The sequence below is a fragment of the Peromyscus eremicus genome, chromosome 17 (genome assembly GCF_949786415.1).
Source record: "Peromyscus eremicus chromosome 17, PerEre_H2_v1, whole genome shotgun sequence".
NCBI lineage: Eukaryota > Metazoa > Chordata > Mammalia > Rodentia > Cricetidae > Peromyscus > Peromyscus eremicus.
Window position 1 is genome coordinate 53,292,146 of NC_081433.1, and position 72,089 is coordinate 53,364,234.

Here is a 72,089-nt window from a genome sequence, read left to right on the forward strand (position 1 = left end):
TATCACATTATCTACAGTGCTTTACATATTAATTTCCTGCAATATAAGAAATAGGTTACTCAGTTATTATTTAACTCTGGGTTACAGGAAGGTTAACTAACCTACCTAGTATGTTTCTGTCTCTGTCTGTCTATCTGTCTGTCTGTCTGCCTGCCTGTCTCTCTTTCTCTTTCTGGGAATTGAATCTAGGGTCTTTTAACTACTAGGCAAGTGTACTACCACTGAGTTGTATCCACCCTCCCCTTTTACTTAATATTTGAAAGAAAGTCTCATTAAGTTTCCTAGATCGACCTCGCATTCATTTTAGATAACCCAGGTAGAAGCTAAAACTATGATCCCCATGACTCAGCCTCCCAAGTAGTTGGGGGTTATTTTTTACAGGTAAACTGTCAAGACATTCTGTCTGTCTATCTATCTATCTATCTATCTATCTATCTATCTATCTATCTATCTATCTATCTATCTATCTATCATCTATTTATCTCTACCTACCTACCTATCTGATATCTATCTATCTATCTATCTATCTATCTATCTATCTATCTATCTATCTATCTCTATCTATCTATCTATCTATCTATCTATCTATCTATCTATCTACCATCTATTTTTTTTGTATGTTCAGGCAAGTATATATTGCAGTGTGTATGTGTCAGTCCAAGGATCATTTGGGAGAGTTAGTTCTTTCCTACTTTGTGGGTCTCTGGGGATGGAATTTAGCTATTCAGGCTTGCAGCAAGTGCTGTAACCTACTGAACCACCTCACCAGCCCAGGAGACAGTTTAATCTTACTCATCATGGATATTACCTCAGATGCATAAAAGCCATATAATTTTATTATAAATTACTTTCTACCAATTTAGCATAGTAAGAAGAGTAGTTCTCTATGGCCTCAAAGAAAATGATGATTAAAGATCAGAGCTTGAACCCGGAACACTGTCCGCTGACAAGACGGAGCCATCTGTCCTGAGCCTCTAGGCAGTGACTCTCACAGCCGAGCACCACAGGGGCGATCCAGATTCTGTTCTGAAACCATGCCAGAGTGGGCCCCAGTGCCAACGGCTCCTAGGAACTTGACATATACAGAGGGTGTGAGGCGAGTGGAGGGTCCTTGGGCTCAGTCTTTCAGGGGCTTTCATTTTCTGACTGCAACAGATGAGCAGTGTGAGAGACATTTCGCTTTCCCTTAGTTCGTCTCCAAGAAGAGCAGCCACACAGCGGTGAAGATCGTGGAAACACTGATGGAGGGTAGAGCTTAGAATGTGGGCCTTGTGGGACCAGCAGGGAATACTCCATGTAAGGGACCATTCCCAGAACACTCTCCCCTTGTTCTTGACCTGTTTGAGAGAAGGTGAATGTCATCCTACCAGATCTCCAATCGTCATGAGAACCTGAAAATCTCTTTTCTTTTAAAGTGTGGTATCTTTTCATTTGAAAGGGTTTTCAGCTAAGTCAAAAATTTAAAAAAATTTCCCATGTTGTCTAAAATAATCCCAAGGGCTGTTAATCCATAACCACTGACCTGTGTCTTAACTCTTAGGAACGGCTTCTCTTTAGCCTTTTACCTGGGTATTCAGTTTTCTGCTAGACACCTGTGTTGATAGCTCGGTTCTTATAACCGCTGACACACAGAAAACCGGGTGAACAGCCTTTGCTGTGACACCCACTCCATTGTGTAATCAACAACTCCGCCGTCCGTTCTGTTGCTCTCACACTCTAAGCCTTATCGTCTGCACCAAGTTCGAAACCACACTTGACCAGCTTTCTCTGGAAAACTTCTGTCAAATGAGCCCTCACCCCCCAGGCCAAAGCGTTGCTCTGTGTCTCACAGATATGAGCCGTGGCTTTGTATTCTCCCAGCACTTCAATTTTTTAAATGTATTTCCTTATTCTGCCACCAGATGGGCTTTTAAAACAAATCTAACCACATAGCTTTCTGGCTTCAAGCCTTGTAATGACTTCTGATTAATAGTAGGACGGAGTCCCCAGTTTAAACAGATTGTAAGGACCTCCAGAATTTTGCTCCATTTAATAATTTACTCAGAACTACTTAGTAGGACTTGACACACTCACTCTAATGTCTAATGTATGACAGTGAACAAAACAGGCTGACGTCTCTGCCATCATTGTTTTTTGAATATGATTCGAAACATGGCTTGTTGTGCATATACACCTGTCAGCTGATTTTATTTTTGATTCGGGGCCTCATGTAGCCCAAGCTGGCCTTGAACTCACTGTATAGTCGAGGATAGTCTTGGACTCCCGATCTTCCCACCTCTACAGCCTAAGTGCTGTGGTTGCAGGCAGCAGCCATCACGCCCAGCTTAAGCTGCTATTTTAGAGTGTTTGTTTCTGACTTGCATGTAAGACTTACGATATTTCAGGCAGTGTCTGGGTGCTGAGGAAGCAAAGGCTTATGAGACACACACCCCCACCCCCACACATGCTTTGTGTTCCCTTTGTCAGCATCTACAACAAGGGAAGAAGAAAATATCCCTGTGACCAGCCTTCTCATCTCCGCCAGTGGTCCACCTTGTTGGTATATTCTATCTCTTTACTACCAGTGGAAAATGCATGCATTTGGGGGGTTTATTTAGGCTTTGTAACTGTAGTTTTTGGAGGCCAGTGAGATAGCTTCTCAGGTAGGGATGCTTGCCACCAAGCCTGATGGTCTGAGTTTGACACCTAGGATTCACGTGGTGGAAGAAGAGGAAGAACTCCTGCAAGTTGTCCTTTGATTGTTACACATGTGCTGAGGTCCTGCACACACACACACACACACACACACACACACACACACACACACACACACAGAGAGAGAGAGAGATACACACCAACTAGACATACCTAATACAAATTAAAAGAAAACGTCTTGTGTGTGTGTGTGTGTGTGTGTGTGTGTGTGTGTGTGTGTGTGTGTAGATTTGAGACAAGGTTTCTTTGTGTAGCCCTGGGTGTCCTGGAACTCACTCTGTAGACCCAGCTGGCCTTGAACTCAGAGATCCACCTGCCTCTCTGTCTCCCAAGTGCTGGGATTAAAGATGTGCAGCACTACCACCTGGCTAAAATTTATTTTCATATTTATTTATGTGTATGTGTGTGTTTGTCTGTGTGAGTGTCTACCACATGTGTGTGGATCTCTACTGGAGGATGGGAGAGGGCATCAGATCTCCCAGAGCTAGAGTTACAGGTAGTTGTGAGCAGCCTAATATTGGTGCCACATACCGAACGTGGGCCCTCTGAAAGAGCAGCAAGTGCTCTTAACCATGGAGCTAACTCTTCAGCTTCCAATTCCCAAATGAAATAAACCTCAATAAAAGAGATTTGAAATTTCAGAAGGCAGAAAAGAAGATAATGAGAATAAATTAGGATATTCAGACTCAAACTCAAAAGATATGAAGGTACCTTCCAAAAGCATGTTGCTCTGTGGTCAGGGGATAGCCTTGATGGGGGTGGGGTACCAGGGATCTTGAGGGGTGAGAAGGAGAGAGGCAATGGTGGAATCTGGTCCAAAGTGGGGCTGACTATGCTACCACAAGTGGAAGAGATCAGAACAAGAAGTAGGAGCAGGAGGCATGAGGTGGGGCATCCTGGGTAGAGAATTTCAAGCAATCCAAAGTATTGATTGCTTGTTTGTAAGACCAGGGCCTTAAACAATGCTGCCTGGCCTGCAGTTCTTAGACCCGTAGTTTCTCTACTTGGAGCTGTAGTGTTTTTACCTGGTATGAATCTAGAAAGCATAAACAGAAATATCATTGAGCTGTGTTGAGTTATAGGACAATTCCCCATATGCTGCACATGGAGTGTCCTGTTGGTCTGACTGGTTGGGGGAGTGAGCGTCAAGGACAAGAGGTTAATTTGTTCTTAGAGGATTCTGGGAGCACAGGCATTGGCAGCTTTTAAAATCAAAATTTACAGCTTTAATAAAGCCGATAAAAGTCTCTCTAACTTTTATGTGGTGAAATGTGATTTGATATTCATTGCAGATAAAGTGATAGAGTTGAGCATTTCCCCAGGGCTCCTACTGGAAATGGCAACATTTGAAATGAACCCAGGAGATCATTGTGGATTAGGATCTGGGTGAGTTTGAGGGAGAGGAGTTTGAGTGTCAAGAGTTCAAACAGGGAAGGAACAGATACGAAGTAAAGTTTAAGTTAAATGCTGTTAGGTGTGTTTTGGGGGCACAGCTACATACCTGAAAAGCACGAACAGCCCGAGGGCTTAGAGGACTTTAGCTAACTCACTTATCAACTCCTCAGCTCTGCTGAGTCCCATGATGTCTCAAAGAAAGCTACACATTGGTTTAGCTAAAACAGAGCATAAAAATAAATGTGCGAATTTATCTTCTTTCTCTTCCCCAGATTCAGGGAGAAGGGGATTTCCACATAATGACAGATCACAGGCATCTAGCTGGCCCCAAATGGAGCATCAAGTCATGATCCATCATTGTGACATTTTAGCTTTAGCCAACATGGCTGCTCACAGGGGGGACATAGAACATGAGTGAAATTGGAAGGAGCCATATATCAATAAGGGAAGGGTTGAATGTGAGTACTGGTGGTATACTTTCCCCAGCAGCTAGCTGACTGTGGATCTTGCCTCAAGCACATTCAGAGTTCTTTTCCACAGTCTATTTTTCCTTTTAGAACAAATATCCCCAAATCATACATCTTTGTCACTTGGGAGCTATGTGGACACTGTCAAATCAGATGAAATCCAAGTTAGTGGCCGTTTCATCAAGATTGCTAGATCTTTCTTGGGAGATAAATCAGGGAAAGGAAATACAGAAGTTTAATTTGGATTTGGTTGGCTATAAAAAATAAATCATACCTAATTTTCCTTTTTTGGTGACTGTAATGTGTTGGATTTTTTTTCTTGAAATGAAGGATTGGCCTGTCTTTGAGTCAAACTTGAGGCCAGGCCATGAGAGGAGACTGGAGTTTTATTATCTCCTATTTCTTTAGATGGTCAAAGTGGAACCATTACAGTAGTTTACTGTTTAGTAGAAAGTGAAGGGATTTATGAAATTCTGAAAAATAGGGCCAGGGCCGCAGCTCACTCATGTTAGGCTTGCTGAAAGTAAAGTGCTTGTTAGGCAAGCATGTAGACCTGGGCTTCACCCAGGGTCCAGTTTTAAAAAGAGCTTCAGCTGGAGAGATGGCTCAGAGGTTGAGAGCACTGCCTGCTCTTCCAGAGGACCCAGGTTCAGTTTCCAGCTGCCACACGGCAGCTCACAACCATCTCTCACTCCAGCCCCTGGGGATGCACTGCCCACTTCTGGCCTCCGTGGGAACTGCATGCACATGATGAATAGATAGACGTACATGTAGACAAAACACCAATGCGTTAAAAAAAAGCAAAAGCAAAAACTAGGCATGGTGGCCCTTGCAATACTTTTAATCCCAGCTCTGAGAAGGTGGAGACAGGTGGCGTGGGCTTGCTGCCTAGTTCATTTAGTCAAGTTGGCAAGCTCCCAGTTCAGTGAGAGACCTTTCCTCAAAAAATTAAAATTAAGTGGAAAGTGAGGAAGACACCAGACATGTACACACAAGCACAAGCACACACATTCACAAGCACACACATTCACAAGCACACACATGCACAAGCACACACACTTCAACACGTACACAAATGTCTTGAAGAGAGGAGGCTGTGAGGAATGTTGAGAACGGCAGGTACCATGACAAGGATCATCACAAAGTAGATCCCGGATGCTGGAAGTGTCTAGATGACACCACAGCCTGGTCTGGTCCTAGCTGGGCCTGGCACACCACCCACCTTCCTGGAAGTACAAAGGCAATGCTGTGGCCCCATGCAAGGCTGGGCTCCGGGAGAAGTGAGTTAGTAGATGGTGGACTGATGGGGGAGAAAGAAGCGAGCCGAGGGAGTGGAGAAGTGGGTTCGTGTGCTGTGAGGGGAGGCAGCACAGGTGTTATGAAGTGAGGTGGCGGCTGTTCTTGCTCCTGGGAAGAAGGTGAATTGCACTGGCCATCAATAGAGGCAGTTAACAAACGTGAGTACCAGTGGGCCTGCGCCTTCTTCCTTTGAGAAAACCGACCACTGTTGCAGTCGCTGTGACTCCCAGAGCTGCATCCTAGCCCAGGAGAAAGAGCAGTACCCGCAGAATGGAGACCCACAGCTGACTGGACGTGTCCTGCTGTGCTTGCTTCTCATCACTGGCCTAGCTAATGACCTCCCTAGTTGGTTGTGGTGGCGGTTCAACCATGAGACTGAACAACTCTACGTTGAATTACACTTTTACCGTGCTGTGTCTAACTTTGACCAGAGACTCATTTCCTTTGGAAGGTTTGGGTTGGAGACACACTTGAAGACACCCAAAGGCTCCACCCACCGCCCCCGCAGAGTGGGCAGGAATAAGATACCCAGAGACCCCGCCCAACATATGGCCCACCCACAGCACGCGCCGCTAGGATTGTGCGAGTATGGGGTGGAGAGGTGGGAGAGAGTGAAGCAGAGCAGCTTGAACACTATGAAGAGAGGTGGATCTGGAGACTGAAGGACGGAGATGAACAGTCTGATGTGAGTAGCCTGCGAAGCCCCTTGAGGCCAAGGTGAAGTCCCAGCCTGCACTGCTGCTGAGGGCCGTGTCTAGGTCTGTGGCCATGCAGCATCATGGTTCTATGTAGATGCCCATGGCCCATGTTACCACTACAGGCCATGTGGATATCCCTGGTCTGGACTGCTGCATGGGACCACTGTGATATCCAAGGGCTGCACAGTGTTGGCCCTGCCCCTCACTGGATACAGCACTCAGGAGAGTAGGATCTGCATCTCACTTGGGCAGCACAGTTGGGCTGGCCCTGATGGCAGGGGTTTGGGTGAGCTGGCCCTGAGGGCATGAAAGCTGGAGAGCTGGCTTTGGTGGCAGGGGTGTGGGTGAGCTGGCCCTGAGGGCATGAAAGCTGGTGAGCTGGCTTTGGTGGCAGGGGTGTGGGTGAGCTGGCCTTGAGGGCATGAAAGCTGGTGAGCTGGCCCTGCTCCTCATCTGCCATGCAGTGGTGTGAGTAGAAGAGCTGGTTCTACCATTTGCTGTCTGAGGCACTGGATGAGCTAGACAGGGCAGTGTTGGAGAGCTCACCCGGTGGTGAGGATGTGGGAGAGCTGGCAGACTGACCAACCCAGCTACCACCCAGGTCTAGATCCAGGGCTATGAGTTGGCCCACCCACAACATCCCTCTCATCTATGAACTGCCAGGGACTGGATCTGCAGATCCAAAGCTGCTGTGAGATGTTCTGTATGTTAAATGTGTTGCTCTGATTGGCTAATAAAGAAAACACTGATTGGCCAGTAGCCAGGCAGGAAGTATAGGTGAAACAAGGAGAGAGGAGTATTCTGGGAAGTGGAAGGCTGAGGCAGGGAGATGCTGCCAGCCGCCACCATGACAAGCGAGATGTAAGGTACCGGTAAGCCACAAGCCACGTGGCAACTTATAAATTAATAGAAATGGGTTAATTTAAGATATAAGAACAGCTAGCAAGAAGCCTGAGCCATTAGGCCAGACAGTTTAAACAATATAAGCATCTGTGTGTTTATTTTATAAGTGGGCTATCGGACTGCCGGGGCTTGGTGGAACCTGGAGAGAAAACTCCAGCTACACAAAGCTGTAGGATCTCCATGACACAGGGCAACCACAAGGTATCCAAGAGGAGCCCCAGTGAGGGTCTAATATTGATAGTGCAGCAGAAGCCAGAGGCCTTGAACCAGATCAATGATTCACTGCAATGAACATTTGAAGTAAAGATAAATGGGCTAGCTGGGCGGTGGTGGCGCATGCCTTTAATCCCAGCACTCGGGATGCAGAGGCAGACAGATGTCTGTGAGTTCGAGGCCAGCCTGGGCTACCAAGTGAGTCCCAGGAAAGGCGCAAAGCTACACAGAGAAACCCTGTCTCGAAAAAAACCAAAAAAATAAATAAATGGGCTAAAAGGTATGCTGTGTGACTCACTGTGACACACTATAGCTTCCACAATGAGATTTTTTTAAAATTTTATATTATTTGAGGGGGGTGTTGCAAGGGCAGAAGGTAGAAAGGAAGGGACGGGGAGATGAGTGGGATTCAGGTGTAGGGTATGAAATCCACAAAGAATCAATAAAATGTTAAAAAAGAAATTACTGAAAAAAGATGCGTTGTGCTGATAGATCAGTTGTGCTGACAGTTCTAGAAATAGTTATAAAATATGATTTATTATTAACATTTTTATTACATTTATTTATTTATTTATTGTGTTTATGTGTGTTGGTGCATGCACCATGGTGTACACACAGAGATCACAGGGCAACTTGTGGGAATTGCTTCCCTCCTTCCACCTTGTGAGTCTCAGGGATTGAATCAGGTCATTAGACTGGACAATAAGTACTTTTACCTGCTGAGCACCTTCCCAGGCCTGATTTGTTATTTTGTTAAACTAATAAAACTAAGTAAAGACAGTGAAATAATGTGCCATAGATAAGGCCAATTACTGTGGGGACTTTCACTTTTTACTTTTAGACATAAAAAAATACCTAAAAAGACTCATGCTGTTTGAAGAGCAACTTAATTTGAACCAGTCTGAGTTAATTGAGAAGGATGCCAGGGTGAGCAGGGAGTCTTCACTGGATCTTGAGGAGTCAATTGGAGGGGGACCAGAATGTAACAGATAGGCCACATGCCTCCACTGTGAATCTCTTTTACTTTTCTTACTGTAGCTCATTTATCTTTATTTCCTAGTTCAAAGGATAGATTTAAATATGCTAATATAGCCCAAGAATAACAATCAGAGATACCCATTATAGATGCAGAAAGTCAAGGGAAAATTCTGGAAGTCAGTGAATATATATATATACCTGGCATCTTAGCTAGAGTTTTCATTGCTGTTGAAGAGACACTATGACCACGGTAACTCTTATAAAGGAAACATTGAATTGGGATGTCTCGCTTACAGTTTCAGAGGTTCAGTCTATTATCATCATGATGGGGAGCGTGGTGGCATGCAGGCTGACATGATGCTGGAGAAGTAGCTGAGAGTCCTACATCTTGCAGGGAACAGATAGTTGACTAACTCACTGAGCACAGGAAACCTCCAAGCACACCCCTACAGTGACACACTTTCTCCAACAAGGCCATACCCACTCCAACCAAGTCACACCTCCTAATAGTGCCACTCCCTCTGAGATTATGGGGGCCAGTTACATTTGAATGACCTCACCTGGTGAATCGATGACTCTCCAGTGAAAGACCACACAGCCAAGGGTATTTAGGGAGCACAGATTGGTCTTGAAGGTTCAGAAAAAAAATTACACAAAACTAGGTGAATGGGGGAAGGTAGGGAGAATGCGGGAAAAATTGGTGGAGGATGGTGAATATGATAAAAAAAAAGGTCATGAAACTCTCAACCAACTTTTAGAAAAAATGTAAAAAAAAAAAAAAGCCAAAAGAATAATCAGGATGAAATAGGTTTGTCTAGATTTATAATAGGAACTTCAGACAATAGCCACACAAGTTAGAGATGGCCCCAGGAAGTCAATGACTTGCTGGCATCTTGGCACCAAGGTGTATATTAACCTGTTTTTATTATTTAATGCCTTCTTCCATTGGAAAAGTCTGAGAGGGGCAGGCATTTTTCCCTAGGAAAAATAGGGTTTTTCTAGTGGTGAGAAAGCCGAGTGACTGATTTTTTTTTTTTTTGGAAGATTGTTGTTCATAATTCTGAGATTGAAGGATCAGTAAAAAAAGGCATGTAGAGCTTGCTTAACAATACAAAGAAATATAAGAAAGAAGCATTTATAGCAGACATTTCTCTCCTAACAAACTATTTTATTTATTTATTTATTTTGTCTGGGGGAGTTGAGTTGTATTCTGAGAAGAAAAAAAAAAGGCAGATGAGAATTTTGTTTCTGGAAATGATAACTAAAAAAACAACCCTTTACTAGTTCAGAAATTTTTGGGGCTGGCATGGTGGCTCAGAGGGTAAAGCCATTTGCTACCAAAACTTCTGTCCTGAGTTTGGTCTCTCGGGATCCATGTGGTGGAAGGAGAGAAATTTTCACCTCTGTATAGACACCCTGGCATGCATGCCCACTCACACATATACACACACACACACACACAAAAATAAGTGATTTATTCCAGTTTTAATAAGGAAGGTGCTGATTCCAAGCACCTTTTATTTGGCCATATTGTTGTTCAATTCCAGCTGAGTGTTTCATGGCACATAAAAGATGTGTGAATGTTATATGACACTCAGTATTCACACAGCACCGTGTTTGGAATTGTCAAGAGCACTCAGAATTGCTCTAAATATTTCAACCAGATTAATCTAATCTAATTAGTTTACATGTGCATTCAGTGACATGAATACTGTTGTTTCTCCATTTTTCTGGGGAAGAAACTGAGAAACAGAGATATCTAACAACCACCCCTTTGCCATATGGAAAGTGAGTAGAATATGATTCTCACTATGCAATCACTTTGGCTTTCTCAACTCATCTAGCTTCTAAAAAGTAGCACACATAAGTGTCCACATCCAGTAGTAAATTGTGACAGTCAGGGAATAATTTTCCATAGATGGAGAGGGGAAGATGCCGGGGCTGATTTCCAGGTATTTGAACTTCCTCTCAAATGAGATGGGCTGGGCATGTTGATGCACACCTCTAACCTTAGTATTCAGGAGGCTGAAGGTGGAGGATTCCTGTGAGTTCCAGGCAAGCCTGGGCTATAAAGCAAGACGTGTTTCAGAAACCCTCTGTGTGTACACAAAGAATGGAATGATCGAGGACTTTGGATGCTGAATGTAACTATAGATTGCGGTATCTACTAGAATACAAGGATTTTGATAAAGGAAAATTACCATGGTGATATTTAACTTGTGGTGATTATTTGGTGCCCCGGCCAGCGGGGTCCTCAACGGGGACCTAAAGGGAGGACCGGCGAATGAGAGGGACAAGAGACACAAAGAATGAGAGCAAGACAGGACATCTGATCAAGCTCCAAATTTTTATTTTTTCTCTTAAGGCATATATAGGTAGGCAAAGGGGGTTGCAAGCAGGAAGGGACTTAATTATGGGGGTTGCAAGCAGGAAGGCACTTAATTGCGGGCTGTTCGGCCAGCAGGAAATGTTGCTCTGAAGGTTATCTATCTACTCTTGTCTAACTGCTTAGTTGCTTAACTGCAGCTAGTTCACCTGATATCTGAGAAGAGGTCCTAGTGTCTGTGAGAAGAGGTTCTGGTGCTATGGAGACTTAAGCAAAGTCTAGATCTGAGCAAAGAGGAGAGAAACCCAAATATGGCAGCATGTGTGTCAAGGGTCGCTTAGGCTTATGGCTCCGGTCAATTTGGCTACTCCATGAAGGGTGGTTTAGAGGTAGAAGGAGCAGATAGAAGTTAGGGTGTTGGGACAAAGGAGGGAGACTGATTAGGACTGGTCTTGTAATTGGCCTAGGGGTGAAATGATGTAGGCTTGTTGTTCTGATAAAAGCGGCCAACTTTGATGTCTTCATCCTCCTCGGTTTTCTTCCTTGTTTCAAATACACTTCCTTTCCTTCCATTGCCTTTCCCTGGGGGCTTTCCAGAACAGCCAGACAGTCATGCTCTCCCTTTGATATTAGAATGCTAATCAGGTTACGTTCCACTGTTTAGGACTTGAAAGGTTGCCAGCTGGGACGCCCTAAAGTGTGCTCTTCTGTCTACACCCTTGTTTCCCTAGATCTTGTACAGTAGCTTCAGTGGCTTCTGTGATGTCTGACAGACTCCTGATATTTAAACGCAAGCAAATTCTTTGGAAAGCCTTGTCTAATGTTGATGAGTTTCCGGAAAAAGACAAACACAGCTCCCAAGGAATGACATCACAGGGGAGATACATCTTAAGCTCTTTTTATTTTCATCTTTTTTTTTTTTTTAAATTTAGAAGATTACCCCTTGAGGAAAGTTTTGATGGCTTTTTATCCTTTGCTATACATTTAGATTTGTATTGGTTGACTTCTTGTTAGTGATTCTAACTAGGATCAATTGTAATGTATAGCTTTTATCTTTTCGTGTACCTCTGGCTACTTTAAAAGTCATCCTGAAAGCATGATACTAGGCGAAAGACACCAAACACAGAAGTATGTATATTGTATGACTTGATTACAAGGGGTTGAATTCACAATGACGGTGAGGAGGAATTGGAACCCATTATTTCGTAGGTCCAATGCTGTAGATAAAAGGCCCATTTCGCCTTGAAATTGCTATGTAGCTAAGAGTGACCTTGAGTCCCTGATCCTCCTTCCTCCACCTCACAAGTTCTGGGAATATAGCTATACACATACCATTGGGTGTGATGAAATATTTCTTTAATTAAAATTTATTTACTATTAAATACTACTGAAGGTTGTGATCACTCAGACATCTTTTCTGCTAGATTTGGAAGAGATGGCTAGTCTGAATCTCAGGTTACAAAATATACTTTTACATTATTAAACTGGATTTTAAAATGAAGTGATGGATATAGATTAGTGGAGTTAACGGAAATATTGGGTTTTCCTTCACTGGTATACTGCTTTTGATCATCAATGCCTACCTCAGTCATCATTTCATTATCAAAGAGCTGCACATGAATTGGCTCTTTGTTAAATTATATCCATCTACCTCAAATTGCTGGACTTCAAGTCTTATAAGCCGATGACATAGAAACGTTGTACACCAGTGTCTCTTTGGTAATTTTCTTTTCTGGCCAAGTGGCCAGCACAGACATGACAAAAGACACAATGAAATTGTGTTTTATTTTATTATACTCTAATAAGCCAGAGCCTATCAGCCCCATGTTGGTGGCGATAAACAATTGTTGCATTAATCATTAACTTAATATAAAGCTTTATGCCAGATTTATACCATACTCACATGACAAAAATATCTATGGGCTTCTTTTCTATGTCAGAGTGACTAGATAATATTGACTTTTGGGATTCTGAGGACATTTTCACAGGTTTGATGTTATGGAAGCTTTAAGAAAGGGTTGCTGGACGAGTGACTGATGGTGCTTCCTTCCTTGATGTCAATTACTTGATCTTTGAAGGTGCTCCAGGCCTTGCTGTCCCTGCAGGCAAGGCGGAAGAGACTTGTGGTGATATTCAGTGTGCCACAGGCTGTATTGTTACGGGCGACAGACCTATTTTTGGCAGCCCCACTGATGAAATGTCAAAAGGAAAATTGCTGAAAGAAATTAAGGTGCCCGGTTGGTTGAATTGCATCACAGAAGTATCAGGATCATTTAAGGCAGGTGAAAGAGGTACAGAGTCATGAACACAGGTAAGGGAGGGAGCGTCCACCTCCTTCACTAACTCCCACAGCCAGCTTCCTCAAACTGAGCATGTGGCTCACTCAGGAAGTGAAAGGCCAGGGGTGCTTGTTTATGTGAACATTAGTGTAAGAGAAGGCCTGGTTTCCTCACCAAATGCAAACCGCACGAATTTCATTTCACCAGAGTACCTCTTTTCAGTGGGATATTGAGCTACTACTTTTAACTGAACACTGCAGGGAAGGTGCTTTGTAAGCAGTAGAGTAATTCCCAACAGCAGAGGATAATGTTTTATGCATTATGACACACTCTCAACACTCCATTATACATGTGAACGCTCTTATTTTCATTATTTAAGGCAACTTATCGCAGTGGAATTTATATCTTGTTGGCATTTTGGTTGTAATGCAGATTTCTATTGCTATTTAATGCGATGAAGGGAGAGAAAGAGACACCGGATATCAATAGAAGTGTGTGTAAGGTAAAAATATTATGTATTTTTGTCCTTAAGTATTACCCCAGGAAGCTGAAATTATTTGCAAACTGTAATATGTAGTGATCTGGATGGAGCCTGTCAGTGTGATGTGGTTCATTTATATTTTCTTACCTCAAGCGGACCAGTAGTCATCAGCTGCCTTTTCCTGTAACTTCTAACTGTACCATTGGTTGATGGTTGGAGTGATTTGTTTGGGGTTAATAGAGCACTGTCCCCATGGCTGATACTGGAGATGTGCTTCACTCATTTTGAAATATGGACTTTCTTTTCTCTCCTTCTTAGAGATTTACTAGTGTAGAATGCCGAAATATTCAGAAGGATCAAATGAACTATTTTCCTAGGAAATCAGTTTGTCAATTTTTCCTTCCAATAGTGTGAGTACATCTGTAGCTATCAGCAGAGGGCTTATGATGAAAACGTAAGTTAATTGAGGCTTTTATGAGCTATGTGTGGTTGTAATACTCTCTCTTAGTAGAAGAGAACAGTTTAATGTGAAATGCATTACACGGGGCTAAAGCTATTAAGAAAAGTGATGTATTTCGTACAGTGATTCTCCAGCCTGTTGGTTGATTATATTTAACTCTTTGTTCAAGTTCTGCTCTTTGAAGAAATACTGAACAAGTCTTCTATTCTTTGGGTTACAACTCACTGAATATTTGGAGTTGTTAGATTAAAATATACCTAGTTCATTTATTCTGTATTTGGCTAGTAACACCTAAAACTTTCACAGTTTCATTTAAAAAGAGAAACGTATTTGTTTTATTCATATTTAGAGTGGCCGCCTTTATAAGTGTTGGTGAGAGGAAGCTCATGCTTTATTCATACTCATAGTTGAGAACTAATCATCAACCTTCTAGCTTTTGCTCTTCTCTGAGGCTTGAGTTTTCCCTAAGCAAAACTAGAATGGAACACCTGCCCTCCAGGGTTACAGGGGATAAATTAAACATTTAGGCTGTCAAGCGTCAAGGCACTTGGCACAGTACCTGATACATGTAGGACCTGGAAAAACCCAGTTCTCTTCTCAGACATAAAAGAAGATATTTCTAGGATGACTTAACATATATTAACAGCAAAGCAGGTCAGACACTAGAATGAAATATACACCACATCTATTGAATGAGCACACATCTTCATCATGAAGATCTACCCAAGGGCACTTGTTCTAACATCCTAATTCCACTGAAGGCTTGAGAAGGGTCTTTGGTGGCTTCGTCAATAGGAATGAAAAAGGAGGCAAGTGAAACCTTTTACAGGATCATTCATGGACCTTCTTCTAGATGAACTAGGACTCATCCATGCCAGCCAGCCCTACAGCGTGGAGTCCCTGATCAAAAGTTGGCCAGAACCATCAATCAGCATACAGTCCAGTGCTTCACAAGGGAAGAAAATGTTTTCTGTTAGAGAACCAGTCTAAAGCCCATTAACTTGACTTAAAAAATGATATGCCTCTATTATGCAGCCTTTTTTTCTTGAGAGTCCATTTCTCATCAGGAAATTTGACCTGTTTATGCATTTCTTTGATTGCAGAACCAAGGAGACTAACAAAGGAGAAGCTCCTATTTGATATTCTAGAGGGGAAGGATGCAGAGTTCATGCTCTTTCCAAAGTAGCGTAGAGATTACATGAGAATGGTGACCTATGCTGGTGATCTCAGTACCTAGGAGACAGAGGCAGGAAGAGCATCGATTTGAGCTCAGCCTACAACACACAGTAAGACCCAGTCTCAGAAACAAAATTAAACAAACAAACAAGAACTCATATAAGAGTTGGTAGCACACATCAGAGCTTCTTGGGGCTCAACAATACTACCGTGCTTTTGTTTTATCGTTCTACTCAGTTAGCATTGTCCCTTTTCATCACCTAGTGAATTTGTGTGTCTCTGTGTATGTCTGTGTTACCTCGGGTGCTACACATTTTTTTCTGAGATATATCTCTCATTGCCTAGAACTCACAAAGTAGGCTAGGCAAGGCAATATGGTCAGACAGCCCCTGTCTCTACTTCCTCAGCATTGGGAATAAGACACACATAATATGCCTGTTTTTTTCAATAAAATATAATAAAATTAAAAAAAAACTGAACACATTGGAATTGGGCAATTTCCAAGAAACAAACAGAAGGAAAACACCCTAAGAGAAAGCACAAGTCAGAGACCCTCTTGTTCATACACACTCAGGAATCCCATAGCAACACAAAACTGGAAGCCATAATATATATATATACATACATACAGGGGACCCGTGCAGACCCGTTAGGCCCTGTGCATGCTGCCTGAGTCTCTGTGAGTTTATATGTGCCTTGATCTTGTTGATTTAGAGGGCCTTTTTTTTGGTGTCCTCCATCCCCTCTGGTCTTACACTGTCTGCCTCCTCTTCCACAGGGTTCCTTGAGAGCTGAGGGAAAGGGTTTGATGGAGACATCCCATTTAAGGTTGAGTATTGCAGAGTCTCTTACTCTCTAAATATTGTCCGGCTGTGGGTCTCTGTATTTGTTCCCATCTTTTGCAGGAGGAAGCTTCTGATGATGGCTGATCAAGGCACTGATCTATGAGTATAGCAGAATGTCATTAGGAGTCATTTTACTGCTATATTCTTTTAGTAAACAGTAGTATTTGGTTTTACCCTAGGTCCCTGGGCTATCTAGTCTCAGGTTCTTGACTACCCAAGCAGTGCTGGGTATGGGTTCCATCTTGTGGAGTACACCTTAAGTCAAATCAGTTATTGGTTGGTTACTTCCACAAGCTTTGAGCTACCATTGCCCTAGCATATCTTGCAGACTGGTCACCGTTGTAGATCAAAGGGTTGTAGTTGGCTTGGTATGGTAGTTTGAATATAATTGGCCTCCATAATACCATTGGGTATGGCACTATTAGGAGGTGTCACTTTGTTGGAGGAAGTGTGTCACTGTGAGGGCGGGCTTTGAGGTTTCCTATGCTCAGGATATGGCACAGTGTGTCAGTCGACTTCCTGTTGCCTACAAGATGTAGGACTCTCAGCTACTCCAGAATCACATCTCCCTGTCATGATGATAATGGACTGAACCTCTGAAACTTTAAGTGAGCCACCCCAATTAAATGTTTTACTTTATAAGAGTTGCTGTGATCATGGTGTTTCTTCACAGTAATAAAAACCTTAACTAAGATACTTGGTATTTATGTTTCTTTTTTTGGTAGTGGGCAGAATATCTTCAAAACCAAAGATACTAGCAGATGTAGGCGTGAAGGCTCTGTGTAGTCCCCAGCTTGACTTCTCCACGTTCAGTGAGTTGTGTGGGTGTTGTCTTCAGGAGTGATGCTTTGCTGTCAGTTTGTGGAGAGAGTAGCCTATAGTCTTGGCAGCAGCCTGGTTATTTGGAGATTCCCATGGAACTGCTTTGGTCGACAACCTAATTAGAGGTAACCCAATCCTGATACTGGAAGTTTTATTTGGTGGCAAGAGATGGTCTGATGGGACTCTGTCTCCCCCATTATTTGGTGATTTTATTTAGATCACCTTCATATATTTATATTTTATATACATTCACATATATTTATATTTTAGGAAGTTTCTACTATATAAAGTTTCCATACCACATCTCAAATGGCCCTTAATTTTAGCTGTCTCTCCCCATAAACCCTCTCTCATTCACTAGTGCACATTTTTAATCTCAGGAGAATTAAATCTTTGATGTGCACTTGGAAGTCAGAGGCAGGTGGATCTCTATGGATTTGAGGCCAGCCTGGTCTACACAGAGGGATCTAAGACAGCTGGTCCACACAGAGAAACCTTGTCTCAGAAAAAAATTAAGGCCTATATTAACCTTATTTATTTCATCAGAAAACTTTTCTTAATTATTCTTGAGTTTTTTGCAATGTTATTATGGGTAATATAGTAAGGATAATTTTATTTTAAATCTTATATCTATTATTTCTGTTATTATTGGTGATGAGAATAAACTGCTATTATATTACAATATTGTAGAAGATCACTAACATGATTGAGCATCTGTTAAATTGAACTGTTCCACTCTAGGGAATCAATGTGAGTGCAAAAGTTTTGTAAGATAAACTTAGCTTGATGTCTTAGTCAGTTTTATATTGCTATAACAGAATTCTCAAGTTTGAAAATTTTTAAAGAAAATAAATTCAATTTTCATAGTTCTAGAGACTAGGAAGTCCATGATGGAGAGACCAAATCTGATGCTGGCCTTCTATCTGCATCATAACATGCTGTGGAACAACCTTTGTACACTGTAAACATAAATTACTCTCATTGGTTCCTATAGCTGTGCAGGAAGAGATTGGGGAGGAGAGCCAGACTAGGAGGACACTGAGAAGAAGAGCAGAATCTGAGGAGTCACAAGCCAGATGTAGAGGAACCGGACATGTAGAAAATGAGGTCACAAGCCATGAGTCATGAGGTAGAACTTAGATAAGAGATATGGATTAATTTAAGTTGTAGGATCTAGTTAGTAACAAGCCTAAGCTATTAGCTGAGCATTTATAATTAATATTAAGTCTCTGTGTGGTTATTTGGGAGCTGGCCATCCATCCTGATGAAAAACTCCACGTATAAATGACACCCACTGTTGGACAACATAGATCCACATAAAACCCAAGAAAGCTTTAAACACACACAAAAAATGGAGCCAAACATGGCTTCTTAGTTTCCATGCCTCTAATGCTGGCTGCAGTACAGAGACACTTCTCCCAGCAGCTGCCTGCAGGATGGAGCCAGCCACCAGCCACCATTCACTAGAGCTATTCACTAAGTTGAGCAGTGCCAGTGGCTGACATAACAATTTAAGATTTGTCTCATGTGATCAAAAAACAATACAGATGCTCAGTAAAGACAGATCCAGATAGAAAAAAACCTCTAAACAGGTTATAGTGTGTTTAAAAATATACATAGGATTGGGAGAGAAAAGAGAAAGGATATATACAGTCATAGATTAAAAAATAATTTAAGAATAATGAAGTAAAATTCTTAAAAAGAAATAAACTAATAAAAAATAATAAGTCATGTAAAGATGAGAAATACACAGAGAGTCTGGGTCCTGTATGTTATTGTGTTTTCTTTGAATTTTTGAGTGCTAATGAATGAGTGATAGCTGCTAAGAAACATCAGATTATAGAAGCTGCTAGATTAAATGAACCTATGTGTTTAAAAATATCTTGACTGCTAAATGGAGTCAAAAGGTGTATTGCTTTGGGGAAGAGTTTACACTTTTATTTCCACAGGAAATGAGAAGCTATGGATTCACTCCAGGTTGATATGGATCAGGTCTGATCAGGGAAGACCCCCTGAAAATCTTTGCTGTAGACATAAAGAAATAAACTTAGAAAAACTACAAAACATGTAATGTATATTTTACCTGCTCAAAACAAAAAATCATCTTTGGCTAACTTGTGTACAATATACAGTCTATACTTGTATTAATACAGATACATATGTTACCTTTAAATGTTTACATATTTTCAGAACAAGGGAACCAAATACCAATAGAAATGGATGGCCAAGATGATCCAACATCTCAGAATACCCCTGTTGCAGTTTCTTCAGAGTTCTACATCCAGAACATCTTTAAGGCTGCTGGCTGAGATGGTACAACCTCACAAACTACTCCAGCCTGGACTTAATGACTACCCTATTTTTCTCAGTTTCCCCCCAAAGATGCGAGTGTCCCCAGATAGCAGTCTAGAAAAACAATGCCCACATTCCCAAAAGGTGGGTTACGGATGTTTATTATCACTTAAGGGGGGTTGGTTACAAATTGTTATTGGTCATAGTCAGGAAAAAAGCTAAACAAAAGTGCTAAATCCAAGATCTCTTTCTAAAGGAAAAAAAGGGGGCTATGATCTAGGAATGATAGAAAAAATGTAGATTATTGAATCTACTTTAATCCAACAAACAACCATTAATCTCAAAATATTTTACATTGGTATGGATTTTGGTTTATTGATACAAATTTAAAGTTATTTTCGTTATAATATATATAATATATATATAATATATATATATAATATATATAATATATAATATATATATATATATTATATACTTCTACTCTTGTTTGGGAAATTGTGCTTATGCAACTCATTTAAAAGTAATGTATAATTAAAAAGTACAGGTTAGTAGCTAGTCATCTGTAATAATAAAACTTGTAGTCATATTAGGTATGTTTTTTAAGTTAAACAGCTATATTTAGATAGGTAAATGGTCTTCAAACACTTCAAATACCTACAGAATATAGCATTTAATATGTTTAGTAATCTAAGGCTTTTCATGACAATGAGACATGTCTGCTCCTGACAGCACCATCTACTTCAAAAACGGATGATGGGCACTGAAGAATCTCCATATGAAGTTCATTTTCTTTATGACAAAAGCTATCTATTTGGGCAAAGAACTGCCCTTGCCTCAATTGCTGTATACTGTCCAAACTGGATCAGCAGGATGAAAAAAAAAGTGACTGCTAAACTTTGCCAAGACAAGGTAGGACAGTTCTTCAAAATTCCCTGCTTCTCAGAAATGTCTGTCAGATATACTAGGCCTGTAGGCTAAAGTTAGAATGTCCCAATATCACAGAAGACCCTAGGGTGACTGTTGAGGTAGCCAGATGTCCCTGTCAATAGGTAATATTACACCCTTTTGGGTCTTTGATAGAGTTAAAGACTAAATAATTAGACTTAAAAGTTTCCTTAGTTATGATAAAAGGTAAATTAAATATAAAACTTTAGACTTATGAAGATAAGATAAATAATATTTTCTCTAAATTTGCCAAATACAAATGGACTGGATATTGTAACTGCAATTTTTACCTGATAACTTGATAATTGTTGTATGTAATTTTATTATGTTAAAGTTAAAACCTTCCTTTTTAATTAGACAAAAGAGGGGGATGCTGTGGAACAATCTTTGTACACTTTAAATTTGTATTACTCTTATTGGTTAATGAAGAGCTGGCTGGCCTATAACTGGAAAGGAAGAGATTGAGTATGAGAGTCAGACTAGGAGAATCCTGGGAAGAAGGGCAGAGTCTAAGGAGGTGTGAGCCAGATACAGAGGAAGTAGGACATGTAGAAAATGAGCCATGTGGTAAAACTTAGACAAGAAATATGGGTTAATTTAAGTTGTAAGAGCTAGTTAGTAACAAGCCTAAGTTATTAGCCGAGCATTTATTATTAATATTAAGTCTCTGTGTGGTTATTTGGGAACTTGCTGGTGGTCCTCACTACAATAACATGATAAAAGGAGATAAGGAGGGGGGAGGAAGAAAGAGAGAGAGAGAGAGAGAGAGAGAGAGAGAGAGAGAGAGAGAGAGAGAAAGGAAGAGGATGGATAGAGGAAGGGAAGAAGGAAGGAAAGAAAGGAGAAAAGAAAGGAGGAAGGTCAGGAGAAATGGAAAGAGGGAGAGGGAGAGACACCTTTTTTCTTTTTACAGTAAGGACCCACTCCCATGATAGTAACTACGTTTTAAAGGTCTCATTACCACATTGGGGACCATGTTTCAATCACATGAACTTTGGCACACATGGTCAAGCTTTAACACTTGGTTATCTATGTTTGGTGAGATAGGGATATTTAAATCCTGATACAAGAAGGTACATGTCATATACATGTGAAAATATCCCAGAGCACCCCATCTTTTTGTAAAGTTTTTGCTTTTAATGAAAATTCCCAATACATTTGTATTTTTATTTATGTGAAGGATTTCTCAAAACATCACATTCTCTCTCTCATCTCTGATTTGTCTTGGCTCAGTCACTGGTGAGGTGAAGGGACCAGAATCTCTATTACTCTTTGGGGATGGGAAGGGTAAAGCCTGGGGGAGAGGAAAGCCTGGTATTGATAGTAGTTTCCTAATCCAGAAACTTTCCTGGAAATGAACAATTCAAACTTTCAGAGATATTTCAAGCACTGTGTTAAGTCAAGGAAGAATGTGTCTGGTCACTGTGCTGACAAGCTAAGCACATACCTGTTTATCGTTTTCGTGAATATGCTACTGTAGGAAAGAACTCAACATGTATAGAACTTGTAAAGTGTGCGAGAACCAGTTCATTTCTTTGAGGAAAATAGTAGACTCCTATTGAAAAATTATGTATATAGAAAAATATAAAAAAGAACTCTTTAAAAAAATGAATATGGAAATATTTTAAAGACTTTTGAGTGCATCACTGATGTGTTCTTAGTCTTCTCTAGAAACAGCATATTAAAATAGTTTATGTGTTGCTACATGGTTATTTCCTCAGCTAGCCTACCAGAGTTAAAGTGACGTATTTTATCAATAACAAACATGTTTCAGTATAGGTTATTATACCAATGTTTAGGAGAACTGGTCTACCAGCTACTAACTACACCCGTTACAATATCCCCTTTAAATTGTATGAGACTCAGTGTGTTCAGAGTGCTATGACTGTAGACTATTTCCTTTAAATTGAATTTTGAAGAAAATTTAAATTATACTTTTCTTTATTCCTGAGTGTTACAAAAAATTGAAACATTTTGTTCATAAAACCTAGCTTCCTATTTCCTTGTAGAGGCAAGTTTTTAAGGTGGAGGAAGACATAATGCTCTCGACATTTTTTTTTTTTTTTTTTTTTTGGTTTTTTCGAGACAGGGTTTCTCTGTGTAGCTTTGCGCCTTTCCTGGGACTCACTTGGTAGTCCAGGCTGGCCTCGAACTCACAGAGATCCGCCTGGCTCTGCCTCCCGAGTGCTGGGATTAAAGGCGTGCGCCACCACCGCCCGGCTGCTCTCGACATTTTTGCTGAGGAGTCTGCAAGTACGTGTCATAATATTCCAGTGTATTTAGGGAATCTATTTTATTTTGTATAAAATAAAATTTTACCACAGGGGAATGGATTAGGGCACTGTAACAGGAATGAAAAAGAAATTGTGATTATTTTCTTTTTGAGTGTTGAATTTTAATTTCAGATTTTTATTGTTCTGAATATGCTAAGTTTTCCCTTGTCATTCACATATCTTTTATTCTCCTACAAAGTATCTAAGGCATTCCTCATGCAAATGAAGAAATAGAGGAGTAGAAATGTTAACCAGCCTAGGGCCCGGGACTGGCAGGAGGGAATTAGCGTGGCTCCCACATTGCCTCCTATTGAACTTTACTAGATGAGCGGTGCTGACCTTTGCCCCTGTGAATTCATTGACCCCATATTATTCCATAAAACATTACTTAAGGAATTTTTATTTGACACGTTGAGGATATTATACAACTCTCACTAGCGAACTGTACCATTTTTCTTCCTCTAACATTTATGCTTCCTTGCAGTTTTTTAAGGCTTTTGTCTGTCAGCAAAATCTTCACTAAGTTCCTTCCATGGGTAGGGAGTTCCTAGAATTTAAAGTGAAAGAAAGGTGCATAAGATATGGTTCTTGCTTTGAGAAGAATTGGGGGCCATGGGAGAAGAGGTAGGATAACAACTCCAGAATATTAATCACTATTTGATCAAACACCACACAATTGATATAGAAACTTCATGGTTTTGTTGAATCCCCAGATGGAGTGTTATGTGTTGAGCTTTAGAAGTAGCTGATGCGTGGAATAAAGAAGATTGAACTGAGCTGAGAAGTTAGCTCCATCAGACAAGTTCTTGATGTGCAGACATGAAGACCTGAGGTTGATCTTCAGAACCCAAATTAAGAAAGCCAGGCATGCTGGAATGTACTTGTAATCTTAGAACTAAGGAGGAAGAGACAGGGGACTTCTGGTGATCACTGGTCACCTAGCGTAGCCTACTCAGTGAGCTCCACTCACTGTCTCAAATGAGCACAACATTCCTGAGAAATAAAACTGAAGATTGTCCTCTGACCTCCTCTGCACATACACACAGAATATTGAAGCCAAGCACAGAGGTTCATGATTCTCAATATAAACTTGTGGGTGAGAAAATAATTCTCCTGAGTCTGTTTCTTCATCTGTCTATTGAAAACTTGGACATAGCTTGAGAGTCTAGCTACATCCTAAGTGGCTTTATTTGAGCATATAGGCAGCCTTTGAAATAGCGGCCGGCCATCTCCGCCTCTTTCTATTCATGGCAACAATGAGAAAAGCAAATTACTTTCATCATGAGATGATAAAATATTGGTAGTTTTCCCTCCTAGCTTATGTGCTTTGTTTTCTTGGCTTATACATGTTGATAAAGCAAGACACTAAGTTGGGGAGTCCATACAATAGGAACTGAAGGGCTGCCTCCAAGGGAAATCTTCAATGTAGGAGCCTGCTGAGAACCAAGTGCTTCCAGTGACAATGAGTGACTGGAGAAGCACACGGATCCTCAGCCAAGACTTCAGATGACAACGTCAGTTCACTGCAAACCCTTTGGTTACAGCCTTGTGAGAGACCATGAAACATAAGTCATGTCCAAATTCCTACCCTACAGAAAATGTGAGGTAGTGAATGTTATTTCAACATACCATGTTTTGGGGGCTGGAGAAATGGCTCAGCAGTTAAGAGCACTTGTTACTCTTTCAAAGGACCTAGGTTTGGTTCCCAACACCCACATGGTGGTTCACAATTCAAACTCTAGGTCCAGGGGATCCAACCCACCTCTTCTGATCTGCTTGGGCACCAGGCACATGTAGTGTACATACACACATGTAAGCAAAACACTCATACAATACACTACAATAAAGGAATCTAAAATATTTAAAAATAAAAAAAGCAAGTTTCTTAGAGTAAATAGACCAAGTTTATTTAAAGAAAAACTTTGAGTGAACAGGAGAGGCTGCATGGGTTGAAAAGAATCTTGGAGGTGATAACTAAGGAAAGGGAATGATCAGCGTTTGAGAAATGGACATCAGAGACTCAGAAAACCACCATGTGTCTTTAACCTTCACATGGCTTATTTATGAGCTCTGTGTGAGTTTTGAAATGCACCAGGTAAATCTTGATAATAGGAAACATTGTCAGGTCTGGCAGGTGTAAGAACTTTGCTTCAGAAAAGATCACAGGGGGCTCTCCTGAGTGTCTCAGTGCTGGCTGCTCCTTATGATGGTTTAAATCAATGAGTCTCATGTTTTAGGACCTGGGGAGTCAGAGTCACATGGGACCTTGCATGGAGGATCAATATCCCTGCCTCTGGAGTTTCTGATTCTGGGGCATGAGTGTTTGCTGTTCTTAACTATTAGTTAAGACCAGTGCTTAATGCAGCCAACAGCCTGATCCGAAAGCATGCATGGCTTAGGCTTGGCCTTTGGCAGATCACCTGTGCATTAGTCAACATTCTTTAAAGGACCAGAACTGATAGAATGAATGAATATACATTTAGGATTTACTAGAGTGGTTAATATAGGCTGTGGTCTGAGGAGTCCAATAATGACTGTCTCGTGATGGAAAGGCCAAGAATCCTGTAGTGGTCCAGTCCATGAGACTGGATGTCTCAGCTGTCCCAATCTGCTGCTGGAGTCCTGGAGGATTCCTAAGGAGCTGCTGGTCTTCAGTCTGCATTGGAATCCTGAAGAAGTGGGTTCTAACAGCAGCACAGGAATGCCCCAGCAACAGGATGCAAGAACATGCAAGAGAGAATGAGGACAAACAGGAAAAAGGAAAAGCTTCCTTCTTTCATGCCTTTTTATATGGGCTGCCACCATACAGTGTGGCCCAGATTTAGCATGAGTCTTCTGGCCTCAAATGATCCAATGAAGAGTATCCCTCACAGGCATGCCCAGATGCTTGGGTTTTAGTTGATTCCAGATGCAAATTCAAGTTGACAACCACTTTTAGCCATAGCAACCTAAAACAGCAAAGTTTTGACTAAATATTACAGACTTAAGGGATTTGAGAACTGGACACAACTGGTCCTGTGCTTCCTGGAGCACGTTGTATTTTCCAGTGGGATATCTGAGAGGACATAGCATTAACAGCATGCTACCGTAACTGTAATTGCAATATGTCCATAGTTAAGATGTACCAGAAAATGGTTCATTGGATCTGTAACTTTACTGATTAAGACACAGGTCAATGTGAATCAGTAAAAATGATCAAGTAATGGGGCTGGAGAAATGGCTCAGTGTTTAGGAGAGCGTGTGCTGCTCTTGAAGAGAACCTGGGGTCAACTCTTAGCACCCACATCAGGTACCCTGCAACCATCTGTAACTCAAGTTTAAGGGGAATTTTATGCTTCCTTCTGGCTTCTGAGGGTACGCATACAGTTGTTCAGGCACATTCTCATATGCAACAAATAAATATTAAAAAAATAATTGAGTGAATCATATTATGGCGTTTTCTTAGACTGTAATGGTGAATCAGAAAAATGGAACTGTGGAAACTCTGGTGCATACTCTGTGATTTAAAAAAGGTTAGTATTGTATTTATTTATTTGTGTGTGTGTGTGTGTGTGTGTGTGTGTGTGTGTGTGTGTTGATATTCACTGGTGTGGGCACGTAGATGTCATGGTGCATATGTAGAAGTCAGAGGACAACTTGAAGGAGTCGGTTCATTCCTTCCACTGTGTGCATCTTAGAGTTCAAACCCAGGTCGTCAGGGCTGGAGGAAAGTGCCTTTACCAGCAGGGCCATCTGGTTAGCCCCCACTGTGAGTCGGAAAGAACCTGCTTATGCGAGGCTTCGAGGCTTCATGGTACTGCACATTCTTTGTAGCACTTTCCTTTTCTTTAAGGAGACATCAATGGAAGAGTCTTGCTTTCTCTTTTCTTTCTTTTTTTTTGTGTTTTTTTTGAGACAGGATTTCTCTGTGTAGTTTTGGTGCCTGTCCTGGATCTCACTCTGTAGCCCAGGCTGGCCTCGAACTCACAGATATCCGACTGATTCTGCCTCCTGAGTGCTGGGATTAAAGGTGTGCACCACCACCACCCAGCAAGAGTCTTGTTTTCGTGTCTCCAGGGTTCTTCAGAAACAAGGATGGAAAAAAAATCTTCATTTTGTGCTTTTGAATATAACATGTGTGGCTTCCCAGCAAAACATTAGTAACTGGTGTTTACAATACTCTATCCTTTAAAAATTATTTATTTTTATCTCCTGTGCGCTGGTGTTTTGCCTGCATGTATGTTGGGCATCAGATCCCCCGAAACTGGAGTTGCAGACAGTTGTGAGCTGCCGCATGGTTGCTGGGAACTGAACTCGGCTCCTCTGGAAGAGCTGCCAGAGCTCTTAACCACTGACCCATCTCTCCAGCCCCACAATACTCTATTTTTAAAAGTTATTTTTCATATTATGTGTATGTATCTGCATGTATATCTGTGCACCACGGATGTGCCTGGTGCCCACTAAGGCCAGAGAGGAAGTCCAGATCCTCTGGACTTGAAGTTACAGGCAGCTGTGAACCGTCATGTGGGTGCTGGACACCAAACCCAGGTTCATGGAAGGATAGTCAGTACTCCTAACTTCTGAGCCCCCTCTCCAGCCCCAATCTATATTTTGTATTTGTTTTCTGAATGTTTTGTTTTTTGAAAGAGTCTCACGTAGTTCAGGCTGACCTCAAACTTTCTGTATAAATGAGGCTGGCTTTGAACTCCTCACCTTCCTGTCTCCACCTTCTGAGTGCTGGGATTACAGGGGCACACTACTTCTTCTTGATTTTCTTCTATTATCTTTGTATTCATTTATTTATATCATGATTCCTACTCCATCTTACTGCCCCCCTTTTGGTCATTGTGACCTTTTGGGTCACCTTGGAGACATTCCTTAATTCTTATATTAGAATCTTCAATAATATGTTTACATATAATCTTCACAGTGACTTTGCAAGCTAAGAAGGGCAAAATCACAGCTGTATCATGAAGGGGGAAGTTGAGGCTCAGAGGAAGTTCCAACTGAGTGTTGTCATGTGACATTGATTGGACCCATGTCTTTTACTGTCCCTTGCTTGCTTAAGACTCCTTACTATGATTCAGATACACTCTGAATTCCTGTGTCTTCACTCTTTCTTTGAAGAAAAAAAAAATGGATGATTCAACTCAAACCAAATTGGATCTTATTAATAGTGACTTGTTTCATCTTTTCCAGAGTTACTTGTATCAGAGTTTGTGAATTAATGTAAATGAGGACCATGGCAGGAGTTGATGGAGAAAATATTTTCAATTAGAATGGAGTTGGTGTACCTTAATTTCTTTTATATAGATGATCTCTGATTGATGAAATATCTGTCGCTTCTCTGTTAGAAGGACACAATTAGCTATAACCTATATTTTTCTTTCTTTTTTTAATTAAAGTTTTTGCATTTAATTATACATACACATATGTGTCTGTGTGTGGGTTTGTGCATGTGAGAGCAGTGCTTGCAGATGCCAGATGAGGGTGATGGATTCCCTGGTACTGGAGTTACAGGAGGTTGTGAGCTGGCCAAAGAAGGTGCTGGGATTTGAACTTGGGTCCTCTGCAAGAGTAGTACATGCTGTTCATTGCAGAAACCATATCTTCAAACCCTTTCTTTATTTCTTGAATGTTTTCTGCTTTTTTTTTTTTTTTTTTTTTTTTAGCGTTTTCTCTCTGACCCATTGTGGTGCTTTAGATGAAAATGGCTCATGTATTTGAATACTTGGTCCCCAGTTTGTGGAACTGTTTGGAAAGGATTAGAAGGCGTGGCATTGTTGAAGGCAATGTGCCACTGGGGACCAGCTTTGAGGTTTCAGAAGCCCATGTCAGTCTCAATTCCATCTCTCTGTCTCCTACAAGATGTAAGCTCTCAGCTACTGCTCCGTTCTCGTGCCTGCCCGCCTGCTGCCATATTCCATGCCATGCTGCTCATGGACTCTGACCTTGTAACTCCAAGCCCCAAACTAAACGGTATCTTTTATATTTTGTCTTGGTCATGATATCTTATCCCAGGAATGGGAAAGTAACTAAGGTACCATTCAGTCATGTTCCAAGTCATTAGCCAAAGAAATTCAAATTTGTCTAGATTTTTTTGGAAACTATTTTTTGGAATAGCTTAGAGAGGTTCTGAACTGTTAGTATCTATCTTTAAAAATAATCCTTTGTGACAATGACCAAGACATTGTTAGGAAGTAGACCCTTGGGGCATTTTGCCATGTAATTGTCACCTGACTCCAGAGATCTTTCTTCAGTTCAGTGGATCTGAGACACTTATTGCTAACACAATGAATGAAGAAAATTAACAGCTGTTTCCTCAGGGGCCTCTGAGTTCAATGGGCACCATTTACTGTTTCCGGGAGAGAGCTTCCTCTTAGCGTGTGCCTGTTCTTGTTTAAAGGACAGTGGAGACCCAAAGGGAAACAGGGCTTGCCCCTTACTGAAGCTTTGCCTTTTGGTTCTTAGATCTTCAGGGAAACATGAGTTTTTTTTTCAAGAAGGTTATTAGTCCAGAAGTCTCTAATCTTTGTTCAGAAATACGACTGTTTTAAACAAAGAACTAGGTGGCATTTTTCTCAGTCTACTTTTTCTCATCTGTGTGGAGTTTCTAAAACTATGTAGAAAGATGGTCGGTGGCTGTGAGGGGAGGCTGTACAGTTTCCTGATGGGCGTGAAGGAAGGTCAGTAACATCTGCCCCGGAACGAGGGGAGAGCAGCTACAGGAATCAAAGAAAAGCCTGGGCAAACTAACTAAGGCATCAGAGGATACCAGGAAATAGTGCGCTTGTGTTGTAAATTAGATTTGATGAGATTTAAAACAAACAAGCCAATAGTACAGTAGAATTCATTAGAGGTAGGTCTTTAGTCCCCTACTATTTCAGGGGGATTTCAGAGATTGTGAACCAATTCTTCTCCAAATGATTTGTCTTATGATGACCTTACTAACTGCAGCAAGGGCGGTTACTTAAGGATCACCACAAGAAGCAAGGCTCTGTGCTGAACGCCCAGGAGCCAGGCTCTGTCCTGCATACCGAGGAGCCAGGCTCTGTGCTGAATGCTGAGCACTATTCAGATACTGATTCTATTCAGATCTTCATGTTGCCTTTGATGGTGGTCACTCTGATTCTCACTTGGCAGATGTGGACACTGAACCTTGAGTATACTCAAGCTGGCAAATGCACGTGTAGCAGCCACCCCATGTGGGTCTGACTCCACGACCTTCTTTATGGTTTATGCTCTTGGACTTTCTGAACCTTCAGTAAGAGCTGCCACAGTCTGAACATGAAATAAGAGCAACAGAAAGCTGAATGTGTTAAACGAGGATCCTTTTGGTCCAGCTATGAGGGAACACTCTTTGCAGAACAAATCACACCTGTGATAAAACAAACATCCCCAGAGGGAAGAGTTTGCTTTATAGTTTTCCTTTTCTGTGGTGCTGGGTGTCAAACTCAGGGCCCAGCACATGCTAGGAAAGCATTCTACAATGAGTTACATCCCTAGAAAGCCACTTTACTATTATAGTGTGTGTGTGTGTGTGTGTGTGTGTGTGTGTGCATGTGCACAAACGTGTGTGTGCATGTGCGCAAACGTGTGTGTGCATGTGCGTGCGCGCGTGCGCGCACGTGTGCACATGAGTGTGTTCGAGTGTGTGTGTGAATTTGTGTGTACTAATGGTCATTTAGCCAACCAAATTTAAAAGACATCACTTTGTAAAATTCAGTTGAGTGTTACTAAGGATTCCTGCCTGACCCCTGGGAAGTCATATTGAGATGCTGTCCTGGTTAGTGTTTATCCTCACCTTGACACAACCTGGAGTCACCTGGGCAAATGGAGGCTCAATTGAAAAAACTGGCCTCTGTAAGACTGGCAATGGCCAAGTCTGTGAGAGAGTGTCTTCACTGGTGGTTGATGTGGGGAGCCCCAGGCGACTGTGAGTTGTACCATCTGTAGGCAGATGTCCTGGGTGGTGTAAGAAGCTAGTTGAACGTGAGTCAGAGAATGAGGGAGTAAGCAGCATGGCTTCATGCTTGAGTTCTTGCCCTGCTTTGCCTCAGTGATGGACTGTGACCTGGAAATGTAAGTCAAACAAACCCTTTCATCTCCGAGGCTGCCTTTGGTCAGGGTGTTTTCTCACAGTAACAGAAGCAAACAAGAAGAGATCGCCATGATGGGTAAGGGAACAGGAAGAGGATAAGAAGATGTAGGAGGATGGAATGGTTGTCTTCCTTAATATTTACTTTGTAGATGAATTGAGTCCTCTGAGTGATTAGCATTGCACAAAAACAAGGAAACGTGGCCGTTATCCAGTTCATTTCACCACCACAGAGTGAAGGATGGCAGACATTCACTAAAAAGCTCAGATCACAGAGGTTATCGTGATCTGATTTATTCTGTGACTCCTTAAGTATCTCCCCTGGCATAGCCTCCCTACTCCCACCCCCAGTGGCTTCACCGCTCCTTCTGTTCATTTGATCTGACGGTAAGAACACAGTGGTACCCAGAGGGCAGTGAACTGTGTTCTCAGGATGGTGTACTGACTGTGTGACCTTAGCAAAGGCTTGTTAGGGATGTGACGGAATTCAGAAATGGCTAAAGAGCCCCCATCCGACATTCACACTCTGGTAGTTCTCTGCCTTCCAGATTCTGGGTCAGATCCTATGGCTTGCTTTGGTCAAGGTGCTCTGGCTAATGTCACACTAGCGGGAATTGAACACGCCTTGTGCATTCAATTTGCTGTTTATGGAGGCATGTGAGCCTGAGGGGTTATGATGATGGAGGCATGAGGACCACTTGCTCCATCCTTTCCCTGGTCAAGGTTAGCCAGTTGTCACACCCAACTGGAGCAAGATAAATGGTGACTTTTCTTCCTCCTCCCTGCTTTCTGCACCCCCTCTTTCCCTCTTCCATTTTTTGACTGGGCTTTACTCTGCCTTCAGATGCGAGATCCTCTTCCTCAGTTTCTAAATCCTGGGCAGGGAGGTATGCGCTCCAGCAGCCAGCAAAACAGTTGCTTCATCAAGCCACGAAGGCTTGGGGTGGCTGTTCAGAGCAAAGGATAATTAATGCAAAGCCTAATTAAAAAGGAATAAGTCACAACATATCCACTCCCTCTCCTCTGGAGCTGCTCAAAAGGGATATGAAGGAAGATGACCATGCTTGATCTGAGCTTATCCCTTAAAACCCGTGCCTAACATCACATCTCCTTTTTGGTCAGTCACTGAGGATTGTGCCTGGCACACATGAGTGAGTAGCAAGCTCGTGGCTGCAGAAATAAAATACATGCCCACTGAAAGGCCCTCAAGAAAGACATTTCATCTTTTTAATTAAAAATGATTTTACTTTATGGTGTCAGGATGGAAAATCATAAGCGGAATCAGGAGCTGTCATCTAAGTCACTCGGGCTGACTCTGGCCCGGTGACAGGATCAGAGGTTTCTCTGACTCTCTCGTCTCAGCCAGGGCAGCAGTTGGCACTTGTCTGGGTTTCTTAGTGTGGTTCAGAAAGATATTGCATTTGCGTTTACCCATTTGACATTGAGCTTTTCTCGGTTATTTGATTTTTCGTGTTTAAAAAATATTCATAATGTCTGAATTCTATCTGAATATAATTTCCCATAGAAACAGTCGCATAATGAAAATATTTCAGAGCTGAATTTAGGGCTATGGAAAAAGATGGTGTCTTTGGCAATATGCAGTGCAAGGTCATTAAGTGCAAATGTTTAAAGGGGAGGCGGTCTTCTCTGTTGCAAGCATACGCCACCCAATCAGGCCTTCTAGACAGGTTCAGTATGTTCCAAAGGGGGTTTATGCCTAGCTCTGTGGACCTAGTCATGGGCTGGGGCGTCATAGGCACCAAGGATGACAGACTGCTCTTGTTTTGCTATATGGGCACGTTGTCAAACTGCCTGTTAAAAACAGTGTGATCCTCAGCCTTGATCAAAGAACTTTCTCTTTACAGCAAACAGTGGTTAGTGAAGAAAATCATGGCTGGCCAAAGTATCAAGTTTGGGGACTATCTCAGAAGTGGGGTGAAAAGAATCTAAGAGCCGAGTGATTATGAGGAGAGCTGTGAAACACTGTCTTGTGAGTGTGGCATGGTCTAGGTACTCATGAACTCACAACAGCGGTGGTTGCCTGCATAGAGTCTGAACAGGATTGACTGGTAAACATTCATTTAAAGACCGGGGGTGGGGGGTGTTCCCTCTGCTCCCATACATCTTAGTGAGGCTGCAGTGGTCTTCACCACACTCTGAGTTTCTCCATGCTCTCCAAAGATGACAACAAGAAGAAACATGTTGGAAAATTGGTCAAGAAAGACAAAGACCCAGTAGCCAAGTCTGGTGGGAAGGCCAAAAAGAAGTGGTCCAAAGGCATAGTTCAGACGAACTCAACAGTCTAGTCTTGTTTGACAAAGCTACCTAAGACAAAAGCTATAAGGAAGTTCACAACTGTAAGCTTATTCTTCCAGCTGTGGTCTCTGGGAGACTGAAGACACACCATTCCTTGGCCAGGGCAGCCCTCCACGAGCTACTTAGTAAAGGACTTATCAAGGCGGTTTCAAAGCAGAGAGCCCAAGTAATCTACACCAGAAACACAAAGGATGGAGGTGCCCCAGCTGCTGATGCTTGAACAGGTTCAATAAGCTGTACATTTGGAAAAAATAGAGCTTTGCTAAATAAAGAAAACAGAGATGAGGAGGGGCTGAGTGCTAAACATTCAGTTAAGGATGTGGAGGGGCTCACAGGGCTTGTCCATGGGAGCCAATAATGGTAGAATGCTGCTGGGGACAGACAATCTTTGTCTCTAGTGAATAATTCATGTTCCAGTGGATAGCTCCACAGTCATGTGCAGGGGAGTAGCCCAGGCTAGACTTCGTTGGTTGTAAAGCAAAAACCAAACCAAAAGATTTGAAAATGAAATGAGGACTTGGTGTTGGGGGCGGGGTGAGTGGTTGAGAGGACTGACAGAAGGTAGGGGAGGGTGGAGGGATGGGTGTGAGCACAGTGTTTTAACAATGTATTTGAAACTGATGAAGAATAGATAACAATCGAATAGGTTCAGTGTTGAAGAGAAGGCAGAAAGAACGTTCACAGTAGAGGAAGGAGAGGTGAGTCATGAAATGCTGTCTTCTGGCCTTGCGCTCACGAACTCACAGCTGTCGTTGTTACCTGTTCAAGGCCAAAACTCCAGTGTGGATGGGGGAGAGGACTGTAAGGCTCCATTCTTAGCTGAGAAAGTACTGGCAGTTAGTGGTTACTGGGAATAGGGGGTTCGTTTTTCTTCCGTCGTGTTGAAGCCATTGGTAAGCTGTTCATGCTCCAGTAGGTAATTCCCCATTCATGTTCACGCAAGCAACCCTAAAGTCAGTGGATCATAAAAAAAAAAGAAAGAAACATGAATGTGGGAAGGTGTCTTAGTTAGGATTTCTACTGTTGCAATGAAACACCGTGACCAAAAAGCAAGTAGGGGAGTGAAGGGTTTGTTTGGCTTACACTTCCACGTTGTACTCCCATCTCCGAAGGAAGCCAGGACAGGAACTCACACAGGGCAGGAACCTGGAGGCAGGAGCTGATGCAGAGGCCCTGGAGGGGTGCTGCTTACTGGCTTGCTCCCCACGATTTGCTCCATCTGCTTTCTTTTCTTTTCTTTTTTTTTTTTTTTTTGGTTTTTCGAGACAGGGTTTCTCTGTGTAGCTTTGTGCCTTTTCCTGGAACTCACTTGGTATACCAGGCTGGCCTCAAACTCACAGAGATCCGCCTGACTCTGCCTCCCGAGTGCTGGGATTAAAGGCGTGTGCCACCACTGCCCGGCCCCATCTGCTTTCTTATTGGACCACTAGCCCAGGGCTGGCACCACTCACAATGGGCTGAGCCTACCCACATCAACCACTAATGAAGAAAAGGCTCTCCAGGCTTGCCTACAGCTCAACCTTATGGAGGTGTTTTCTTAATGGAGGTTCCCTCTTCTCAAATGGCTTTAGTTTGTGTCAAGTTGACATAGAATTAACCAGCACAGAAGGGGATATACTGGGAAGAAGGGATCCAGAGGGAGTGGGAAGGGATAAGAGAAGATAACAAGGGACCAAATCTGGACAAAATACTTTATATACATGTATGAATTATCAGAGAATAAATAAAACGTTTTAAAACTAGGGTTGTATATTTTGAGGCACATTTATCTGGTAGATAAATTCTATGAAAAGTCTGACTGTGAGCCAGGTGTGGTGGTGTATGACTGTCATCCCCAGTACTTGGGACGCAGAGGCAGGTGGACATCTGCGACTTCAAGGCCAGCCTGGTCTACATATCAAGTTCTAGAACAGCCAGGGCTACATAGTGAGGCCCTGTCTCAAAACAAACAAAACAAAAATTCTGGGGTTGGGGAGATGGGTCTGTAGTTAAGAGCACTGGCTGCTCTTACCCAGGACCTGGGTTCAGTTCTCAGCATTTACACAGCAGCTCACAATCCTCTGTGACTCTAGTCCTAGGGCATCTGACAGCCTCTTCTAGCCTCCTCAGGCACTATGTGTATGTGGTACATAGGCATACATACAGGCAAAACACTCATAAACACAAAAATAAATAAACATAAAAAAAATCTGACTATGGAGTATAGCACATGCATAGTATGAGTCACAGCATAAAGATGGTGTTTGTTGAGAATTACAGAGCTGATACTCAGGTAACTGCTACCCATGGAAGAGGCAGAACATCTACACAGGAGACGTTCCTTCCTCCTCACATGCTTCCTCATGCTGAAGCTTAAATGGAAATTCTACAACTGTAGGCAGAGTTTTTTGTTGGGACTTCCAACTCCCAAATCACCACATAGTGACTTATTAATTATAAATGTTCAGCCGATAGCTCAGACTTGTTACTAAACTAGCTTTTACATTTAAATTAATCCATGTTTCTTACCTATGCTCTGCCATGTGGTGGTACCTTTTCTCAACATGGCAAGTTTATCTTGCTTCTCTCCTGCCTCCTCTCAACTGCTGACTCCTCCTTCTTCTTCCCAGCATTCTCTTAGTCTGGTTCGCCTGTTTAACTTTATCCTGCCTAGCTGCAGGCCAGTCAGCTTCTTTATTAAACCCATCACAGTGACTTATATCCACATAGTGTAAAGGAATATTCCATACACAACCCCACATTTCATGAGGCCCAGGTCCTTGCTTAACTTTATATAGTTTTACCACCTCTGTAGTTTAGTCAGCTCTGTGTATTTCCCCAAACAGGGCAGCTTGGTTTCAACTGCTAATTTTTTTGTATCAATGAGGCCACTCAGCAGAGCATCTTCATCTTTGCTCCTGGCTTTGTGTGCCTGTGGTGGGCTCATTTTTATTGGTATGTGGCTTTCTGTTCTATGAATCCAGTTGGGTGCTGAGGGGGTCTATCACAGGACACAGGTTTCTCCAGTGGGTGTCCATTTATACCTCTGCCTCAGTCCTGAGGTAAGAGCATCATCAAACTCAGTAGAAGAGGACAATCTGCTTTCTTCAGTTCAGGACAATCTGTTGGTGTCACAAACAGTATTCGGGTTCCCCTATGCACTGTGCCACCATCAGCTGTTATCAGCCTTTTGAATCTTACCAACCTGGTGGGTGTGTAGTAGATCTCCTTATGGTTTTAGCTTATATCTTTTCTGATAATTTGTGAGGTCAAATAACTTGTGAGCTACTGGACTCAGTCTGTTTATTTATTCATTACTTATCATTTACTTTTGAAGAGACTCATGCTATGTAGCCCAGGCTGGCCTTGAACAAACCTCTACCTCAGTTTGACCAGCACTGGGATTATAGACATGTGGCACCCTATTCACATTGGGCTTCTTCTTTATGTTCCTGCTTAGGTCTGCTGTCTTTTCATTGTTGTATTGTGTGTCTTTTCCCATTGACTTGTAGAAATTTTTAAAAATATGTCTCAGATAAGAATACATTTGGCTGAGGTTGTAGATTTCCCCACTCTTGGGTTTTCTTTGTTTTGATTTTTTTGCTCTCTTAATATATGCCTTTGATGAATTGTAAATTACTAATTTTAATTTACTAGAATATGTCTAATCTTATTTTCTGGTTGATTTTTACAGCTCATGAGAAGAGTCTCCTTCTCATGAAGCCTGTGTCACCTCCTAACAGCTTTCCAGATCTATTTGTGTGTGTGTGTGTGTGTGTGTGTGTATGTGTGTGTGTGTGTGTGTGCATGACACATCAGATGTTGATTCTTTAATAACATGAACTGAAGATTTAGCTTCATTATTTTCCATATGGATCCAACTTATTCCAGAAGTACTGACTGAAAAGAATATGGTCTCTTCTCTACCCTGAAGTGATGTCTCAGTTATAAAATCAAGTTTGCCCAAACAAGCTGAAAAGGGAAGGCAGTGTCTGGATGCATGTGGTCCATTTGACCTCTCTAATCTGCTCCATTTATTCGTTTGTCTGTGCACCAGGGCTGGCTTCTGTATCATCAGGGCTCTCTCTTTGTCCCGATATCTGGCAGCACGAATACTCCTGTGTTGGGAGAGATCTGTTTGTGTTAATTGCTCAGAGACCACCAATAGAGTCCAGCCTCAATTCAGAGAGCGGAGTCCACATTCAGATGGCAGGGATGGACCAAAGAGTTTCCAGGTGGACTCAAGAAAATATGAGACATGGAAGAGGAAGAAGAGGGGCCGGATTTCATCTTGATCGCTCTGTGGATCTCTCATGTTCATTTCCTAATATTTATCTCCGAGTTTTATTTTTTAATAAAATGATAAAAGAAATTACTATACGCCTGTCTAGTTCTTCTGTAAAAGAAAATTTACTGTTTTCCTGATTCCACACAAATCTTAGAAGGAGCAGGGCATGGCAGCCACTAACTGCAATCCTGTTACTCAGGAGGCTGAGCCAGGAAGATCAAGAGTTTGCCCTATAGCCCAGCCCAGACTACAGAGTGAGACCCTGAACTTGCCCCCAACCCCATCCCTGGGCACCAGCCACTCCGGGGAAGACCTGCCCAACTTGGCCCCAGGTTCTGGTCACAGGGCAGGTTCCCTTCTAGCCCCACCGGGAAGGATCCCCTTCTCCAAGACCCCTGGCAGACCCTGCAGTCTCCACGCCCTGCCCCCACGCCCATCCGCCTGAGCCCCAAGCCTCTTCCTGAGACTTAGAGGCCAGCCCCCAGCTCCCATCTTGCCTGGACTTCCCTTCTGAAGCACAGGTGAGTGCCCTAGCTTGCCCCCGACCCCATCCCTGGGCACCAGCCACTCCGGGGAAGACCTGCCCAACTTGGCCCCAGGTTCTGCTCACCAGGCATGTTCCCTTCTAGCCCCACCGGGAAGGATCCCCTTCTCCAAGACCCCTGGCAGACCCTGCAGTCTCCACGCCCTGCCCCCATCCCCATCCGCCTGAGCCCCAAGCCTCTTCCTGAGACTTAGAGGCTGGCCCCCAGCTCCCAGCTCCCATCTTGCCCCGGACTTCCCTTCTGAAGCACAGAGAGCTCCCATCTGGACAAGAGAGAGAGACTTCCTGAATCTGTCAGCTCTGTCTGAACCAAGTGTGCGGATAAGGCCAAGAACGAACCACAAGGAGATGGGCAGACGTCAAGGCAGAAACACATACAACAAAATGAATAGCAATACACCATCACCAGGCCCTAGCCCTCCTCCAACACCTAGACCTGAACATCAGAAATTGGAAGAAGCAGAAGAAAATAGCCTTATGAATGTCATCATGAAGAAGCTAGAGGCTCGTGTAGAGGAAAAGACAAAAAAATGTGAAGAACGCTGTAAACAACTAGAGGAAAGGGCAAACAAATTAGAAGAAATCAGAGTGAGACCCTGTCACAAACAGCAAATAATCTTCAAACATTGAATTTCTGCTTATAATATGTACTGGCAAATGCAAACATTAACAATTAATCATTATACATTGATTTAATAGATTTTTAAAAATCAGAAAACCAGTCCAATTATTGTTTTATAAAAGTGAATTTAGAGGAGCTGGGAGCTAGTGCTGGGATTAAAGGCGTGTGCCACCACCGCCCGGCGAGCATATGCTCTTAATTGCTGAGTTTTCTATCCAGCACACCCCCCCCCCCCGCCCCACCACCCCGGGCCCCCATAACTTTAGAGCTAGTGTGTAAGAAAACCCCAGAGGCAAAGCAGATCCACTGGAACTGTTCTGGTCAATGACACTGAGAAGCTGGGTGTGGATCACAGAAATAACTGTAATGGGGTGGGGGTGAGACACTTAGGAGCAGTTAGGAAGAAGTTGGAAAGAGTACCAAGTCCTTGATTCAAGGAGACACAAAGTCACAGAACTCGTTGGGGTTGGGGGTTAGACTACTTGAATATGGCAAAGAGAAAATAGTAGGAAGAAACTACTCAGCAGGCTTCCCATAGCTGTTAATGCTTCTTTCTTAAGAAGAGCAAAGTCCCAGAAAGTTAAGAAAATCAGAAAGAGAAAATTGAAAGAAGACAGGACTTACAGTTGGGTCTAAAACTGGAGCTGGGTGATAAATATATTAGTTTGTCATCATGCATGGCTCTGCTTTGTTTAATTCTCTTTTTCTGTATTCGGCATTCTCAGCAACAGGCTTTTCAGTTTCTCCAGCTGGTCCTTCAGGTAGCTTGGTTTCAGTGTGCAATAGAGAAAGTCTTGCTAAAAGCACATCCAGACCCTTGCCAACTGGCAGCGTCTCTTAGGCTTTGACCCAGCCTGTGCTTTCTAATGAACTAGCCAATTGGCAGCATCTCCTAGGCACTGACCCAGCCTGTGCTGCCAATGAACTTGCCTTTTCCCCCATCTCTTGCCAGTTTCCCCCCCTGATTTTTCTCTCAGGAGCTCAAGAAAAGCAGAACAGACAATAGCGTTACAAGCGTGGTTCAGGTGTCATTTGCTCTCTTCCTTGAAGATATCGACGTGAGGCTGAAATGCTGAATATGGAAGGCAGTAATTGCGCAGGCAGAGATTTCACACTCAACATCACACCTCCTGCTGTCCGTGCGTGGCCTTCGGAGTTTTGCACTCTGGAAAGAAATGGAGCCTCTAGAGCATGGCAAATTTGAATTGAAGAAATCCGTAACAGGATATTACTTTTCTTGCCAAAAGCTAATGTTACCTGTAGATTTAAAATTCTTAAGTTGGGACTCAGGGGTTTGAGAATGACTAATGTAAGTTCTAATCTTAGGTGTATGGCATGGCAAAAATGAAAAAAAAAAAAAAGCTTAAATAGTTGATTAAGAGAATGAAGGAAGGTACAAGAAACCCCAAATGAGACAGCTTTGAACTTAGCAAATTATAACTTGATTGTCTAAAGGGGATGCTAATGGTGGTAGTGTTTAAACATGGGAGTGATAGAGATCAAGATCCGTAGATGATAGATAGGTAGATAGATGATAGGTGAAGGTGAATGAGGCAGATAGTTGTTTCGTGTGTGTGTGTGTGTGTGTGTGTGTGTGTGTGTGTGTGTGTGTGTGTGTTCGGTGACCATTGTATGGGTGGGAAGGCCATTTCTAGTTTTCAGTTTTTGAAGCAGTAGTGGCAGGGTGTCCAGAGAAGAAAGCATCCAACCCTGAGAGCTGTCTGTCATCCAGCCCTCTAAGAGCATGTGATGTGCTAATAACTATGCTTCTGAGGTTGTAGATGCTGTCTTCCTCTAGGGCTCAGAAGACTGAGAGCTCCGGAGTTGTGCTGAAAGCATGTCCGTCGTCATCTTTTGGGTGTGTCTTTGTGTCTATTTCACTTTTCCACCATATCGTCCTCCATGCCTCTACAGCTCACTCTGTCTGCTCAGTCATGGCAGAAGAAAATTCTTCGCTCATCTCCCAGCCAGCTCTTGAATCTATTCTTCACCCTTGCTGTTCTATATAAATTGTTCTTCCTGCCCTTTATTAAAATTTTTATTTATTTACACGTGTATGTATGCAGACAGGAATGTGCAACAGAGTCTCTCAAGATCAAAGGACAACCTATAGGAATCAGTTCTCTGCTTCCCCCATGTGGGTCCCAGGGATGGAACTCAACTTGTCAAGCCTGGAGGCAAATGTATTCCCCAGCCTGCTGTGTCATCTTTCTGGCCCTCTCTGTAATTCAAGCACTCCTATGGTGGTGAGACAGGAGACAGGGAGAGATGAGCTGCCTGGAGTCTACAGTGCAGAAGCAGGACAGGCTCTGTCTCAACAAGCTGGAAGGTAAAAGTTCGACTGCTGAAAACTGTCCTTTCACATGTATGCTGTCGCACACACGTGCCTGCACACACACACACACACACACACACACACACACATTAATTAATTAATTAATTAATTAATTGGATGTTTCTAGGTTAAGGAGATGTCTTAGTTTGGGTTTCTACTGCTGTGAAGAGACACATGGCCACGGCAGCTCTTATGAAGGAAAACATTTAATTGGGGCTGGCTTACCGGTTCTGAGGTTTAGTCCATTATCTTTTTTTTTTTTTTTAAAGATTTATTTATTTATTATGTATACAGAAGAGGGCACCAGATCTCATTACAGATGGTTGTGAGCCACCATGTGGTTGCTGGGAATTGAACTCAGGACCTCTGGAAGAGCAGTCAGTGCTCTTAACCTCTGAGCCATCTCTCCAGCCCCCTAGTCCATTATCTTTATGGCGGCATGCAGGCAGACATGGAGAAGGAGCTGAGAGTTCTACATCTTGATCTTCAGGCAGCAGAAGCAACTGTGTACTGGGCATAGCTTGAGTATATATGAGACCTCAAAGCCCCTCTCTCCGACTCCCCAGTGACACACTTCCTCCAACAAAGCCACACCTACTCCAACAAGGCCACACCTCCTTTAGGCTAAGCCACTCCCACTCAATCTCATTGGTCCACGGAGGCCAGACCTATTAAAACCACCACAGACAATAATTAGACGTTCATACAAGGAGCAATATTAGGCGAAAGCTTATCTGAGTCCAGTGGGAGACAGATGTCACACAGTAGGTTTAACAGGGGAAGTTTAAGAATGTTTAACTAAGGTGTAAGGAAATTGTGGTTGGTACCCTTGTGCCGAGGGAGAACACCCAAGGCAGGATACCTTCCAAAGGGACTCAGATATTTTGATCCCTGGCAGCAGAGATGTCTGGTGTGGAACTGTGAGTGATCGAAGTGAGACAAGGCTCCAGAGGGCTGGGAGAGAGCAAGTGCTTGACAGTGGTGGGGTGAGTGAGCACTTGGACTCCAAGTGCTAGCTGGGCCAAAGGCTTGCAAGTCCAGGGAACACACTGGGTGAAGGAAGGCTGAGGGGAATTTAAGAGAGACCAGAGATGGGTTGTCACCAGACCAAGACTACAGACTTATAGGCGGACTGTGTTCTGTTTCTGTGGCTCATGCCATGACAGGCCTGATACCTATCCTGCTTAATTCACAGTTAGGGAAATTGCTGGTAGCCTTTCACAATGGGTCTCTATTGTTTTCTACCGAGAGCTTAAAGCACCTTCACTTTAATAGAGAAAGGCTCAAAGGAACTTGTGCTAGGAATCACGTGTGTTGGAAGGCTGTGTTTACACCTTGGAGGCTGTGTAGTGATGCTTGACACAGGATCCCAGAGCAGTAACAAAGTGTCCTAGGGCCCGGCTGGGGCAATGCAGAGGGCCAGTACCGGTATTCAACAGGGCTGGTGTCTATTCAGCCTGCCAAAAGAGAGCCTCTGCAAGGATGCTGTCAATCAACCGTCTTTTCCTACTGACAGAAGACTCAAAAACAGTATTCCTTTTATTTATTTATTTTTTACCATCAACACAAATACTTAAATGTTGGTATTTCTTCAATGGATTGTGGTAAATTTTTAAGTAAAGTTGAGTGTGGTGGAACATTATTTTAACCGTGTTGAGTGTGGTAGAATATTATTTTAAGCGTGTAAAGGTGTGTTACATTTGTCTCTGCTGCCTTTGTTAACGATGCAAAGATGTGTTACAACTGTTTTAATTAAATAAAATCAACCCGGGGTCAGGAGGCTGAGTCATCAACTAGAACAACAGGAACCGTATGGAGCTGGGTTTCTTACGTGGGGACTGAGCAGAAGGGTACTCCGTTCTTCAGGAGACACGAACCCTTGGTCAGCTACTTGCTCTTCAGCCTCTCTGAGCGAGCAGGTTTCACCTCAACCTTTGAATCCTGAGTTCTATAGAGTGATAGAGATTTAGATAAGGTTTCCTTTAGCAATGTGATAGAGCCAGTGCCTGAGGGAACTGAGGGAAATTCCCGCCTGGCTGAGGCCTGTGTGGCACACTGTGCTGGGAGCCGTGGAGTTACAATTGCCGGTTGTGACAGCCATTGCTTAGGGTGCAGCCACTGTATTGAATGCAAGACAATAGTTGAGCTCTTTGATGTGTGTGTGTGTGTGTGTGTGTGTGTGTGTATAATATTATATGTAATATGAAAGTCTTCTGAGTCATATTCAAATAAGCCCCTCCAAAACACGCAAGCTATGAAAAACAAACCACAGGCAGCTCTCTGAAGCCTGGGAATCCTGCTCAGGCTGCATTTCTTCTCCCGGCTCTCTTCACAGCAGTCTGTATTGGAGCCTCTCATCTGAGGGAGTCCATTCATTCTGCAGCCTCCACAGGCAAAGTCCACACACACACACACACACACACACACACACACACACACACAGCCTCAACCTGAACCTCCCAGTGCAGCCTCCTCTTGCTTTTTCTTTTTCAACCCTGCTTTAAAAAATGTCTTTCACTTTTTTTTCCCTCTGTGTGTTCTTTCTTTCACATTCTCAGGTTCAGTTTTCTTGTTTTTATTTTCTTTGTGTTTATGTGCATATGTGCATATGTGCATGTACGTGCGTGCGTGCGTGTTGTGTATGTGTGTGTGTGTGTGTATGTGCGTGTGTGATGTGTGGGGGTGCCCATGCACGTGTGTATGTATGTGTGTACGGGAGGTTACAGATCAACCTCAGGTGTTGATTGTCAGGATGCCATCGACCTTGTTTTTGAGACGGGTTTCTCACTGGTCTGGAACGTGCTGATTCTGCTAGGCTGGCTGGCAGGCCGCAGGGATCTGTCTGCCTGTCTCAGCTTCCCAAAGCTAGGACACAAATGTGCACAGCGCACCCGGCTTTGGTACACAAGTTCAGGTCCTTAGGCTTTCGTGACAAGCACTTTACCAGCTGAGTTACTTCCCCAACCCAGCCTCCTTTCTTATGGCCCAGCTTCTTAAGAGTTCTTGAACTCATTTGCTGCAGACAGACTTGTAGTGGGTAGCCATTCCAGCTTTGATCTGGAAGTTCCAAGCCCCATTGAGACTTCGGCAACTGTCACGCCTACAAGGCGGGGCCAAGGGAGGCGCCTGGGGGCCGGAGATCTGGATAGGCGAGAGCTCCAGAGAAGCCGGGACCCTGGATGGTGGAGGTGGACCAAGCAGAGCTCCAGAGAACACTGCTGGACTGTGATACACCTTCCCCAGACCCCGCGACCTACCTATCCCTTAATCTGTAAGTTACACCATTAAATAAATCTCCTTTTAACTACGTGGAGTGGCCTTAATAATTTCACCAATGCAGACCCTCCTTAGAGTGGGGTAGAGGCTGGGGGTAGGTGCTGCAACTTCCCTTCACTGGGGTGGGTAGATTGATAGGAGCATTCACAGATTAGAAATGACAAATTCTGTCCCTCTCTTCCCTCTTCCTCATCAGTCTATGTCAGCTCCTGGAAAGACATGAGGCATTCAGTATTTAAGTGTCCATTCAGAAGTTCTTGTAATTTATAGCCTAAAGCTACCTTCTTTTTCTTTGCTAGGCTGTGTATAATTTCCCTTGGCTCCCTGAGAAGTGCAGTCAGGTGAAGTGTGAACAGATCTGTGCACACACAGACACAGACACACACAGACACACACACACACACACACACACACACACACACACACATATCAATACAGACCCCGACTGTGATACTACCATGCACCCAGACATGGTCCTAGGCAGCAGCTCAGGCCTGGGTGTCACTGTAGTCCCAGATGGCAGTGCAGGTCACTGGGATTGGCATAGTCCCCTGGGCAGCATGACCATTGGACACCAACATGGCCCCAGGTAGTGGCCTAGACCCTGGGCATCTGTGTGGTCTCCAGTGGCATCACGGGTCAGGAACATCCATTCAGACCTCAGCTGTGGTACGACCATGGACCCAGACATGGTTCCCAGTAGCATCCCGGGCCAGGATGTCACCATGGTCTCAGGTAGCAGTGCAGGTGACCCAGATTGGCATGGCCCCCACGGCAGCATGGAGCCAGAGACATCAGCACAGGCCCCCTTGGCTACCACAGGGCTTTGGATGAAGACTGGGCCCTTGGCAATTGTCCAGGTCTGGACATCACCTTGGACTCAGGTGGCTAGCAGTCTGTTCACATCAGCTTGTTTCTCAGCACACTCACCTCTTCACAGCTGCCTCTCTCCCTAGCCCACGAACTGTTCTGTCTCTCTCTCTACCATTTCTCCACCTTGTAATCACTCACCACAATGATACCTGACTGCCCTGTGCCAGGGCTCTTGGGTGGGTCACAGGAGGCGTTTGGTTGAGTCCTGCCTGCACCAGCCCAAATGTGAGGCATGGTGCAGAACTGTTGCTTTTCTTCTCTTGTGTGCCTGGACCTAGAAACTTCAGGCAGCGCTTGGGATGATGGTGCCCGACCACCCAGCCCCAGAGGCACTGGGCAGGATCCTGGTTGATTGCGTACCCGGAAGACCAAGAAGTCTACTGGGGAGCCATCTGTGCCCTCCACCGACTCAGGCCTAGAAAGGGTAAACCACTTCTTGTTGATTGCCACTCCCTACCCCCCACCCCCCCTACTCGACCAAGAAGTCTGGAGAGGAGCCATCTTAACACAGATCTTCATTTGATTTTCAACATTAACTTTCAGGTGATTTCCTGTGCCACTCATTCACTCAGTCATTCATTCATTTGCTTATGTTTTTTGTTCAATAAGGTATAGCGAATGCCAGATCATAGGTGGAGCTGGATAGAAATGTGTGTGCGTGCGAGTGTGCGTGTGTATGTGTGTGTGTGTGTGTGTGTGTGTGTGTGTGTGTGTGTGTGTGCAGGTGCCTCAGCTTGTATGTGGAGGTCAGAGGACAACTCTAGGGAGTTGATTCTGCTCTGGCGCCTTGTGGGATCCAATGACGGGTTTCAGGTTGTCAGGTCTGTGTCTCTATCTGCTGAATTATCTTGCTGCCCGGTCATTATTCTTTCCATTCAATTAATGACTAATTTTGTATTCAAAAAGACCAAGCATGGTTGCATATAAAACGAGAGGCCACCTCTAAATAATTTGCATTGAAACACATGCAAAGTGCACTGTGAACTGATTTCGGGCTGCTTCAGTCTTTGAGAAATGTATATCAGAGTGGGCAGGAAGCTTCGTGGCCTTTCTGCCCCACAAGTTTATAATATGAAAGACTAATTTGAATGGACGTTCAGTCTAATTGAAATGACTGATTTTGAGATGTAGCAGGGAATTGGAGAATTGACAGGACTGGGGAACTGGCTCCATAGATAAAGGCACTTCATGCCAAACCTGATGACCCGAATTTGATTCCCAGAACCCACATGGTGGAGAGAACTGACTCCTAGAGATTGTCCTCTGACCTCCTCAAGTGTGTCATCTCACACACACACACACACACACACACACACACACACACACACACACATGAGTAAACGTCAAAAGAAAGTTGGTGAATTGAGGAAGTAGATGTCTTTGTTTAATAAACTTGTTTCATCTGAAGACGTTAAGTAAGGAGATGCTGCAGTTATTCCCCTCTATGTAATGGCACTTAATTAAAAAGTTATTTATTTTTTGTTCATGTTTATGGGTGTTTATCTGCATGTATGTCTGTATATCAGTAGTGTGCAGTGCCCACAGAGGCCAGAAGAGGGAGTCAGATTCACGAGGCAGATTGGAATTACAGAAGATTGTGAGCTGCTATGTGTGTGCTGGGAATTGAATTTGTATTCTCTGAAAGAGCAGCCAGCACTCTTAACTACCGAGACTCCGACTCCTTTCCAGCCCCGGTACTCACAGATGAGGATCTGTTGATACAATGATTTGGATACAGAGATATGACACTGTCAACACTTAAGGAGTAGTTGATTATTGGTGAAATTATTAAGGCCACTCCATGTAGTTAAAAAGGTTTATTTAGTGGCGTAACTTACAAATGAAGGGATAGGTAGGTTGCAGGGTCTGGGAAAGACGTAGCGCAGTCTGGCGGTGTTCTCTGGAGAACTCTGCTCTGTCTACCTCCAGTGTCCAGGGTCCAGGAACCAAGAGAGCCGGCACATCCAGATCTCTGGCACATCCAGATCTCGGGTCTTCAGGGCCCTCCCTTGGCCCTGCCTTGTAGGCGTGACAGTTACCGAAGCCTCAGTGGGGGTTGGAACTTCCAGATCAAGGTTGGAATGGCTACCCACTACAGTTGATCCTGAGATGGCTGCTGCGGGTGAGCTGACCACGCCCCTCTCTCCAGCCCTCCAGCCCTCCAGCCCTCCCAATATACCCAGTTTTCCCGGACTAGAATAGCTAGTTCATAAGTTCATGAAGAATTCTATGAATTAGAATCCTAATCAGGCTGTGGTAATGCACACTTGAAACACCAGTATTTGAGAGGCAGAGGTAGGTGGATCTTGAGTTCAAGGCTAGTCTGGACCAGAAGAGGGGAGAAATAGAGAGGGGAGGGAAGGAGAGGGGAGGAGAGAGGAGAGAAGGGGAGAAGAGGGGAGGAGAGGGGAGGAAAGGAGAGGAGAGGGGAGGAGAGGAGAGGAGAGGGGAGGGGAGGGGAGGGGAAGGGAAGGGAGGGGAGGAGAAGGGAAGGGAGGGGAGGGGAGGGGAGGGAGGGGGAGAAGAGAGAGGAGGAGAGGAGAGGGGAGGGGAGGGGAGAAGCAGAGAGGAGAGGGGAGGAGAGTTCCTACTCCAGGAAGGTACTGGCGTATGCACACTGTAGACCATGCGGAGGTGCACTTTGTGGCATCCTGCCTTGTGTTCACACACTCTGAGCATCTCCAGATGTCTTTGAGATCGAAGGCTCTTCATATATCCATATTGTCTATATGCCTCATTCATCCATGTTTACTGATAGTCAGCAGTAGGCCGGGCAAACCAGGGAGCAAAGACTAAATAAATTCCTCCTGCAGTGCCTTTCTGTGTGCTGGAAAACCACGTCATCAAACATACTCAGTCACATGTCAAGGCCAAGTTCAAGTTCCTACATTCCTCAGGAAACTTCTGTTCATGATGCTTCTGAAATAACTTGCACTAGCATACAGGTATTTAATGATATACTGTTTCTGCTTCCTTGGCTCTCCCACTTCCTCTGGCTCGGGCCAAGCAAATTGCTCAAAACCATTCCTGACTGGTTGCTTTCTTCTATTTATAGTGTTATTATTAGGTTAACAAATGGGATAGTGGAAGATAAGATGGCCTCACCACACACAGTAGGCAAGTGTAGTTAGAGATCTAACATCTGCAAAGGGAACCTTGGTCTACTGTCTGGGAAGGGAAAGGATCCAGGTCACCTGTCAAAACTAAGTAATGAGGGCTCAGCAAGCACTGAAATGTTTCTAATTCGCTTTGATGGGGTTCAGAACAGGATGCTGTGCTTTTAGGGGTAGGTGGGGCTTCTCTCATCAGGCCTCTGAGCATGTTGTTTTATTACGGTTCATGGAAGAGTAGGGTAGATGGTGTTCCATCATTAGGCAGTCGTGTGGAGGATGGGTTTCTTTTTTAGACAAAGGGAGCTAATGACTTCTATTCTTTTCCCATTTCTTTTCCAATTGATGTTTCCTCTAAAAGCATTAGTTGTGGAATAGCATCTTAAAAATTCCAAGAGACAGTTTTAACAGCAAATGCACATTCTTATCTAATTTGCAGCCCTTAAGAAGAAGATAAAAGAAGAGAAAATAAATTTTGGGCAGAGGATTTAGAGATTATCAATGCTTTTTCTCCTTTTCTGTGGTATGTGGTTGCACCCCAGTACTCAACAGAACCCATCCACACAGAGACTCACCTACAGTTTGAGGATGAAACTATTATCGTGATCTTACTGGTTATAATCACTAAATCCACAAAGACAAGCCAATCTCTTTGAATCATGATGAACAAATCATTAAATTGTCAGAGTTGTCCATTAGTATTTAAACCAACTGCCGCATGGTGATAGATCAATGTAATTTAAAAAGACTGGAACCATGGAGGAGGAGGCGGCTGTTTCTGTGTTTTCTCAATGAAGTAACTCACTTTGCAGACAGTGAGCAGTGTTCATATTGAACGGTTTTCAACTTCATGTGTTTTTTTTTTTTTTTTTTTTTTTTTTTTGGTTTTTTGAGACAGGGTTTCTCTGTGTAGCTTTGCGCCTTTCCTGGAACTCACTTGGTAGCCCAGGCTGACCTCGAACTCACAGAGATCCGCCTGGCTCTGCCTCCCGAGTGCTGGGATTAAAGGCGTGCGCCACCACCGCCCGGCAACTTCATGTGTTTTAACAAAGGCTAATAATACCTTGCAGATACGACACGTGAGGTGCTTATTATATTTCCCAAGTAATGAATATTTTTACTGACTTACCATCGAACTTGTCAGAGAATAGTTAGAAATGGAGAGCATGTACTCTGAGGTCAGAGGGCTAGAATTTGACTCTTGTTACCTGTGAAGATATTGTTGAACTTCTGTGGTGGTTTAATGGTGACTTCAAAAGAGACATACCCGTCTTAACATTTAGAACCTATGGATGCAATCTTATTTTCAAGAGACAGAGTGTACATATATAATTAAATTAGAGATTGTGAGAGGACAATACCCTGATGTTCAAGTGGGTTCTTGTCTTAGGGTTTCTGTTGCTGTGATGAAACACTATGACCACAGCAAGTCTTGTAAAGGAAAACATGTAGTTGGGTGGCCTATAGTTCAGAAGTTCAGTCCATTATCATCATGGTGGGAGGTGGGACACAGTGGCATGCAGGCAGACATGGTGCTGGAGAAGGAGCTGAGAGTTCTACATTTTTGATCTGGCAGGCAACAGGAAGTGAACTCAGTGTCACACCGAGTGAAGCTTGAGCAAAGGGGACCTCAAAGCCCACCCCCACAGTGACACAGTTCCTTCCACAAGGCCACACCTACTCCAAAACCCCACACCTCTTAATGGTGCCACTCCCTAGGCTTATGGGGGCCAATTGCATTCAAACCACCACAGCCCTGAATCTAATAACAAATGTCCTTTATGGAGAAAAGGTGAGGAGGAGTTGAGATTGACATTCAGAGGAGAAGGTGATGTCCAGATGATGGCAGACAAGGGAGTGATTTACCCGCAAGTCAATGAACATCTGGAACCATGAGAAGTTGAACGAGGCAGGAGAGTATCCAGGGTCTTGGCAGGGAGCGTGGCACAGCAGTACCTTCACTTTGGAATTCTGACTTCCAGATCACTGAGAGAATATAGCTCATTTGTTTTAAGACATGAGGTTTGTAACAACTAACGACAGCAGCATTGGAAAACCAACACAACCATCCTCAACTGGTCTAAAAAGCATAGATAATAATGACAAGCTGAAGGCATTACAGTGAGGACTGGGCTATGTAAAGATGTGAAGGACTCAGACCCTGAGGCCCATCCTAAGTACCAGTGACTCTTACAAACTGCTGCCACTATTGTTCCACTAAATTATTTTATACTAAATAAACTGAGTGATTAAAAATAATAGTCATGGTCGTATTCTTTTTACAATGTATTAAGAAGCTCTTGGCCTTCCATTTTCTGTAGAAGCTGTCGCTCTACTTCTATCTGCTGTATGTACACAAACAGTGTCATTATCACTCATTGCTGACCCTGATACTTATTACTTAAGATCTAATTCACTGTAACGTCTCTGTCCAATAGATTTTTGTGATTACTCAGTGGGGTGTTTTCCTGTTTCCCACATCTTGGCAGAACATGTTTTTGAACCTGTTGGAATATACGAATAATAACATACATAATTTCCCACCGCAGCTAGTTCTAGAGAAACACTAACCAAGGAGACATGTTTTAAAGAAGGACTTTCCTAGCCATCATGCTACACATTTGCTGGCATGTAATGACTTACTGGTAATATAATTCTCACCCACCTTCTTCATCTGAGTTCCTGACTAGGAATTTCAATATCACACTGCAATGTTGAGAAATTGGCTACCCTGGTGTTATGTACTCCACACCCAAACTATTCTGCAGGGGTGTCTGACGTTTTGCTGGCCTCTTGATGAGTGTTCATTGGATGGAAATATTTGGGAAATTCCCTGATTAACAAAGGAAATAATTATTTCTTATGTTATTTGGTCTCTGAGACAAGCACCGGTGATTTCCTTGATGCTACTGTCGTTCATGGGTGATGAACAACATATATCCACATCTTTGCAAGAATATATGGGAAGTGTCAGTTGGAAGGATCCTTCTCAGGAACAAATCCAAGAAGTCCTTGGTCATGTCTCAGTGCATTCATGGCACAGAGCATCCTCCTGCTGGTCTGCTGGCTTGAGGACTCAGCCTTGGTTTGCATTGGCTTTGCATCAGACAACTGAAGCACGGAAGAGGAAGAACTCATTTGTGTGTTTGGAAGAAGACACTAGGCAGGCATCTGCCTTTTGGAGAAGATGAACCACTTTCTCTTGGTATCTGGGACCGAGGTTTCCCAACTGCCCTGTGAGTCTAGGCCAGAGTATAACACAGAAAACGGACAAATCCTCTCTCCTCATTTAAATAGCTTAGAATGGCAACTTCTGGCTCAGTGGCACACGCCTGGAATCACAGCATTGGGAGGTAGAGCTAGGAGGATTAAGAATTCAAGGCTATTCTTGGCTACCTAGCAAGTTCAAGGCCAACTTGGACTATATGAGGCCCTGTCTCAAAACAAAACAAAACAAAACAAAACAAAATCAAAAAAGCCCAAACCCTAAAACTCCTTAATCCAAAGAAACAACAAAAGTAGCAAACAGAACACCTATATAGATGCAAAAGGACAGTTTCAGAGAAAGAATGCTAACGCAGCAACTTTGTGTTTATAAGGCATGAGAGATGCTGTTTCTGCAGAGCAGGATGTGTCTGTCCCTGAGGGGCTGTGCTAGAAGGCAAGGGGCCAATCAGTGTAATAGAATAGAACCTTCCTGGTCAAAAGCCTGTGGCCTGTGAGGTCCTAGGCCCTAGTGGGGAAGTCACCACTGTTGTTTTTGCTAAGTGGACAGGAATGATCGTGTAAATAGCCATGTTTTCACCCATGGATTAGTCTGTTGGGTCAGATTTGATTGGATAATTTTTTTTTTATGTAGTAGGCAGCAGTATCAGCAGGGAGTCAACACTGGTCAAAACGTAGAGAATAAATGGCTGTTTAATGTCCAGCATTAAAGGGAACAGTGGCATCACCTTATCCATGGGTTCTGAAACATTGAAGAAGGGGCAGGAAGAATTTTGGAGCTGGAGATGAGGAGTGGCATGGAGAACTGACATCTAGGCATGATGTAGTTATGTTATGCCCAGATCACGACCCCAAAGAGACCACTGAAGACCGTGGATGTCCAGAATGCAACAACAAGGTTTATTCTATAGATACAAGTCTAGACAGGGAACTCGTTCCTACACCCAATACAGTGAGGCAGGGAGGAGTTGCTCTTTCTTTGTGTGGCTAGCTTTTTAAAGGCAAAAACCGCAAGCCCTTCAGGGAGGTTGGGGGTTTGGCACGGGTGCAACTCGGATTGGTTTATTTTTATTTTTGAAGGTCTCTGTTCTCTTTTAATTGGGTGAGGGTATATAACCTTTGAATTTACTGGTTGGGGGTTACAATTACCATTATGGGGGCAGTCTGGCACAAGTCCCAGGCTTTGTCCTTGAGCTGCCATGGGGGCTGGCTGGCTTAGCATGTACTGACTGTGGGGGCTGACTCAGTGGTCCAGGCTCTGTTCTTGACTTGTGCACATAACTCTAAGTTGGTGGGGGGTTCCAGACAGTAAACATCTGGCTGAACTTTGAGCAGTCAGAGTACATGCAGAAAGGGAGCTACTGTAAGGACTATGTCTTTTGTTCATGGCCCTCCCAGCAACTGCTTGCTCAGTCTCAGGAAACTGGAATTGAGGCCTGATCTCTGAGAGAAGACTGAGTAGCCTGTTATGGCCTCTGCTTGGTCCTTTCAATTACTGCACTCTTGAACTCAGTGGCTCTGATCTCTGCACAACACTGGGGCTCCCAACACCTTTCCACACTTGTGGAAAGGGGAGGCTCTCAGGGTCCTTGCCTCGATGTGGAAAGGGAAGGCTCTCAGGGTCCTAGTCTTGGGGTAGAAAGGGAAGCTTTTAGGGTCCTAGCCTTGTTGGGGAAAGGGAGGCCCTCAGGGTCCTAGCCTTGATGTGGAAAGGGAGGCCCTAAGGGTCCTAGTCTTGTTGGGGAAAGGGAGGCCCTTAGGGTCCTAGCCTTGATGTGGAAAGGGAGGCCCTCAAGGTCCTAGCCTTCCCTGAGCATTTATAACCAGTTCATAGTTGCTGGGAGGAAGAGACCTTTTATCAGTGGTCTAGCCACGGCAAGTTTAGACAAATCTTCACACATGCTTCTGTAAGTAACACCAGTGAAACTCACTGGCATACATACACCCACACGTAGACCCCCACAATAGACCCACACATACACTCACACAGGTATACACCCTCCCACCCACACAGGCACACACCTCCACACACCTCCCACCCACCCACCCACCCACACATACACACACATACACACACACACATACACACACATACACTCACACATACACACACACATGCACGAGCATACAGACACAGACAGGTACGCACAAACACACACACACACACACACACACACACACACACACACACACACGCACACACACACGATGTCTTAGGGCAACTATTACTGTGATGAAATACCATGACCAAACAGCAGCTTGGGGAGGAAAGGGTTTATTTGTCTTACACTTCCACATCACCTATTAAAGACAATTGGGGTCCAGCTTCTAATAATCTTTTTCACAGGGTTCCAGAAGAGATGCTACCAGCAGGAGAATTAATCTGAGGGAATGAATCTAAGTACACCAAACTCTTTAGTCCATATACTTTATTCTTCTGAGTCAAAATCTATCTACACAGCTTCAATTCTGTTCTCATACTTAGCTCCTCTCTTACCTGATTTCTCTCTACATTTCCTTCTGTCCTCTCTAAATTCTATCTTAATTCCCCCATCTAGATCTTCCCCATCCAGTTCTTCCCCATCCTCCATCTCAGTCCACTAGTCCTCCTTAAGTCTCCCCAAGCAAGGTCACAAGGCTTGAATTCTTACAGGTCATGAAGGCAGATAAGAGTTTACCTCAGGCAATGACTGTCTGCTTCTTTGGCTAAAGACCAGTGATTATCCAGAAACCCTTCAGGCCCTCAGTTTCAGACTGAGTCTGTTGAGGTATCCAGCCTCACCAGCTGAGCTCCTGTGGGGTTCCTAGCCACTCCAGCATGCAGATGGCCACTGCTGAGGCATCCAGCCTCATGGACTTTTGTGGGCTGCAAGAATATATTATAGAGTTTCAGCAAGTATTAAAGCTATATCTTGACCGACCAAGGTTCCGTCAAATGGGAAGCCATTTATCACGGAATATTTGGTGTTATACAGCCTTAATATTCAGCTGCACCTTGCTATGAATTTCTTGTGGGCCCATATATTACTAGACCATTTGGCAAACAGTTCAGCTTCTCAGACCTGCTGAACTTCTAGGTAACTAACTTCCCCACTGAGCCTAGGAGACAAGCAGGCTGTAGATGTATAGCTTTGCTTCTTGTGCAAATGAAGCTCAGACCATCCCCTTTCTTCAGGCCTAAGGGCATGGCAGAAAGATTGACTGAGACAATAGGGTTTTTTTTTTTTTTTTTTGCATAACCGGTTGCAGTAAGGACTGAAGCAGAATTCCAGAGGTAGACACAGAACCTCATGGCTAGAGAGAGGAGAGAAGACAGATTTTGTAGAGTGTAAAGCAGATCTCTTGTAGCGTTTTCTGAGAGCCAGGAGTAAGGAGCTAGGAAGGTGAGATGGAGGATGCAGGGACAGAGGACATAGATTAATTCCAAGGCATAGGCACTTACTAAAACAATGAGGACAGGAAAAGTGTGTTATGCCCAGATCACGACCCCAAAGAGACCACTGAAGACCATGGCTGTCCAGAATGCAACAGCAAGGTTTATTCTATAGATACAAGTCTAGACAGGGAACTCATTCCTACACCCAATACAGTGAGGCAGGGAGGAGTTGTTCTTTCTTTGTGAGGCTAGCTATTTAAAGGCAAAAACTGCAAGCCCTTCAGGGCAGCTGGTGGGGTTTGACATGGGTGCAACTCGGATTGGTTTATTTTTATTTTTGAAGGTCTCTGTTCTCTTTTAATTGGGTGAGGGTATGTAACCTTTGAATTTACTGGTTGGGGGTTACAATTATCATTATGGGGGCAGTCTGGGACAAGTCCCAGGCTTTGTCCTTGAGTTGCCATGGGGGTTGCCTGGCCTAGTATGTACTGACTGTGGGGGCTGGCTCAGTGGTCTAGGCTCTGTCCTTGACTCATGCACATAGCTCTAAGTTGGTGAGGGGTCCCAGACAGTAAATAACTGGCTGAACTTTGAGTGGCCAGAGTAAATGCAGAAAGGAAGCTACTGCAAGGACTATGTCTTTTGTTCATGGTCCTCCCAGAAACTGCTTGCTCAAATCTCAGGAAACTGAAACTGAGGCCTGATCTCTGAGAGAAGACTGACCAGCCTGTTATGGCATCTGCTTGGTCCTTTTAAGTGGGCACAGAGAGGAGCTGAATGTGAGGATGGAGCTGAAGCTGTATAGATAGAATTTTGTCATAGAGGAATAAAATAACAGACAGAAAGGCATGGTGTATGTAGATTCCTTTCCCTCAGATAACCCTATGCCGGACATAGCATCTTTCCTAGGACGCTGGGAGGAATTTTCCCAGGGCTGGCCCTGGGAAAATTCTGTTATCTTTAATGGACCTCAGCATGCAGATAGCTACTCAGCATTTACCAGGTAAGCCAATCTATGAAATACCACTTTAATATACACTCCTTCTGTGGGTTCAGTTCCTTTACAGAACCCTGACCAATACAGGGGCTAATAGGGAAGAGGAAGCAGGATCATCAGGAGTGGAAGGGGGTCAAGAGAGAGAAATGGAGGGGAGAGTGAATAGCATCAAAGTATATTATGTATATGTATGAAAATGCCACAGTGAAATCTATTTTTATGTATAGTGTTATAGCAGGGTGGTTTGAAAGAGAATGACCCCCTAAGGGAGTGGCACTGTTAGGAGGTGTGGCCACGTTGAAGTAAGGTGTGACTTTGTTGGAGGAAGTGTGTCACCGTGGAGGTGGGCTTTGAAGTCTCTTTTGATTCAAGCTTTGCTCAGTGTCATACTCAGACCACTTCCTGTTGCCTGCAAGACGTAGGACTCTCAGCTACTTCTCTAGCACCGTGTCTGCCTGCATGCTGCCGTGTCCCACCATGATGATAATGGACTGAACCTCTGAACTGTAAGCTGCCACCTCAATACCTCAATTAAATGTTTTAATTTAAGAGTTGCCGCAGTCTTGCTGTCTCTTCACAGCAATAGGGACCTTAATTAAGACATATAGGTAATACATGCTAATAAAAACATTAAAAAATACCAGAAGGAATCAGTGAGAGACTCAGTGGATTAAGGCACTTGTTAATACCTGTTCATGTGAGTTTCTTCTCTGGGATCCACATAATGGAGGGAGAGAAGCAACTCCTTTGACCTCTACATATGTGCCATGGCATGTACATGCTTGAAACACACTCTGAATAAGGAATACATGCAAATTTAAAAAAGTATAGCAGTTTTCTAAATGTTCGTTCATACTTAAAAACAATAGGTCCAATTGCGATGTCCTTCAATAGATGAGAACATAAATAACTGCAATTTCTCCATGTTGTCGAATGCTACTCAACCATGAGTAGGAACAGAACATTCACACACGGCAGTTGGATGAATCTCTAGGAAATGATGCAGAGTGAAAAAGCTGATTATCAAAGTCACATTCTGTGTGATTCCACCCTATGATATTCTTGAAATGTAAACATTATAGGCATGGGAGTAACTGTGTGATTCCACCCTGTGGTGTTCTTGAAATGTAAACATTATAGGCATGGGAGTAACTGTGTGATTCTACCCTGTGATGTTCCTGAAGAGCAGACATTATAGGCATGGGAGTAAATTGATAGCTGACAGGATAAGGGAGGAAGTAGAGAGAGAAAGAGAAGTGAGTACAGCCATCAGAAGGCAGTTTGAGCACCCTGTGGCAGTGGGTGTGCTGGGATCTGATGGGACCTACATCAAGGTCCTGCTTGTGACATTATGATGTGATTTTGCAAGACGTTCCCATTGAGAAAGTGCAGGTAAATGTCACATGGGGTTTCTCTGTATTATCATATATAAATGATGACGTTCTAAATGATTTCAAAGTAAAATGCTTAATTAAAAAAATTAATGAAAAATATTGAGAGAATATGAAGAAAAAGAATGCCACCACCAGATGGAATAAGTTACTTAGATACAATCTCTTGGTTCTTAAATATAAATAGCAGGAGATACTGTGATAAATGCTGCCTTCCATTTAAAACCTTGTTTGTGAGGAAATAAAGAACGGCAAAATTCTGCTTACACTGACTCTGGTGGCGGGAGTTTTAGTCACATAATTTCATCTCTAGATAAAGACAGACAGAACCCTGCCATGATTAAACGGCATCATCATCGTCATCATGCCTCATTTCCTCATTAGAGGTATTTTAAGGGGCCTCGTGCTCTTATCATTTCCCTTTTCTATAAAGGTAAGTTGTTCTGTTGTAGGATGAAAAATTTTAGTTCAAGGAGTAAGAGAATAGCCAGGGCTCCAATGCAAGTGATGTCAGACTGAGGGCTGTGTCTGAGACGCTACTCCCAAATAAACAGAACCCACAATTCTAGTGATAAATTTGCTTAAAAAAATCATAACAATATGGTGATTTGAACAATCTATTTAAATTTTAGTCATCATCACACAGTCATGTCTTCAATGCAGAAACATATCAACTATGGGGCTGGAGAAATGGCTCAGTGGTTAAGAGCACTTGCTGCTCTTACCAAGGACCTTGATTAAGTTCCCAGTGTCAGTTCCTAGGGAAACCAATGCCCTCTTCTGGTCTCTGTGGGCACTGGACACACATGTGGTACACACACACACACACACACACACACACACACACACACACACACGCACACACACGCAGGCAAAACACCCATTTACGTAAAATAAAAATACATACATTTTAAAAGGAACGTGTTAACCACACTCAGCTCCTTGGTCGAGGAGGTATTCGTGTTTGTGGGACACTTACTTTTCTGCAAGAACCAAATTGCCTGTGATATAGTTCATACAGCTGCAAGGACACGCCCATGCCTGAAGTAAGAAGTAAATTTCCTGGAGTTCTGCGGCAGCTACTGTCATTCTTGTTTCTTTTTAGTGGGTTGCCACTTAGCTTGTGGTTTTTTTCTGGGTGACAGTTTTATATGTGACATACGTTCTTCCCAGCCGCATAGGCACAGCCCACCAAAACAACAGGTCGAAATAACAAGACCCAGCCATCGCGTGGGTTTTTATCCCATTTGATTCTCGCAGTCACTCTTGAAGACACTGTTACCGCTCTGCTTTCCCAGATAAGGAAGCGATCATTATTATTTCAGCTTAGCTTTCATGGACTTGAACAAAGCCACACACTTCATTTGGTAATTCCATGAGATGTCATGTAGCCATTTTTTTTCTTTATGAAGCATCCTCACTGTGTAACTCAGGTTCCTGCGGGCTACCATTCCCTACCGCAGCTTCCTAAGGTTTAGAACGTTTATTATTATTATTATTTTTATAACCAGATCTCCATTATGGAAAACCGTGGCTGTGGAGGGGTTGTCCCTAACAGTAATCTTGGGGTCACAGCATTGGATTGGAAGCCAAAAGTCTCTGCTGGTCGCCACTTTAGACTGTGGCCTTGCTGAGAGCAATGGATGGCTGTGGTGCAGGCAGGGACCGGCTATCTAAGAATCCCTGCTGTGGTGATATTCAAGTAAGAGATTGTATTTTGGTGGTGGTGGGGAAATGGTCAACATGGTTTTACTTGAAACTTATGGAAAGAATCTCTGAAGCTATGTGAAAATATAAACCAGGAATGAGGTGTTTGCCTTCATAAATGATGACTCATGCACTATGGGGAGGTTATTCAACAGTATTCCAGTTTCTATATATATTTTAAAGAAGTAAAGGCTATAACCTGAATGATTGCAATGACAGCTGGATCTGCTGCCTTCTCTTTTGGGTCAGCAAGAACCATTTCTGACGTCCCACCTCTCGGGCTAGGGCTAGTTCAAATGCATGTTTCCTCTTTCCCCATAGCACATCCTAGTCTTAGATGGGTGTTTAAATGATCGAGGTACTGATGCCTTCCCTTGTAAGAAGTTCTGGGATTTGTTGTCTCTTTTAGGGTGAGTCTCGAATGTCCCGGTGATAGCTGTACCCTTGGAAGCAAATTCCTGCTAAAATCTTACCTCCGGGTGCAGTGTCCTGGCTGGTTTCCTTCCTCAGCCTTCCTCCCTGTTCTATCTGGTTCCCAGCACACACTTCAAAACGGAGCCTGTTCTCATAGACTCATTTCAAACAGCATTTTCTTTTCCCAAATCTTTTCTGATCCTTTGCGTTGAGTGTGGTATCTTGCCTTTGACAAGCCTGGCACTCACACTGCGCTTCATTGATAGTGGCAGCTGACTTGGTGGAGGGTCCCACGAGCTAGTCATTGTTTGAAGAATTTGCACACCCATTTAACACTCACTTCAAGCCTGTGGCATGCTTACCTGTCCCCATTTCCCAGGTCAGGGCATGAGACACTAAGTCAGGTCACTCAGGGCATCTGTCTGCCTGGGTGTTTTCACTTTGTCTACCTTGTAGTCTCATGACACCATGAATGTCCCACCTCGTCCTCCATCACAGACTTGTTAGCAAATAGGCCCCTGTTGCCCATCTGTATTTTCATTATGGTGCTTTATATAGTAAGAGACCAGCATCTATTTGTTGGATTAAATTGAATTTTCTGCAATGACAATTCCGATAGCTCTTGGGCAAGGAGAACAAGTAAAAACGCCAGCTGTTGGTAACAGGCTCTGAGGGATCTGATGCACGTAATTCATACTGCACAGAGCAATGGCTTCTCCTGTATTGTGATTTCTTTTTTCTCTTCACTGTCCTCTTCTGCTCAGTGCCACTTCAGCCTGTTGACCGATGGGACCCTCTACATTTAAAGTGAAGTAAAATGTTAGCATGGACAATACTACTGCATTTAAAAATATCTCTTTAGTTTGTGTGTGTCTGCCTACGCGTGTGTGCGTGCATGAGTGTGCACACACATGGGCTTGTGCACGTGTGTATGCTCGTGCCGTGCATGTGTGCCAAGATCAGAGAACTCTTGCAGGAGTCAGTTCCCTCTTTTTACCATATGGGTCCTAGGGATGGAGCTCAGATCACCAAGTTTGGTGTGAAGCACTTCATTCACTGCACCATCGCTCCAGGATAATAATTCTTCCCACTCTTCCTTCATTCCACATCATTTTCTTTATTATTATTATTATTATTATTATTATTATTATTATTATTTTTTTTTTTACGGCTTCATACATATATACAACACGCTGTGACTGTGTTCACTCCCCTCTGCTACTTTCTTTCCTTCTTCTTCCTAACTCATCCCTGACTGGCTACCCCACCCCACCCCACCTGGGGAGCCATTAGCAGTCAGTAACTCCAGGACTCTGGTTATTTTATTTTCTTTTAAAGCCAAGGCATAGAATCCCTAGGAGTTGGAGTTGCAAACAACTATGAACCACCTAATATGGGCTCTGGGGACTGAATCTTGGTTCTTGGCATGCACATAGACAGACATATAAATAAAAATAACTCTTTCAAGCTGTGACAATCCCCTAGTTGTCACCTTGCTAGTTACAATGGCTCTCTATCAGATAAGATGTCGTGCATGAGATGGCTGTCTTTATTAAACATAAGTGCCCTTTTTTTTTTTTTTTGTAAAAGAAAGGCAAATAGTTGCTTCTTGTTCTTATGTAATGGACTTGACCTTTGGCAGGTATTTCTGCTCTTTTGCCAAATTCTGAACTCTTTTAGTAAGGGGCAGAGATATGCTTAGCAGTCTTAAATTCCCCACTGCCTCCTCCATCTGGCACATTTTCCTGGAGCTCGTGACAGAGATTTCTGAATGTCAGAACAGGAAAACTTTCTGCTAGAGAGACACTTTAGATGTCAGTCATCGTTAAAACAAAGATCCCGAGCGACTTAAATCAATTCCCAGCCCTGGAAGTGCTCCTGCCAATCAATGTTCATGGATGTGGTTAGAGTGAGCATGGGCGAGCAGTGGCTGAAGCTTGCCCACCTGTTCCTGGGTCAGCTCCTTTCAGACTCTTCTCTTCTCTATGACCTTAACTTTGGCCCTGAGTTATTCACAAAGCCTTATTAAATTCCTGTGCTGGAAGATTCTTGTGATTTATTCAATTCCTATTATGAGTTAATAGTTAAATTTCCAGTACTATCGTTATCAGAGAAGTAGCTCAAATGCAAGCATGTTAAGCCTGTAATGATGGTCAGATCCAAGCAATTTCCTACCTCAAACTCAGTCATGAAGGAAATTATTTTTATATGTGCTAGAATATGATTAAAGGATTTATCCATCCCCCAAGAGTAGCTACAATATCCTTTATAATTCACACATCGGATCTCTTGTGTGCGAACTCTGTCTAAGAGGTCACAGTGCAGTACAAAACATGTGAGTTTCTGTTTTCTAGATAACACAGTCCTGTTTAGGAGTTAACTTGTCCACAAGACAATAGCTATCTTAGCCTCCTGTTGCTATGACAAAATACGCGAGGCTGGTGACTTGAAAGAAGGAAGTTTTTTTTTTTTTTTTTTTGGTTTTTCGAGACAGGGTTTCTCTGTGTAGCTTTGCGCTTTTCCTGGAACTCACTTGGTAGCCCAAGCTGGCCTCGAACTCACAGAGATCCACCTGGCTCTGCCTCCCGAGTGCTGGGATTAAAGGCATGCGCCACCACCGCCCCGGCGAAAGAAGGAAGATTTATCTTGCCTCATGGTCTTAGAGGTTTCAGTTTATGGTCATTTGGAGCCACTGTTTTGGAGCCTATGGCAAGCAGAATGTCATAGTGGAGAGAGAGAGTGGGCCAAAGTGTCCTACTTTGTGGTGGCCCAGGAGGGAGCATGTGTAAATAACTCTTTCAAGGGAATACACACAATGGCTCAGCTTCCTTCTCAGGAACCAGCCTCCCCATGGTTCTACCACCTCCCAGTGACACAGAAGGCTGGAGACCAAACCTTTAACACACGAGCCTTTGGGGACAATTCCTATGTAAACTGCAGTAGTAACTGAAATACAAGCCAGCATGTGCTCATTTTCAATACATTTGTCTTATTTTATGTGCATGAATCGTTTGCCTTCATGAATGTATATGCACCACATGCTGGTGGAGGCCAGAAGAAGACATAAGATCTCCTGGAACTGGAGTTACTGATGGTTGTGGGCTACCATGTGGGTGCTGGGAATCAAACCTGGATCCTTTGCAAGAACAAGTGCTCCAAACTGCTGAGCCAGCTCTCTATCCCAGCATATGATCATTTTAGAGATCTGAGGTTGTTTTGGTTCGCAAACCCTCTCCACTTTCTGAGGATAGAATTCCTTATGGTCTACTTTGTCACTGATTATCACTTTCTAGGGTAAAAGAGCAGAGAAAGACTGAAAGAAAGTGCATGGATGCCAACGTATATAAAGGACCTTTGGTTTAAATTAAGGGAGTATACATTAACACTCTCAGTTCTTATGATGTAGTTCTCTGTATGATAAGAGTGACAGTGGTTTTTAACATAACTGCTTTTGCTAATTAATCTGTTTCAAATTACTTAATGGCACAAATTCAGAGGTAGACCATAAAGATTGGTACATGAGCAAATTTTAAGTGGGGTATAAAATCATGTTTAAATAGTAGCTCAATGGGCAATTAAATATTCAAATCTCTCTCTCTCTCTCTCTCTCTCTCTCTCTCTCTCTCTCTCTCTCTCTCTCTCTCTCTCTCTCTCTCTCTCTGAGATAGGGTCTCTCTATGTAGACCTGGCTGTGAAAGAACTTACTGTGTAGATCAGGCTGGCCTCAAACTAACAACAGAGCTGTGCCTACCTCTTGCTCTCAAGTGCTCGGATTAAAGGCATGTACCACTAAATTTTCTAATTTTTCCAGGCATGGTAGTGCATGCCTGTAATCTCAATACCTGGGGGGCAATGGCAGGAGGTCCATGAGTTTAAGGGGAATCTGTGATACACACTGAGTCTGAGGCTACCTTCAGTGCTGAAGAGAGACTTTGTTCAAAAAACCCAAACTAAAACAAGTGGTAAATTGCAGTTAGTGGATAATTAAACACTAATGTTATTTCTGCTAGTCTGTATATTATCCATTATTACTTAAGTAATCTTAGAAAACTAAGTTTAAACAATAATAATTAGTATTTTAAAGAAACCACTGTGTCTAGGCACCATTGTAAGTGCTTGCACATGTCTCTGTTAACAGCCCCTCTCGGAAGTGAGGGGACCAAGTTTAGGCAGTTTGCCATGGACGCAGCAACAGGGCGCCTGACTTAGAAGCCCAAACTCTAAATTTTGTTGTCAGTACTGGAGAAGGATGAACGGCTTGTGGATGGAAAACCTCCTTGCTTTTGAGAACTATTGAATTTACTTCTTGCTTGCATGAGCATCAGTGGGGTTATTCCTCCAGCAGCAGGGTACACCACTGAAGAGCTCCCCTTATTCCCCTGCCAGCAGCCATTACTTGCTTACAGATCCTCAGGGAATGGTGGGTTGTCACAGACCCTCAGGGAGTTGTGGACTGTGTGGATGATGATGGTTCAGGAGAAATTTCTAGCTTAGAAGAAGGAGCGCTCTTGACTTGGAGATGGAGCGACATTATGGCTGAGACTGGGACATCAGTGTGTCATTGAGGATTTTCTTCCTTTGACTGAGGGATGAATAATATTTAAGTCACATGAGTCTTCTAAGGAATAAGTTAGGAGTACAGAGGCTCTTTACAAGGTGGTAGACATGTGGGAGGGGCTCAATATTTACTAGCTTTCTTTCCCGATCACCTAATTTTTTTTGGGAAATTCACAAGGATGCACCAATTGTATGATTTATAAAACAATTCTCTGGTAGGCAACCCCCACTTCTTCACTCTCAAATGAGAAGTAGCTGGGCAGACCAAAGGGAGACCTTACTGATAAAGGAATGTTTATTTAGGCACTGTGGTGAATTATACTCTGTAACCTAGAGCAGGGGGAGGGGCTTAACCTCCCAGTAGGCTTCATTAATTGCAGAAGGAGAGTGGTGGGCATGGTAATCCTTTACCCCCTCTAGTTTTAACAAGGCATGAACAGACAGTGTGGGAATGGAGATCTCTTCCATTACTGAAAAAAGAGGGAGGAATGAGTGGTAGAAAATCGAATGTCAGCATTGCTTCTAGAAAATGACTGTCAAGGGTTTAAGAAAATTTGAGCAAATAAAGAATGTCACCACACTTTACATTATTGCTGTGAGATAAGAAGTTCCTGGTGACTTTTTACAGGCAACAGAAGCTAACAGCTGTGTGCAGGATTATGTCGGACGGAAGCCACTCCCCCAGAGTGGAGGAACAGCCAGCAGAACCCAAAGGCAGGGAGTGAAGGTACAAACCATGTATTAGATGAGGAGCTAGTATCCAAAGTGAGTGGTTCATGCAGCTCAGTAACAACAACAACAGCAACAAAAAACAAAAACAAAAATTCTTAATAACCCAGTTAAAATCGGCAAAATATCTGAATGGACATTTTCCCCAAGAAATAAAATTGAAAACTTATATAAAAAGTGTTCAATACAGCACTCAGGAAGCAGAGGCAGGCAGATCTCTGTGCATTTAAGGCCAGCTTGGTTTACAGAGTGAGTTTCAGGCCAGTAGGGCTACATAGTGAGACTTTATCTCAGAAAAAAAGTGTTTAATATCCACTAGTTTTCAGAGAAATCCAAATCAAAACACAGTGAAATATCATTTCATATCAATTAAAATGGCCATTATTAAAAACAAAGCCAAAATTTTGTACACTGTTGGTGTGCAGTGGTGGTACATGCCTTTAATTCCAGCACTCGGGAGACAGAGGCAGGCAGATCTCTGAGTTCGAGGCCAGCCTGATCTACCGAGTGAGTTTTAGGACAGCCAGTTTTATACAGAGAAACCCTGTCTTGAAAAAAGAACAACGGCAACAATTTGTTATAGTATGGACACAGAAGGACATTCTCTCCCATGCTTAGTTTATGAAGAGATGGATGCATGTTACATATGCACTCTATATATTGTGCCATATCCCCAGTGATAATATGGAATTTTAATTTCAAAATTAAAATAAGAACTACTTTGTGATTCAATAACCCCTTCTTGGAGAGTACACAAAATAAATGAAATCAGGATGCCAAAAAGATACCATGTTCACTGCAGGATAATTCACAATAGCCAAGATATGGAAATAGCCCAAAAAAGTGTGCTACTTTATTTAATCTCAAAAGAGAAGCAACTCCTCCTATTTGCAAAAACATAGTTGAAGCCAGAGGATATTATTCTAATGAAAATAAGTCAGGTGAAGAGAGAAAAACATTGCATTTTTCACTTCTATAGAGACTCTGAAGTATTCAGTTTAATAGGGAAAGAATTTTAAAAAGCACGTAGAAGATAATTTAGAGAGAAAAGGCTGCAGAAAGTTATCTGTTAAAGAGATTCATGCATGTGAAGACACAGAGGTATAAGTTAGGAATGGCTTGAGCATTTGAAAAAAAAAGTGTCTTCCAGGGACAGCTGAGTAGTGTCTGGTGAAGAAGATGGCTTCAGGGCACTGGGGAATGGCTGGGAGTGCCTTGAAAACCACCTGAGCAGTGGTCATGGGTGTGCCCTTCAGAAGCAACTATAAAGGCCGTTGGTCATGAGCGTCTCTGTGGCTGTGCCAATTTTTTTTTTTTTGCTCAGAATTAAAGGCCATTTCTCCAGGAGACCCTCCTCTCCCAAACATCTGCTCTTGCTCTGAGCCCTAGAGCCTCTGAGTGTGACCTTAACAATCTTTGCAGATACAACTAAGTTCACAGTGTCTAGATGCCATCAGCCTGATTATGTAGCCAGCTCTCCATCCAGTGCTGTGGCTTGTGAGAAGCCAGAAGAGATGTGGAAGAAGCAGAGAGGAAGGTGCAGACGGAATTGTGCAAGACCAAGAGCACAACCGAGGAATATCCGAGTCACTGAAACTAGACATGCAAGGAATCAATTGCTTCTCAGAGCTGCGGAGGGAGCAAAGTCCTGCCACCATCTCGATGTGAGATTTGTGGTTCCCAGAACTGTGAGAAATAAATTCCTGTGGTTGTAATTTATTGTGACAGGAAAATTATACAGTGAGAGATGTGAGGCTGAGGAAGGCCCGTGGCTCTGGAGCTCCGACCAGAAGCCAATGCTGGAGAGACAGTCTGTAAAGTCTCACTGTTTAGATAGTGTGTAATTCATGTAATATGTAAATCAAGAGAACTGAAGAAGGAACATGAAGAATTTTGTCTGTGTCTACAATGTCCTCCAAAATCTCCAGGTGGGGCACACTGCTCACTTAACCTAGGAATTCGCTCAGTTGTTTCTCAACATGAACTCTATTTAAAATTGTCTTCCTTTAGGCCAGTCCTGCTCCAAGTTAATTTTTTTCTTCCTAGGACTATTATCTGAGAGGCTGTAATTCTTTGCTCACGTATTCCTCCTCCTGTTCTTTCTAGAATGTAAACTCTATGATAACAGAACTTGGTCCATTTGGGTCACTGTTAACAGACAAATTATAGCTACTCAAGGTATATTTGTTGACTAAGTGAATCTTTGAGAATGGTGTGGCAGGTGACTTATAAGTTGGAAGAGACTGTGGCCTGAGTGAATGCTAATAGGAAGACTCTAACAGAAAGAGGGAGGTTAGAGACAGAGCAGGAGAAACCAGAGCAACGCCCTGAAGAAGGCAGAGGAGGAGGAGGGAAGAGATGCCCTGGCAAGGTGATGGCTTGCCTTTCATTATAACCACGGAAGCCAAAATGATTGGTGCAGGTGCTGCGGGACTTTCGATTTGGAGGAGGGGAGTGAGGGAACGTAGGATCACAGGGACACCTGTCTATGTGGCCTTGTGTCTCCTTCTTGACAATGATGACCAGCCTGGTGTGGGGTGGACAGAGAGCTGGACTCAAACAGGGACAAGGCTTCACACACACAAAGGCTAGAAGATTAAGAGAGGCTGCTCATTTGGTGAGGAAGTGGTTGAGACTGTGGTCCATGGAATTGAAGCTCTACAGTGCAAGCAGAAATGGACACAGAGGGTAGATTTACAACTTACATCGCATAAAGCTGGACACACCTGTATAATGGGACTAGGTCATTCACGTGGGTTATGGACTTATGTTCAGAGATGAGCGTGAAGACGCAAGGAGAGGGGCTAGGGAGGTGGGCTGGTCAGTGAAGAGCTTGCCTGAAGGTCTGTTTGATTCCAGGCACCCATGTTAAAAAAATGCTGAGCATGACAGTGTGCATCTATACTCTTAGCACTGGGGAGATGGAGATGAGAGGATCTTGGGCTTGCTGGCCAGGCAGGAGAGCTGAATTGGTGAGCTCCAGGTCATGTGAGAGATCCTGAGCTAGAGGCAGTCAACAGCCACTGGGGGAGGGAGAGTTTCCTTCAGTGACATGGCAATTGGTATGTTACCTGTGCTACAGCGGGCAGCTCTATACCTACCCAGTAGGTTACCTATTAATATCATAGAAAAAGAAGATATGAATTTGAGAGTGGGGTTTTGGTGAGGGGGAACTCAAGAAGAGATGAGGGGTAAAGGGTAGGTATGATCAAAATGTATTATACATCCCAGGGACTCAGGAGAGAGAACTACTAATGGTGAGGACTGTTTTTGGGAAATAGAATCTCAGCACACCGAGCTCTATAGTCTACTTGCTTTAATTCCTCTGGTATAACATCCTATTAACACAGTTTTAGTTGTGTTCTCTGCCTAGCTCCTTTCTTGCCTGATTCTCTCTATATTTATCTACTGCTCCCTCTAAGTTCTATCTTAATTCTCTCATCTTAATTCTGCCTAATCTAGGTCCTTTTCATCTTGTTCTTACCCAGCTAGTACTTCCCCATCTGACTCTTCCTCATCTTCCATCTCATCCACACATTCTCTCTGGTCAAAATCCTCCTTATCCCTCTCCATTCTCCATCTCTCCATCCTCTCTAAGTCTCTCAGCAATCCAGTTATAAACCCAAGCAATAGCAGTCCCCTGGTTGAGCAAGGTCACCAGACTTGAATTGTACGGGGTCATAAAGGCAGGTAAGAATTTTCCTCAGGCAATGACCACCAGGCTTTCTTTTACAGTCCAAAATGGGAGTGGTAAAAGAAGAGGTCAATTGAGTGCTAATGACTGGTTAGTATATCAAAAAGGCGATCTATGTACTCAGTCTACATTCCTAGAAGTGGTTAGGTAAGAAGTTAGGGGTCTGTTAGTAAGGTTGTATAAGAAAGGAGGGTCTCACCCTAAATTGCAAAAGAAATAAAGCTATCCGCCTGACCTAGGAGACAGGTGTAGTTTCATTTGGCCTTGGATGCTTGATAGGCATTTTAGATAAATACACTGTTAGGAGTTCTTGGAAGCACATAAGAAAATCATTTTAAGAACCAGCTAATATATACATACAAAAGCAAAAATATCACCAAGACTCCTTAAGCCATGGCTTGACCTTTGGAGAAGTTCTTGACTTTTCTAAGTAGTAGCTTTTGTGATAGTAGCTGAATTCCATTTTGTTTTCCTGCAGCTTGCAGCATATACACTCATTTATTAAATTCTCAGAAAATAAAATGAATTAAATATAAATAAGGTGGAGAGTTATTGGGAAGACACCTGACATTAACCTTTAGCCTCTACACACATGCATATACACACACTGCAATTCATACTCACATAAACAAGTGCACACCACACACAAACATGCACATACGTACACTTACACACACTGCATACACACACACTATACACACAAACTCACATGGACACACACACCACACACACATACACATCACACTCCATACATACACTCATACACATATACACACATCACACACACTGACACACCATGACAAATACCACACACATATTGCACACTCACATCCACTTCCCCCATACCATGCACATACACACACAACACACATACACACCCAAACACTCATACACACTCATACACACACCACACCCCCTCTACACCACTCCCACACACCCACACATACCACAGATACACACACATACATCACATACACACATCAAATACATATACACATACACCTCACATACCACACATACACACAAATACACACTACACAGGAACATACACATACCATACAGGCACACACACCACACACACATACACACCACACACACACACACACACATATATATATATATACACACACACACACATATACACATCACACACACATATACACACATACCACATATATATATATGTATACACACATCACATATATATGTATATACACACACATATACACATCATGCCACACACACACACACACACACACAGACACAAAGCAATCTAGACTGTAGGATAAAATGATGTTCTGATAGGATTAAAGAATTAAGACAGCAGTTGATTGAGAGGAAGGACAGGAAATCAAGACGACAGAGGAAGTTAAGGACTTTATGTTAGGTTCTAGGTCCTATGGTGAGACTCATATGGTCTTGGGGATGGCCCAGCAGTACAATATAGAATGAAGAAAACCATTGGTTTAAAGTGCTCACAAAGTTAAAAGCCACGTCACTGAGTAAGTCACCCACTTACTTTTTTCCTTACATGTTGTACAATGGAATGGAAGTTGAAAGTCTTAAAAATGAATTATGTATAGGAATATTTTAGTTAGCTTTTCTGTTGGTGTGATAGAACTCTGGCCAAGATCAACGTGTTAAAGGAAAGGGTTTTCAGCTTACAGGTTTCAGTCTATCATCAAGGGAAGCCAGGGCAGGAACTCAAGGCAGGAACCCAGAGTCAGGAACTGAAGCTGAGACCATGGACGATCACTGCTTCCAGACTTGCTCAGCCTGTTTTCTTACATAACCCATGGGTGGCACTGCCCACAGTGGGTGAGGCCCTCCCATATCAATCATTAATCAGGAAAACATTCCACAGTGATCTCTGCAGGTGGATCTGGTGGAGACAATCCCTCAGTTGAGGTTCCTTTTCCTGAGTTGATTCTAGTTTGCACTATGTTGACAAAAAAACCCGACCAGCATAAGGACTGACTTGGGTGTAGACAATTTACTAAGTTTATTTAACTAAAATATTCCTGTATATAATTCAGTTAATGATGACAAAGACATGTGACAGAAGTTGGTGAACAGGGAGGAGACTCAAGAGAACCAAGAGTGAAGGGGGGAATGGAAGACAGGAAGCTGTAGTGATGTGACCACATGCCCCCACTCCCATCCTCGGGTCTGGGATTCAGAAGCATCTTGAGCTGAAGCAGCCGCTGGGAAGCAGACACCTGATGCAGACTTATCTTAGATCTGGGGAATGAGAGAGTTGTCCAGTGTCCAAGGTGGCGGCTCTCCAAAGGACATGGCATTAAGTCGGGGCAGGATGAATGGTGGAGAGGATGCAGTGAGACATCTCGGTCTTTGGTCAGGCTCCCGGGCACGGCTGGACATCCGTTCTGTCCCTTTGATGGTTTCTTGGTAGGATTCCCAGTGTTCTCTCTAGGAAAGCTCGTCTGTCTGCTAAATGCTCTTCAAGGCAGCTTCCGCTTTCTCCTTTAGGAATCTGCTCTTTCTTATTCTCCCGACTCCATATCCAATGCCTTCTTTGAGTTTTAGTGCTTTAGTGCTCAGATGAAATACTTAAATGTATGACTATATTTCAGCGGAACACGCAGGAAAATTTGGCTACTACAGTGACAGAGGGCACAGTTATCTCTTTATCGGCACGGACAAGCATACCAATGCCTTCTCTTCCTCTCTTTACCCCTTCTTTTTGCTTCCTTTGCTTTTCATCCCTTCTCTCTCTCCTTTCCTCCCTGCTTTCCTTTCTCCCCTCTTCTCATAAGCCCAGTTATAACTTTTTTTTTTTGTAAAGTGCTAACCCTTTCGTGGTCCTTAACATCAGTTATCTATGCGTTTCACCATCTTCATTATTGTCTCTTCACTCTCAATTGTAAGACACGTGTGCAACTCTCTTTGCCCCGAAGACAGAGCCTAAAAGCCACAGCCTTTCCTGGAGGTTTGGCATGTTTTACTTCTTCAACAAACAAACAAACAAAAGGTGTCTATCATTAAAGTAGGTTTCAATCCACAGAAAGGACTCTGGTTTGAGAGAGTAATGCAGAACTTGAGACAAATTGGGGCTGCACTATCGAAATTAATGGCTTGTCAGAGGCAGCGTTACAGCCTTCACACCATTCTGGGTTTAATAAAACACAAGGCAGATGATTTCCCAGCTTACTCTTTCCATATCTATGATCACTCTTGGATGTTTCACATTTCTAGTGGAGAGTTTAAGACACTTGCATCAGATGTGGTCCAGATGGAATCCAATCAAAGCTTCCAGAAAGACATTTATTTAATATTGGAATAAAGAAACAGGTATAATGTCAAGAAAAAATGAGAGCATGAGGAGAAGTATGTAAGTTTTAAAATATGCCTTAGGGGTTTAAAACACAAAACATCCGTTGCTCTGTTTTAAATAAAGTCAGGGTTTAAGCAATTCAATAATAATAATAATAATAATAATAATAATAATAATAATAATAATAAAAAGCCATTACCTGACTCTATAACCTCCCTTTACCAAAGCTGAAGCTGAAGCTGAAGTAGATGGGTTCAGTGTTACACAGCTTGTCATGGGCCGTGGCCCAGTCTGACTCGGCCAACTACTAAACCTATGTTCTCAACTGCTCTGCTCTCCCAGTGCCATTACCCATTCCTGCTGGAATGTCTGCTGTGATTTTTTTTTTCACTTATGGCTTCTTGAGTAAGAATCCCCCCTCCAGCTAATTCCCAGTGCCTGTGCTTTAGAAGCAGGACTGTGACGGATGGAGAACCAGAAGGACGATGACATGGCCGTCAGAAGCAAACTTGTGTGAGGAAATCAGGTATGGGACTGGGACTATATTTGGGGAGAATGGGGGACATTTGATTTTCTTTTGGATTTGGGACAATGATGCTGGGGATTCTGGGGTTATTAACTTCCTCGGTTCTCTTCTCTCAATTATTTTTTTTTTTAAACAAAATATGCTTTTGATTATTTGGAAATTTCGTATCATGCACCCCAATCACATCCACTTCCCAGTTCTCATAGGTC

At 43.1% G+C, this 72,089-nt stretch overlaps 1 pseudogene; it reads left to right on the forward strand.

Annotated features, from left to right (window-relative positions):
• The first annotated feature begins 32,794 nt into the window (after positions 1–32,794).
• Positions 32,795–33,162, forward strand: LOC131894190 (small ribosomal subunit protein eS25-like; annotated as a pseudogene).
• Positions 33,163–72,089: the final 38,927 nt, after the last annotated feature.